The sequence below is a fragment of the Chlorocebus sabaeus genome, chromosome 1 (genome assembly GCF_047675955.1).
Source record: "Chlorocebus sabaeus isolate Y175 chromosome 1, mChlSab1.0.hap1, whole genome shotgun sequence".
In the NCBI taxonomy this organism is placed as follows: Eukaryota; Metazoa; Chordata; class Mammalia; order Primates; family Cercopithecidae; genus Chlorocebus; species Chlorocebus sabaeus.
Window position 1 is genome coordinate 114,966,822 of NC_132904.1, and position 72,089 is coordinate 115,038,910.

Genomic DNA, 72,089 nt, shown 5'->3' on the forward strand with positions numbered 1-72,089 from the left:
CACTGGTTCTCAAACTTTAGTGTGCATAACATCACCTGAAAATACAAAATTAGCCAGGTGTGGTGGTGCATGCCTGTAATCGCAGCTACTCAGGAGGCTGAGGCAGGAGAATCGCTTGAACCCAGGAGGCGGAGGTTGCAGTGAGCCGAGATTGCACCATTGCACTCCAGCCTGGGTGACAGAGTGACTCCATCTAAAAAAATTAATTAATTAATTAAAAAATAAAATAAAATTTACCTTCACTTATTCCTTCTTCAATACTCTTCCTTTTTTTTTTTTTGAGACTGAGTCTCGCTCTGTCACCCAGGCTGGAGTACAGTGGCACAGTCTTGGCCCACTGCAGACTCTGCCTCCTGGTTTTGAGCGATTCTCCTGCCTCAGCCTCCCGAGTAGCTGGGATTACAGGCGCACACCACCACACCCAGCTAATTTTTGTATTTTTAGTAGAGACGGGGTTTTACCATGTTGCTCAGGCTGGTCTTGAACTTCTGACCTAGTGATCTGCCCACCTCGGCCTCCCAAAGTGCTGGGATTACAAGCGTGAACCAGCACGCCCAGCCCATTTCTTTATGTAGATACAAATTTTTGACCTATATTATTTTCCTTCTCTCTAAAGAACTTTTTAAAACACTTCTTTCAAGGCAGGTCTATTGGCAATAAATTCCCTCAAGTTCTCTTTGTCTGAAAAAGTCTACTTTTGAAGGGTAATTGCACAAGGTACAGAATTCTAGTTTGGTGCTTTTTCTCTCTGAACACATTGAATATTTCACTTAGCGCTCTTCTTCCTTGATTGGTGATATGGTTTGGCTCTGTGTTCCCATCCAAATCTCAACTTGAATTGTAATAATCCCCATGTGTCGGGGTGAGACCAGGTGGAGATAATTGAATCATGGGCTGGTTTCCCTCACGCTGTTCTCGTAATAGTGAGTGAGTTCTCAAGAGGTCTGATAGTTTTATAAGGGGCTTTCCCGTTCACTTGGCACTTATTCTCTCTCCTGCTGCCCTGTGAAGAGGTGTCTTCTGCCATGATTGTAGGTTTCCTAAGGCCTCCCCAGCCATGTGGAACTGTGAGTCAATTAAACCTCTTTTCTTTATAAATTACCCAGTCTCAGGTAATTCTTCAAAGCATCATGAGAACAGACTAATACAATAAATTGGTACTGGGAGTGGGTGCTGCTATAAAGATACCCAAAAATATGGAAGCAACTTTGGAACTGGGTATCAGGCAGAGGTTGGAACGGTTTGCAGGGGTCAGAAGAAGGCAGGAAGATGTGGGAAAGTTTGGAACTTCCTAGAGACTTGTTGAATGGCTTTGACCAAAATGCTAATAGCGATGTGGACAATGAAGTCCAGGCTGAGATGGTCTCAGATGGAGATGAGGAACTTGTTGGGAAGTAGAATAAAGGTGACTCTTATTTTCCTTTAGCAAAGAGACTGATGGCATTCTGTCCCTGCCCTAGACATCTGTGGAACTTTGAACTTGAGAGAGATGATTTAGGGTATCTGGTGGAAGGAATTTCTAAGCAGCAGAGTGTTGAAGAGGTGACATGGGTGCTCTTAAAAGCATTGGGTTAGGCTGGGTGCGGTGAGGATCGAGACCATCCTGGGCAACATGGTGAAACTCCATCTCTACTAAAAATGCAAAAATTAGCTGGGCGTGGTGGTGCACACCTGTAATCCCAGCTACTCGGGAGGCTGAGGCAGGAGAATTGCTTGAACCTGGGAGGCGGAGGTTGCAGTGAGCCCAGGTAGAACCACTGCACTCCAGCCTGCTGACAGAGTGAGACTCCATCTCAAAAAAAAAAAAAAGCATTGAGTTGAGGCGGGTTGCAGTGGCTCATGCCTGTAATCCCAGCACTTTGGGAGGCTGAGGTGGGCAGATCACCTGAGGTCAGGAGTTCTAGACCAGCCTGGCCAACATGGTGAAACCTCATCTCTACTAAAAATACAGAGAAATTAGCTGGGCGTTGTGGTGTGCACCTGTAGTCCCAGCTACTTGGGAGGCTGAGGCAAGAGAACCATTTGAACCTGGGAGGTGGAGGTTGCAGTGGGTTGAGATCTTACCACTGTACTGTGGCCTGAGTGACAGAGCGAGAACCCTGTCTCAAACAAAACAAAACAAAACAAAATACCCATAAAGGCTGGGCAAGGTAGCTCACATCTGTAGTTAGTCCCAGCACTTTAGGAGGCCAAGGCAGGTGGATCACCTACAATCAAGAGTTCGAGACAAGCCTGGCCAACACATAGTGAAACCCCATCTCTACTAAAAAAATATAAAGATTAGCTGGGCATTGTGGTACACGCCTGTAGTCCCGGCTACTTGGGAAGCTGAGGTAGGAGAATCCCTTGAACCCAGGAGGTAGAAGTTGCAGTGAGCCAAGATTGCACCACTGCACTCCAGCCTGGGTGACAGAGAAAGACTCCATCTCTCAAAAAAAAAAAAAAAAAAAAAAAGAATATCCAGTTGTGGGGGGAAGTGGAGAGAAAGACTTCTGCCTTCCACTTCCTGCCAAGATGAAATAACTAATGGAAGACAGCCTGGAGAAGTCATGGCCCAATGAGGATGCTAGGAAGCCAAGGGAAAATCACGAACTGGCTCTCGTGAAACAGTGGCTTGGGTGCACAAGTTAATGCTTTCAGGGAAATCTGCAAGTGGGACACATCCAGCTGCTGTGTTGGGATCACACAGGGTACTGGGGCAGAAGACCTTGAGAGCTTGTCTCTTTATATCTACAGTCTCTGTGAATTCACAGCCAAATGTCTGGCAGTAGGTCTGGCATTGCAAAAAGGGGCAAGAGCTGGACACAAAGCAAGTATGAGGACATGGAGCAGGGAAAAGAGCAAGGAGAAACCAGAACCTTCTGCCACATCTACATCTGTCGCTCATCACCACTAACGATGATGAGCTTCAGATGGTGGTGCCTGCTGCTTCACTTCGTAGGGGAGACAAAATCTTCTTTTTCCTTTACCTGTCTTAGGTTCATTGGCTAGGGCGTAGCAAATTAGACTGACAAAAACAGATTAACAAGAGAAAAACAGTTTGTCAATGCATGCAGCGCACGTCGCAAGGCAGAAAACTCAGTGGTGAACAACCCAAAGGGATGGTTAGAACTTGGACTTGTATCACATCTTAGCAAAGAACAATACTTTTATAGATAAGAGTTAAGACAAAGAAAAAGGGCTTTAGGCTTGAATGGGCAGAAAACTATGGGAAGATAAATGTATGGGGGAAACTAATGGAAGATAAGGATTATTTATACAGGTCCAACTCAACTGACTTTCCCTCTTCATGATTATGAAACTTCCGTGGGCGAGGGAATTTCCCAGAAGTTTCTGCTTTAAGTTGAAGAGGGAAGCTCCAGGGGAAGGCTTTTTTTTTCTTGCCCCTGTTCATTCCCATTTGCCTCCAGCTTAAGATAATCCTTTTTTTTTTCTCTTTTTTTTTTGAGACAGAGTCTTACTCTGTCACCCAGGCTGGAGTGCAGTGGTGCAATCTTGGCTCACTGCAACCTCCACCTTCCAGGTTCAAGCAATTCTCCTGCCTCAGCCTCCCAAATAGCTGGGACTGCAGGTGCACGCCACTACACCTGCCTAATTTTTGTATTTTTAGTAGAGATGGGGTTTTGTCATGTTGGCCAGTCTGGTCTCGAACTCCTGACCTCAAGTGATGCACCCGCCTTGGACTCCCAAAGTGCTGGGATTTCAGGTGTGAGCCACTGTGCCTGGCCGTGGTTAAACTTTGCTAATACATCTTATCTTAGATAGTAGGAGAATTGGAGGGGAGGAAAAGGAAAGAATTGGTTCATATATACTCACAAGATTTATAATAAAATAAGGAAGAAATACTCATAAGTATAATAATCCTCATTTCTGCAAGTGGTCATGTGGCCATAAATGGTATTTATAATTGCCTTCTTCCACCACCCATTCTGCATTTCCTTTGCTTTCTGCAAATATCTTGGCTAGTCCTGATTCCTTGCCTGGTGATAAGATCCGAAACTTCATTCCTGAAGGATCTGTTAGTAGCACAGCCTACCTAGTTGTTGTCATTTTCCATCAACATTTATCACATTTATGGTAGCCCTGAGGGATCTACTGCATTCTAGATATATTCTTCCTTATTTTCTTTCTGTGGTCATGACACAATTTCACCTTCCAAATCAGCATCAATCATCACAACAGTGCTTTGCTTGTTGGTTCATTAGCATCAAAAGCCCAAAATAGGCACATGGCTGTCTCAATTTTCAATGTAATGGAAGCACTGTTGAGTTCCCTGACAAAGGTATTCCTCCTTTAGGAGCTCAGACCTCTGGATCAGCAGAACCCAAAGTTGCCCTATAACTTGATGGGCCAAGCAACATCCAGTTCATGATGGGTAGCTCCAGTTATATGGTAACTTGGTAACTCTCAGTCAAGAGTCCAGGCTCTAATAAGGCCTGATAGCCAACCAGAAGTTGCTTCTCAAAAGGCTGGGTGCAGTGGCCCATGCCTGTAATCCCAGCACTTTGGGAGGCTGAGACGGGAGGATCGCTTGAGCCCAGGAGTTCAAGACCAACCTGAGCAACATAGCAAGCCCCCATCACTGTTAAAGAATAATTATATATTTAAAAGGGGGGAAAAAAAGGAGAATGTTACCTGTAGAAGGTGGCATAGCTTTTCTTTAAATTCCTAAAGGTCTGTGCTACCATGCATCTAAAAAAGCCTTTCAAAGGCTCCATATAAGCATTTCTATCATCCATAGACACTTCGGCCAGACCATAAGACACAAGTGGCAGAGCCCCCTGTGATGCAGCCTGGACCTGTTTCAGAGCCTTCTCTTGTTCTGGGCCACCCTTAAAAATGGCAGCAATTCATATTTCTCAACAGATAGGTTGAAGTACCACAGCCAAATAAAGTACATATTGCCTCCAGAATCCAAAGGGGCCTACTAAGCATTGTGCCTCTTTCTGAGTGGCAGGAGGTGCCAATGCAGCAATTTATCCTTTACCTAGAAAGGAATTATTGCAACATGACCCAGCCCATTGGATCGCCAGAGATTTCACTGAGGAGGCAGGTCCATGATTTTTTGTTGGATTTATTTTCTATCCTCTGGCAGACTTGAGTTTCACTAAAATATCCGGGGTAGATGCTACGTCCTGCTCACCACGTCCATGATATTGTGGATCAGCATGATACCCCATAGAATTTAGAGGTGATGAAGGTCTCTGCACACTATGTAAAGGGATAATAGAGCCCCGACATAGGACAATGAAGTTGTATTGCTGGTCCTGCTAGCTGAAGGACAATGGCTTTTGGCAGTGTTTACTATCAGGTCTGGAAAAAAAAAAAAAGCGTGTTCACTACATCGATAGCTACATACCAGGTGGCAGGGGGTGTTGATTTGCTTCAGTAAAAAGACAAACAAAACACAGTATCTGGGACAGCAGATTGCATTGAAGTCACCACATGATTAAGTTTACAATAATCCACTGTCATTCTCGATGATCCCTTTATCTTCTGAACAAACAAAATATGTGCGTTGAATGGAGCAATAGTAGGAACCACCATCCGGCACTTTCTAAGTCTTTGTTGATGGTACTAAGCGCTTCAGTCTTTTCAGGAACGCAGTATTGTTTTTGGTTTACTATTTTGATAGAGGCAGTTCTGCTGTCTTCCATTTAACCTTTTCTATCATAGTATTCCTTAATTCATGGGTCAGGGAAATAATTGGGGATTCTGTTAGTTGCTGAGGCTGTCAATTCCCACAACGCTGTGTGGACCTGGGTTCAGGGACCCACTAGGCCAACCGTGAGATGGACCCAAGCCAAAACTCCAATGGATCACTTGACCAGCATAGTCTTTACTCTGAGTCGTATTATTTTGGGTCTACAGTAGTCCTCAGACATCTATTTCCTCTTCCCTTGTCACCCTGATAAATAGTCACAAGCCCTTTTGAGAAAGGCTAGAAGGCCGGGCCTGGTGGCTCACGCCTGTAATCCCAGAACTTTGAGAGGCCGAGGAGGGCGAATCACGAGGTCTGGAGTTCGAGACCATCCTGGCCAAAGTGGTGAAACTCCGTCTCTACTGAAAATACAAAAAATGAGCCAGGCGTGGTGGCACACGCCTATGGTCCCAGGTACTTGGGAGGCTGAGGCAGGAGAATCCCTTGAACCCAGGAGGCGGAGATTGCAGTGAGCCCAGATTGCACCATTGCACTCCAGCCTGGCGACAGAGCAAGACTCCATCAAAAAAAAGAAAGGCTAAAAGGGGACCCAGATTCAGATTCCCTTTTATTCAAGGAGCTCTGTGTCAAGGAACTGGCTCAAGCCTTATTGAGGGGAGTTCAACAGACTAGCTCAAGTCAGAATTCTGTTCACCAGATCTAGAGCTTTTCTGTTTATACAAATCAAATAAAACTTTCAAAGGCTGCCATCTATTTCAGTTCTAGGGACACTGGAATCAATTAGCTAACACCAAAAATATCTACAGATAAGGGCCTTTCACCAAAACTTCCAAGGAGGCCTTCTCTTTCTCTTTGATGTTAATTGCATGTTCTTTTTTAAAAAATTTTATTATTTTTTTAAGACAGAGTCTTGCTCTTGTTGCCCAGGCTAGCGTGCAATGGTGTGATTTTGGCTTACTGTAACCTCCATCTCCTCGGTTCAGGCAATTCTCCTGCCTCAGCCTCCAGAGTAGCTGGGATTACAGGCACCCATCACCACACCCAGCTAATTTTTGTCTTTTTAGTAGAGACGGGGGTTTCACCATGTTGGCCAGGTTGCTCTTGAACTCCTGACCTCAGGTGATCCACCCGCCTCAGCCTCCCAAAATGTTGGGATTACAGGTGTGAGCCACCACACCTAGCTGGCATGTCCCTAATTTTTATTTCTCTTATTCTTCTGTATGCACTCGAGGGCCTATTGTTGCTATAATTGTCACAGGTTCCTTTCCTCATGTCTTGCCTTTTTTTTTTTTTTTTTTTGAGATGGAGTCTCGCTCTGTCACCCAGGCTGGAGTGCAGTGGCTAGATCTCAGCTCACTGCAAGCTCCGCCTCCCAGGTTTACGCCATTCTCCTGCCTCAGCCTCCCGAGTAGCTGGGACTACAGGCGCCCGCCACCTTGCCCGGCTAGTTTTTTGTATTTTTTAGTAGAGACGGGGTTTCACCGTGTTAGCCAGGATGGTCTCGATCTCCTGACCTCGTGATCCGCCCGTCTCGGCCTCCCAAAGTGCTGGGATTACAGGCTTGAGCCACCGCGCCTGGCCCATGCCTTGCCCTTTACCTCACTTCATCCCATGGTACTACCAGTAAAAATTTGAATTGTGACACCACGGCATGCCATGGATCACTCACGTCCCACTCCCACTTCCGGCCTCTCCTCCACCACCTCCCTTAAGGTGGTGATTGAGCTCTTCAAGTATGACCAACCCAATCCCAGAATCCAATTTTAAGAGTCTGTTTCCCAGGGCCACTTCTGGTACCAATTACTCTATCAGCCTGGATCCCAAAAAGGAACAGATGGCACACTCGTAATAGCATAATTTAAAGAGGACTTATGTAGCATAACTTAACAAAGGGGGAAACAGTTACCAAAAAATGAGGACAGAGCCACGTAGATTCAGATTCAGTAAGAGACCTCAGGTGGAGGGATAAAGCAGCTAGAAACAATCTTGGAGGGAGGGAATTCGAGGCAGACAAACTCTAACTAGGGAATCAGAGAACCTTACTGTCTTCCCTCTCACTGATTTCCTGGGGGGATCCCTGGTGAGCAAACCCAAAGGGAAGCCAGGGACCAGAGGGAATGTTAGTGCGGTTCATGCAGGCCAATCTGTGGAGAACAGACCTGAAGATGTAGGCACCTGCTACACTCTCTATTCCATAATTAGATTAATGAGATAATGGAAAGGCAACCGGGGATCTAAGAATCAATACTTTCCCACAGAGTCTACAAAGAAGTCTGACCTTAGACCAGACTGTACAGTACTGTTAAGTGATTTTCATATCCGTTCTCTTTGCTCCTCTGATTGAAGACATGTTCTCCCACATTCCTTTATAGACGGGGTAGTGCATTGAAAGAACTGAATATGGAGACAGGTTACCTGATTTTTTTTTTTTTTTTTTTTTTTTTTTTGAGACAGAGTCTCACTCTGCCCAGGCTGGAGTGCAGTGGCACAATCTTGGCTCAATACAATCTCCGCCTCCTGGGTTCAAATGATTCTCCTGCCTCAGCCTCCTGAACAGCTGAAATTACAGGTGCACGCCACCACACCTGGCTAATTTTTTCTTTTTTCTTTTTCTTTCTTTTTTTTTTTTTTTTTTGAGATGGAGTCTCGCTCTGTCACCTAGGCTGGAGTGCACTGGTGTGATCTTGGCTCACTGTAACCTCCGCCTCCTGGGTTCAAGCAATTCTCTGCCTCAGTCTCCCGAGTAGCTGGGATTACAGGTGCCCACCACCATGCCCGGCTTTTTTTTTTTTTTTTTTTTTTGAGACAGTCTTATCCTGTTGCCCAGGCTGGAGTGCAGTGGCGCGATCTCGGCTCACCACAACCTCCGCCTCGTGGGTTCAAGTGATTCTCCTTCCTCAGCCTCCTGAGCAGCTGAGACTACAGGCATGTGCCACCATGCCCGGCTAATTTTCGTATTTTTAGTAGAGATGGGGTTTCACTATGTTGGCCAGGCTCATCTCGAACTCTTGACCTCATGATCTGCCTGCCTTGGCCTTCCAAAGTGCTGGGATTATAGGTGTGAGCCACTGCATCCGGCCAATTTTTGCATTTTTGTAGAGACAGGGTGTCACCATGTTGACCAGGCTGGTCTCAAACCCCTGACCTCAAGTAATATCCTCACCTTGGCCTCCCAAAATGTTGGGATTACAGGTGTGAGCCACTGCGATTGGCCAATGTACTTTTCTAATGTACAATCTATAAATCTTTGAAGTCTCCTTAACGATTTTTTTTTTTTTTTTTGAGAGAGACAGAGAGAGAGGAGACAGAGAGAGACAGAGAGACAGAGAGACACATACAGGGTCTCACTACGTTGCCCAAACTGGATTTGAACTCCAGGGACTCAAGTGATCCCCCAGACTTAACATCCCAAGTAGCTGAGACTACAGGTGTGTGCCACTGGGCCCAGCTTTCTCCTTAACTTCTGAATTTACTTGAACTAAATTCTAATTTCTATTATTCTAAGTTACTACTTTTTCTATATCCTCCACAGCTCACGTAATTGATAAGAAGGTTTTAACAACTGCTCATCAATCTTCTCCATAACAGCATGTTCAGCTTTCTGCCAAACCAAACCAGGTCAGATTCTTCTCCTTCTAGAAATTTTGGTTTCATGTTCTACTTTTAGGTCTATGATCCATTTCTTTTTCTTGATACAGGGTCTTGCTCTGTCACTCAGGCTGGAGTGTAGTGGGGCAATCTTGGCTCACTGCAACCGCCCTCTCCCGGGTTCAAGCGATTCTTGTGCCTCAGCCTCCAAAGTACCTGGGACTACAGGCGCGCACCACCATACCCAGCTAATTTTTATATTTTCAGTAGAGGTGGGGTTTTGCAATGTTCGGCAGGTTGGTCTTGAACTCCTGGCCTCAAGTGATCTGCTCGCCTTGGCTTCCCAAAGTATTGGGATTACAGGCGTGAGCCACCGTGCCTGGCCGTATGATCCATTTTGAGTTAATTTTTATAGAAGGCACAAGGAATGGATGAAAGATTTTTGTTTTTGCAACATATTCAGTATCACTTATTGAAGACTATCTTTTCTTCATTGAATGGCCTTGCACTGTCAAAAATCAATTATATTTGTGTAGGTATATTTTTGGGCTATTCTGTTCGCACATGTCTATCCTTTTGCCAACAATATGTTACTGCATCTATAATTGAGTCCAAACCAGGTAGCGACTCCTCCAATTTCTTCCTATTACAAAATTGTTATGGCATAATTTGCCTTCCCACATAAATTTTACAGGAGAGAAGGTCTCACTATGTTGCCCGGGCTGGCCTGGAACCCCTGGGCTCCAGTGATCCTCCCATCTTATCCTCCTGAGTAGCTGGGACTATAGGCGAACGCCACCACACCCAGCTTTCCACATGTATTTTATAGAAGCAGCTTGTGGGTATTTACAAAAAAGCCTATTGGGATTGACTGGAAATGCATTGACCCTCTAGACCAAACTGGTGAAACTCAGATTTATTCTTCCAGTCCATGAACCATGGCATCTCAATTTACCTAGGTCTGTCAGTTTATTTTGTAGCTTCAGCATATATGTATTGCACATAGTTGTTTGTCCCTTGGTATCCACGGGGGTTCGTTCCAGGATTCCACCCTCCCTTGCAAATACGCAAACCCTCAGATGCTCAAATCCCTAAAGTGATGTAGTGTTTGCATATAATCTCTGGACATCATCTTGTATACGTTGTCATCTCGATTACTCGTTATCTAGTAGAGTAAGTGCTATGTAGATAGTTGTTACACTGTAGTTTAGGGAACAAGAAAAATCTGTACATACCCAGTACAGACCTAACCATTGTAAGCCTAACACTTTTGGTCTGCAGTTGACTGAATGCGCAGATGTGAAAACCCAGATACAGGGGACTGACTATTTTCTCAGTTATACCTAAGCATTTCTTTGGGTAGAGAGGTAGTGAGTGGTGTGTGCAGCTTCAAGTGTCTGCTTTTCCCAACTTAGATCTTCTATTTCATCAGTGGTTTGTAGTTCCCAGCGTAAGAATTCCGTTCATACTTAGATGTAGTATTGGGGTATGTTCAGTTTTACATCTGAGAACAATTGTAGGAGGTGATAATTACTGATATATTTGGACATATTAAGGACCACATCTCCCCTCTTCCCAACTGATTATCTTGCTTCTCCATTTAGGCTGTGAAATCTGACAGCATGGTGGAACAGTATCTAAAACAGACAAAGGGGCTCTGAATTAACCTGGGCTTCACAGCAATGATGTGTTGAGAAATGTCTGACTGCTTCACAGTATGAATTACGTCAGCAAAATGCTCAGATTCCTATGCGCACAGCTGCTACTAAGGACATACCATACACACATTTGGAGTTCCAGTGGGTTTTTATTGAGATAAATTAACAAAAACCAAGATTTTACCATATTTTCTGAACCTTATAAACTCAGCAGACTCTGGTCCATATATGTGTACATACAACATAACACATCCCAACAAAAACAGAGCCCCACTGGAACATCTGCCAATTAAGAGAAAGCCAATTTTCCCTTCCCCCGATGTTTCAGAAATTTTGAGTTCCCACTGTTCACTTCTCAGTGGAACTGGTCCCTTGTGGCTAGGGACATTGGAATTCTCTACCATTTTTACTGAACAAAAAATAATTTTTTTCCTTTGTTTCAAAAAAGGGAACAGTGACTTTGTTTTCTCCAGGCACCCCTTTCCCCACAACCAATGGTTAAAACACAGCAGCCTGTATCTTAATAACCCAGCCCTACCCCCTCCCTTGCCCAGCATTGTCTACTGGAGAATTTAAATACACTTCTGTTGGAATCTGTCAGCTGTGGAGGGGCAGAGTCCAGGTGCCAGGCTAGCTCCCTCTGACCTCATGAACTGTGACAACCTTTGGACACTTAACTCTTTACTCCAAAGATGAGTTTTTAGATCAGAAAGGAGAGTAGATTTTCTTTGGGAGTTTTAAAAAACTATCTTTAGAGATATAATGTACAACTACAATCTCACAGAAGTCCACTCAAGTTCACCAAAAAGCTGACTTACTTCAGCTCTCATGAAGCCAATAATTTTGATAAAGGTATTTGGCAAGAAAATGATTCCACAATAACAAATTTAAAGATACCAAGAACGTTGAAAAAATAGCAAATTAAAATAACATGGCTTAATTCCCAAGAACTTATTTCATTTTTTGTTACTCATCTAGAAGGTCAGGAGTGTGGCTAAAGGCAGTTTCTGATGAGGTTATGAGCTTCCAAAGTGTTTCTAAATCCTTAGTGCAGACACCCTCCCTTTTGGGGCAAAGTACCCTCCCTCCCACCCCATTAAAAAAAAATTAAAAAATTAAAAAATTAAACGTCATCAGAATGAGATGTTTTGATTCCAACAATTTACACTCAAGGCTTTGTGCTGAGTTGTCGTTTGAACCAAGCATGATGGTATCAAGCACAAAGCACGTGGCAAAGGAAAGATGCTCCCATCTCATTCTGAAAACAAATACTGATAACCAAGCCCACCCTCCAACCCTTTGGGGCCAACCCATTTTATGCTGCTGGGACCAACTTGAAACAATTTAGAGGTATATTTAGGTTTCCCTCTCCCCTACTTCTGTGAAAGATCATTTTTACAATAAATGTATTCCATTCCTATGGGAAAGGCAAAACACTATTTATCCCCATCAAGAATATATGGGGAAAGAAAAAACATAGGCCTAGAGGTGGCAAGGTGTGTAACAGTCCATAGCCCATTACACAACTATACAACCAAAGACTAAACCATGAGTTGGATGTAGTTTTAACATTAAAAATAGGGGGTAGTTCTCATCCAAATGAGCCCCTGGAAAATATTGTTACTTTAAAAAAAATACATATCCAATATTGGAAAGAATGTGAAAACAACTTCCAACAGTAACAATGCTCCTTATTATGAGGGCCCAAAAAAGAAAACAAACAAAAATAATAAAATAAAAAAAAAAAGACCAGGCTTTGACCTAGTCCTTAGAGCATCTTTCCATTGAACAATTCCTATTCAAGAGTCAAGCACCAAAACTGGACAGCTGCCTCTACAAGACCTTGTCCAGTAGTGGTGTCCCAGATAGTTTAAGTGCCACTCCTCATTAGAGGCTATACTTCAGTAATACTTTCAATTTTAAGTCTGTGCTTTAAGAGGGACCCACAGGCATGTGGCACCAGGCAGTCTCAAGGTGGCAAAGGAGACTGCACTTTTTGTTTAGTCACCCACATGTTCTCTAGCGAGATACAGAATTGCATTTATACTCTTTTTCTACTATATGAATGATCCCTCTTATCTCGCAAGAGGTGGGGGAGAAAGAGAGCTGCATCGGTACAAGGGCAAAATTTTTTTGGTCAAAAGTTGACACCTTTTAAATTCCCTCTCCCACCCCTCCCTGGAAAAAAAGTTACTTCCTTAATTAGGTTTTCTATTTAGTAACCAACATTAACTGGACAGAACATATGAGGCTTGGGTTCCAAATAGATGAGCTTGCTCTTTTTTGGGTTTGTACCGTGCAGCTCTTGCTACAGTTGTTAAGGAGTTAGGGCTGTGTCCCATCAGGAGGCATCTGTAGGATTTTGATCTCCAAGGAATTGTGGGTGAGTCACAAATCGTTTGCTCACAAGTAGGCAGAGTCAAAAAAGCAACTTCAAGTAGTTGATTTCTTTGTCCAAAAGAGTTAAAACATTAAAGTATATGCAGGACTTATTTTGTAATATTTTAGGGTTTTGAAAAACAATAAAATATGGAAATCAACTTTTTTAAATTTTGTTTTTCCCCCCTTTCCCGATGCCTCCTGATTGACCTAGTACACTGGGTTAAAAGGGAATTAAAAACATTAAAAAAAAAAAAAAAAAAAAAAAAAAAAAAAAAAACTTCACTGGTTTTGATTCATCTCACTCCTTTTGCCTGGAGATCAGGCCAAACATCAAGCATGTTGGGAGGGGCACAATTTAAAGCAACACTATTGACTGTAAAGCATTTGCCGGCAATTTACAGTGCAAAATGACAGATAACAATTCTTGTCACAACGCAAGAGAATGGCAAGCAGCTTTCTGTAGCATGAAAGTTAACAGCTCTCAGGTTGCCCATTCCTGCAAAAGTTTATGTATTGAAGTGGGCAGAGGGCAACACATTTACACACTACAGGAAATGATCCACAGAAAATTAAGCTCCAGAACTGCTAACGTTACCAAAGCTGGTACTGGCTAATATTCTGAAATGCAAATCTGTGCTTTATATATATACTGCTCAATGACACTGCCACTCAATAGAATTCCCACACTGCAAGGTAGACCAATCTATCTTTGCCCCCTGTTGCAGAGCTTGAAATATTCCTCAAACTTTTAGAGGGGGAAGAAGCAAAATCAGAGCTTCTCAAAATATATCTTGAATTATCAATGTTTTGAAGCTTCCTTGCTCTCTGGGAAACCTACTCCAAAGGTACTAGATGAGACAGTGTGGCAGCAAACAGTACATCCCAGATTTCTGGGCCCCTTTACCAACACAGGGTACCACAGAAATCTGCTCTCTACAGCAAGAGGCCAAAGTACTTTCTAGAGTTTAGTGTTGCGTAAAACTGAGCCCCTCTCATCTTTAGCTGCTCCCATAATCACTCTAATCCCCTTAATCCCAGCAACCTTCATCCAAAAAAAAATATATATATATGTATATATATATATATATATATGAACCCAGAAAAAAAACTTATTTACAAAGTTTATACAAGTATACACACCCAATTTTCTATGGGACACGCTTTGCCACAGAGGAAAGAGGGTCAAGGCTCTGACATGTCTACACATCAAGTGCCATACTGCTACTGGAGGCGTATGTAAACCAGTCTTTAGTGTCTGCTATAGAGCACAAAGGCTTGTCATATGGCTCCTGCAATGATAGACTGCTCTTTCCTTTGGGAGCGATGATGTTTTATCTACTCAGCCCAGAAGAAACTTTTACTTGGGATTTTTTTTTTAAATACATGTATTTACAGTGCGGATGAACTGCAGTTGCATATCAACTCCTCCACAAAAAAAAAATAATAAAAAATAAAAATAAAAAAAATGGTGTTTAACATTACTAGTAAGTTTCAACTTCTAGCCCTGGGCTTGAGTATTGGGTAGAAAGGGAAGAGACTTCAACTTGAAACCAAATGAAAAGACAACATTTTTTAAAAGAAAAAGAAAGAAAAAAGGAAAGAAAGAGTTACTATTGTTGATTCCTCGGGCTGTGTCTAAAAGATGATATTCTGAATGGTCTCATAGCATAAGGCACTTCGCACAAATAAGTAATAAGCTCTTCAGGCTTAAAAAACGGATGAGTAATCAGGGAGAAGTTGAAATGCACTCGAGAGTCAGCTGTTGGAGAATTTTGAAATCATAGACAAGCTTGTGTGTTCATTAAGATTCTTCTCTTTTTAGGGTTTCTCCCCTTCTCTTCTTTCTTTTCCTTCCTTGTCCCCTTTCCCCAGAAAACATTTTTTAAAAACCAGCAGTTAGTGCAACTAATGTTCAGTCAGCACACAGTGCAAACAAGTGGAACAAAAAAGGTATAGTCCTTCTTTTCAGCCTTTTTCTCTTCACCAGTTAAAAAAAGAAAAAATGTCTGAGCTCTTTTAAGTCTTCGTAGTTCCAAAATAAAAGATGAAAAACCCACAAAGAGAAGAGCATTCCCCCCAAAACGATGTGTCACAGATCCAAACGAGCCTTTTGTAGTTTGTCAAAGCCTACAGAAAAAGGGAATATGAAATTAACATTCTGAAAGCAACACAAACAAGGATACATAGGTTTTCACAATCCTCATCCCAAATGCTCTTTTCTAGTAGCTTCTACTGACCCTGTGCCTACTACAGAATCTACCGGTTATAGGATTAAATAATATCTGGTAGGCAACTCTGAGACAGATTGGGGGCCTGAATGAATGTGAATGTTCTGACAGCAGGCAACCCTCACTCATAACAATTAAATAATGGGAAAAAAATTACACCTTAAACAAACTGAATACTCTGCCAAAGTACTAGCAAACATTGGCTAGTTTTATGCTTGTCCAGGGGTTTGTGTTTGATGTTTAATTTAAGGAAAAAAGAGTAAAGAGTAATTCAAAAATTATTTAAGTAACAATTGATTGGGTGAGGTGGCTCCCGCCTGTAATCTCAGCACTCTGGGGAGGCTGAGGTGGGCAGATCACCTGAGGTCAGGAGTTTGAGAGCAGCCTGGTCGACATGGTGAAACCCTGTCTCTTATTTAAAAAACAAAGAGACAAAAGTTTTAAGTAACATTAGGTTACTTAAATAGGTAAGATGTTCACCTATAATTTGGAAACTATTCTTTGTCAAATCAGATTTTCTTTAGGAAATACTGTAACAACCTACCTTGCTTAAAGCTGAGCCTTATTTCGTGCATTTCTAACTAGAGCCCAATAGTCATCAAAAGATGACAGAGGCCGGGTGTGGTGGCTCACACCTATAATCCCAGCACTTTGGGAGGCCAAGGTGGGAAGATGACTTGAACCTAGGAGTTTGAGACCAGCCGGGGCAACACGGTGAGACCCCATCTTAATAAAAATAAGAAAAGATGGAGAATAGGTTGTCCAGGAAATCAAGGGTGGGTATTTTTTAAATTTATGTATTTGACAGTGTTTCACCCTTATTGCCTAGGAAATCAGAGTGGGTTATTTATTTACTTATGAGGCAGAGTTTCGCTCTTACTGCCCAGGCTGGAGCGCAATGGCCTGACCTCGGCTCACTGCAACCTCTGCCTCCCAAGTTCAAGAGATTCTCCTCCCTCAGCCTCCTGAGTAGTTCAGATTACAGGTGCCCACCACCATGCCTGGCTAATTTTCTGTATCTTTAGTGGACACAGGGTTTCACCAGGTTGGCCAGGCTGGTCTTGAAGTCCTGACCTCAGGTAACCCACCCACCTCGGCCTCCCAAAGTGCTGGGATTACAGGCGTGAGCCACTGAGCCCAGACTGAGTGGCTTTTTTTTTTGAGATGGAGTCTAGCTCTGTCACCTAGACTGGAGTTCAGTGGCGCGATCTTGACTCACTGTAACTTCCACCTCCTGGGTTCAAGTGATTCTCTTGCCTCAGCCTCCTGAGTAGCTGGGACTACAGGTGTGTGCCATCACGCCCGGCTAATTTTTGTATTTTTAGTAGAGACAGGGTTTCACCATGTTGGCTAGGATGGTCTTGATCTCTTGACCTCGTGAACCACCCACCTCGACCTCCCAAAGTACTGGGATTACAGGTGTGAGCCACCGCACCTGGCCCAGAGTGGGTATTTTAAAAAGATGGCCATCCTCATAATCTGATTAAACATTTGGTAATAAGGTATTATGGATAGTTTTACCAGAGTTACTAATGTACTTCCTAGAAATTAAGAATAAATGCTAAAAACATTTTACATTTTCAGAAATGTAAATACTTTCATATTCAAAACTGCTGGCAGAGCGCGGGGACTCATGCCTGTAATCCCAGCACTTAGGAGGCTGAGGCGGGTAGATCACTTGAGGTCAGGAGTTCGAGACCAGTCTGGCCAACATGGTGAAACTCCATCTCTATTAAAACACACAAAAATTAGCTGGGCATTGTGGAGCATGCCTGTAATTCCAGCTACTTGGGAAGCTGAGGCACACCAGAATCGCTTGAACCCAGGAGGCAGAGGTTGTAGTGAGCCATGATTGTGCCACTGTACCCCAGCCTGGGCAATAGAGCCATGATTGTGCCACTGTACCCCAGCCTGGGCAACAGAAAACTGTTTTTTGAACAGTTTTCAAAAAACACCAACAACAAACTGCCCCCCGCCATTGCCAAAAAAGGCCAGGCACAGTGGTTTGAGCCTGTAATTCCCACACTTTGGGAGGCCAACGCAGGAGGATTGCTGGAGTTCAGTTCTAGACCAGCCTGGGCAACAAAGCAAGACCTTATCTCTACCAAAAATTCAAAATACTAGCCAGGTGTGGTGGCATATGCCTACAGTTCCAGCTACTCAGGAGCCCAGCAGAACTAGGCTGCAGTGAGCTATGACTGCACCACTGCACTCCAGCCTGGATGACAGCAAGACCCTGTCTCAAAAAGAAAAACAAACTGCTGAAAAAGATTCTTTTTTGCTTTCATTATTTTAGGTCTCTGAATTTAAGTACTGCTAACCTACCACATTACTCAGGAAGCTGCATCCAAGAACAACATTTACAGATTCTCTAACAAGACTACAACCTCCCACAAGACATATTATTTACTGTCATTCATGCTAGTTGGTATTTTTACCCTTTATTGCTATTATATACGGTGTGACATCAAATTTCCCCCAGGGAAGATTTTTATTTCCCGCATTTAAAGGTTCCTCTTAGCTATTCTGTCAGGGACGTACATGCTTGTTAAGGTTTCTCATCTTCTACAGGCTCGCTGTGGTATTCTGCCACATACAGGCTCTTATCAATGTTGCTTGGAATAGGTTTAATTTCTGTTCCCAGCTGCTCCTCAATACTTTTCAGGTTGAAGCGATCATCATATGTGATCAAGTTGATGGCTAAGCCAAGATGACCAAAGCGACCTAAAAAAAAGTTGTTTAAAAATTTTAATGAATAAAATATGAAAATCAATGCAAATTGTGCAAGTCAAGCAGTGGCAAAACCACACAGGATTGATAATTCTGTTCAGTGCCACTCTTAGCATGCAAAACAACTTCTTAATGGTCTTCAAACACAGGTTTCCCTACAACTTCAGGTTTTGCAGCCCAAAGTAGTACTTTATTTTACCTTTCTCAAATGACAAAACGGCTACTCATCTGTGTCAAAAACTGTCATAAAATATACACTAAATAGTCACAGACCATACCACCTAATGAGTGAAGTTCTCATTTGTTAATTTCATCTCAAATTAAGCAAAGTTATTTTAACTTTTCTTAATAAATGTTACAGAAGAATTAGAAATTAGTCTTAAATACCGAACAACTGAATTAGTGAGAACAACTGTTCTCATAGCTACTGTACTCTATTTCACAAAGGAACAAAATTTAGTCATTATGCATCTCAAAAAAGAACTTCTATCAAGAATATCACGTCTTTTTTCCTCACCTGATCTTCCAATACGATGGAGATAGGTCTCGGCCAGCTTTGGGAAATCAAAGTTTATTACCACATTCACAGCTTGTATATCAATACCTCGGGTAAACAGATCTTAAAAAAAAAAAAAAAGATAATTTTCATTCTATCTTTCAATTTAGAAATGTCTCTCAGTATAATACTCTCTAATACACACAGCATAACCTAAGTTTATTAATTTAATTCAGTTATTCAAATGTATTTGCATATTACTGGCATTACCTTTCTTTTTTTTTTTTTTTTGAGGCGGAGTCTTGCTCTGTCGCCCAGGCTGGAGTGCAGTGGCACTATCTCGGCTCACTGCAAGCTCCGCCTCCTGGGTTCACACCATTCTCCTGCCTCAGCCTCCCGAGTAGCTGGGACTACAGGCGCCTGCCACCACGCCCGGCTAATTTTTTTGTATTTTTAGTAGAGATGGGGTTTCACCGTGTTAACCAGGATGGTCTCGATCTCCTGACCTCGTGATCCACCCATCTCGGCCTCCCAAAGTGCTGGGATTACAGGCTTGAGCCACCGCGCCCGGCCGGCATTACCTTTCATAATCACATTATCATGAACAACTTTCTGCTCACAAGTTACTTTTTTCCAGTAATTGTAAGCAAGTTTTAAAAAATGTGTCTAAAAGAGGCTGGGTGCACTCAAGCCTGTAATCCCAGCACTTTGGGAGGCCAAGCTCAGTGGATCACCTGAGGTCAGGAATTTGAGACCAGCCTGACCAAAATGAAGAAACCCGTCTCTACTAAAAAAAAAAAAAAAGGCCGGGCGCGGTGGCTCAAGCCTGTAATCCCAGCACTTTGGGAGGCCGAGACGGGCGGATCACGAGGTCAGGAGATCGAGACCATCCTGGCTAACACGGTGAAACTCCGTCTCAACTAAAAATACAAAAAACTAGCCGGGCGAGGTGGCGGGCGCCTGTAGTCCCAGCTACTCCGGAGGCTGAGGCAGGAGAATGGCGTAAACCCGGGAGGCGGAGCTTGCAGTGAGCTGAGATCCGGCCACTGCACTCCAGCCCGGGCTACAGAGCAAGACTCCGTCTCAAAAAAAAAAAAAAAGTTAGCTGGGCGTGGTGGTGGGTGCCTGTAATCCCAGTGGCTCAGGCAGGAGAATCGCTTGAACCTGGGAGGCAGAGGTTGTGGCGAGCCGAGATCGCACCATTGCACTCCAGTCTGGGCAACAAGAGTAAAACTCCGTCTCAAAAAAAAAAAAAAAAAAAAAAAAAAGACTGATATTCAAAGTCCTCCAGGCAGGGCTTGGTGGCTCACACCTGTAATCCCAGCACTTTGGGGAGGCAGAGGTGGGTGGATCACTTGAGGTTAGGAGTTGGAGATTAGCCTGGCCAACATGGTGAAACACTCCCTCTACTAAAAATACAAAATATAGCTGGGCATGGTAGTGCGCACCTGTAGCCTCAGCTCCTCAGGAGGCTGAGGCGCGAGAATCACTTGAACCTGGGAGGCGGAAGCTGCAGTGAGCCGAGATCGTGCCACTGCACTCCAGTTTGGGCAACAAGAGCAAAACTCCGTCTCAACAACAAGAATAACAACAACAACAAAGTCCTCCATGCTATGCTTTGTCCTAATTTACTTCCCTAACACATCTCAGTTTTTCTTCTCTATCAAACTTATCTTCTTAGCCATCTGACCATCAGTCCCCTAAAACTTAATTCATGTGTTTGAAACTTACCTAGCCTAGAAAGCCAATTAAAATCTCATCTCTTCTCAAACCACCTCAGCCAATTATATTACTCTGCTACGAACACTTGGGATTACTTACATACTTCCCATTTGCAGTCACCTTTACTGCCTTGTGGATCTAGTCCAGTGAATGATTTTGCAAACAGTTTTACTACAATATAGCCATGCTCATTTGTTTATGTATTGTCTAGGCTACTTCTGAGCTACAATAGCAAAACTCAGTATCTGTAATAAAGACCAACTAATGTGCAAACTCTAAAAAATTTACTATCTGGCACTTCATAGGAAAAGTATATGGGCGTTTCCTTAGACTCCTAATGTTTACCTTTTTATCTCTCCAATTAAACCACACTCCCCCGAAGGGGTGGTATTTTATATATGCCCTTCAGTATTGGTCCTTCAAAAACTTATCTGAAGAAACCTTACAAGCAAGTAATGATTTTTAAAAGCCCAACTGTCGGACACGGTGGCTCACACCTGTAATCCCAGCACTTTGGGTGGCCGAGGCAGGCGGATCACCTGAGGTCAGGAGTTCAAGACCAGCCTGGCCAACATGGTGAAACCCCCGTCTCTACCAAAAATTAGCTGGGTGTGGCAGCGGGCGCCCACAATCCCAGCTACTTGGGAGGCTGAGGCAGGAGAATCACTTGAACCCAGGTGGTGGAAGTTTCAGTGAGCTGAGATTATGCCACTGCACTCCAGTCTGGGTGACACAAACTCCACCTCAAAAAACAAAACAAAACAAAACAAAAAAACCCAAAAAAAACAAAAAAAAGAAATCCTAGAAGTATTGGTAGGGTGTGCTGGACTATGTCACAGTATGCACCGTGTAGTATGAACAAAGCAAAAAAGAACTTGGGAGAAAAACACGGGGTAAAGGAAATACAAAAATACTTACCAGTGCAAACAAGATTGCGGCATAAGCCATTTCGGAAATCATGAAATACACGATTTCGATGTTCCTAGGAGAAAGCAATTTATTCCATTTGATTAGTACTCATATACAGCCCCAAATTTCCCATGATTATTTCTCCTAGTCGATCGGTTCTACCCAAAATCTGTTTATAAGTGATCCATGACATTAAGCTGCTTTCAAAACCAAATATGAGTTAAGTTACTGATCTCTTCATCTACAGAAACTGTTTACTTATGAAATTTCATAATGTAGTTAACAAAAAGTCATTTTGTTAAGTTTTAAATTTTTTGCTAAATCAAATTCTGAAATTTAGACATTGCATCTTTCTCTAAAGGCAAACAGTAAAGAAAAAAGAAAAATCAGCCAGCTGAGGGGCCATATTTAAAAATCCAGAGCAATGCTGTCCAGTAGAAATTTCTGTAATAAAGGAAATGTTTGTGTCTGTACTTCCACTTCCAATACAGTATCCAGCAGCAACAGGTGCCTAACTGAGCACTTGAAATGTGGCTGTGATTGAGAAACTGACTTTTTATTTTAATTTTAACTGATTTAAACGGCCACATGTGGCTAGTGGTTATTGGATTAAACAGAGAATTAAACATGGGAATGAAAGGAAGAATACAGTTTTACATTTGTATTATGCCTGACAGCTTACAAAGTACTCATTTAAACATTTATCTTAATTTTCCTAACTACCTTGTAAGTTATGAATATGTACTATTATCTCTATTTTATTGCTAGAAAATGAACCTTAGGGAGGTCAAAATCAAAGGTCCTTTGGCTACTAAGGAACAGTTTATTCTTAAACTCAGGACATTTAAAAGACCATTAAAACAAAATAAAATAAGAGATTTCTTGTTAAATTTGTGCAAGTTCTAGTTTTATACTCACCTGCCTCATTTTAGCATGAATATAGAAGCAAGAATAACCCAGTTGAGAAATCTTCTTGGCTAGTAATTCAACTCGCTGAGAGGAGTTACAGAAAATGATCGACTGGTTTATCTGAAGCTGAGCACAGAAAAAATAAGAAAAATAAAAACCTTCATTTGGCTTGCCAAATCTTGAAAACACTAACCAGGAAACAAGAAACATTAACATGGTCTAAAACTTAGAATCTTATGATGTGAAAGAGATGGTAAATTCTAAGTACTTTAATAGATGGAATATAATAATATCTAAGATTTATTGTATTAGAGTGTATTTCTTAAGGGCCACATAACTGTCAACAAGAGTAATACAACTGATTATCCGATTCCAAGTAGTTATGTTTTATGTTTTTCCATTTAAGAATGTCTGTGTCTGTGTGTGTGTGTGTGTGTGTGTGTGTGTGTGTGTGTGTGTGTGTGTGACAGAGAGAGAGAAATGGAGTTTCACTCTTGTTGCCCAGGCTGGAGTGCAATGGTACAATCTTAGCTCACTGCAACCTCCACCTCCTGGGTTCAAGGGATTCTCCAGCCTCAGCCTCCTGAGGAGCTGGGATTACAGGCACCCACCACCACACCTGGCTAATTTTTGTATTTTCAGTAGAGATGGGGTTTCAGCATGTTGGTCAGGCTGGTCTCGAACTCCTGACCTCAGGTGATCTGCCCACCTCGGCTTTCCAAAGTGCTGGGATTACAGGTGTGAGCCACCGTGCCCAGCCAAGAATATCTTCTTTAATATACTCACAACCAATGCCACTAGCACTGGGCAGCACTTCAGCACCACGAGTAGGAGCCAATTAAAACCGTGAAATCAGCAACAAAAACTTGAAAAATATGGCACAGACAGTGAAAAGGATACTTGTTCACAGTATGAGAGCTAAACAAGAAGACAGAGCATTGTCTTCTTCAACCTCAGCTGGGAATGTGCGTGTCAGGTGACTTAAACTCTTTGCCACACTGTACACGTCCACAAATGACTGCTAAACTGCCTTGATTATTAATTCTGGAGTTACAAATAAATTCTAGTGACTAAGCAAATTCACAAATACAGAATATGTGAATAATGAGTATTAACCCTAGTAAAGGTCTAAGTATTTCAGACACTATTCAAAAGTGTATCTGTGACTTGTTAATCATTTAGTATCAACTTTAGGTCAACAACTAAAACTGCCTTTTAGGAAACACTATGAATTTTTTAAAAACCTTTTTTCCTTTCCGAGATGGAGTCTTGCTCTGTCGCCCAGAGCTGGAGTGCAATGGCGTGATCTTGGCTCACTGCAACTTCTGCCTCCTGGGTTCAAGCAATTCTCCTGCCTCAGCCTCCCAAGTAGCTGGGATTATGGGCACGCACCACCACGCCCAGCTAATTTTTTTGTTTTTTGTAGTAGAGACGGGGTTTCTCCATGTTGGCCAGGCTGGTCTCGAACTCTTGACCTCGTGATCCGCCTGCCTCAGCCTCCCAAAATGCTGGGATTACAGGCATGAGCTACCATGCCAAGCCAGAAACACTATGAACTTTTATACAGTGAAGATGGTAGGAAAACTGATGAAATAATCTGTTTTACTGGGACTCGAGAGATGATATTCAACAGCAGAAGCCTACTTCTTACCCTGGAGAAAAGTGTGTTGAGGCAGTGTACTTTTTGGCGCTCAGTTACATACGCGTAGTACTGGGTTACTCCCTTCAGAGTTAGTTCCTCCATCAGGTTAATCTCATAGGGTTTCTGCAAATGGGAATTCTGGGCGGGAGAAAAAAAGAGACGGTTCTTCTTCTTAAATGAAAGCAGAGTTCATCTCAAATTCAAAATATACCCATCCTATAGGTTTCTGTCTAATCAACTCTTGCAATAAGGGATGCAACTCTCTTCAAAACAAAATATATGATCTGTCATTACAGAATTTTCCCCCCACTGCCCTGAGACGGAGTCTTGCTATCACCTAGGCTGGAGTGTAGTGGCACCATCTCCACTCACTGCAACCTCCACCTCCTGGGTTCAAGTGATTCTCCTGCCTCAGCCTCACGAGTAGCTGGGATTACAGGCACACGCTGCCACAACAGACTTATTTTTGTATTTTTAGTAGAGACGGGGTTTTCACCATGTTGCCCATGCTGGTCTCGAACTCCTGACCTTGTGATCTGCCCACGTTGGCCCCCCAAAGTGCTGGGATTACAGGCCTGAGTCACCACGCAAGACCCGATAGAAATAAATTAAGATATAAGATCTCAAAAATGCAGCTAAGTTACTACACGTTGAGTATTCCTTATCCGAAATGCTTAGGAACAAAAGCGTTTCAGGTTTTAAATTTTTTCTAATTTTGGAATATGCGCATTACACTTAGTGACTGAGCATCCTTAATTTGAAAATTCAAAATCAAAAGAACATTTCCTTTTAGCATCATGTTTGTGGCTCAAAAGGTTTCAAATTCTGCAGTATTTTGGATTTCAGTTTACGATACTCAAGCTCTATTTTGTATATAGAATAATACTGGAATCAATTCAGCTAGCACCAATGGCTATGTCATCATGACACCAAAAACTAAGTGAGAGATGAGGAATTTAATTAATTACTATTACAACCTTCGTAAAAAGTCAGTTAATTTATGTAAAACAAATCTTTAATTGATCAACTGAAGAAAGAGCCAAAGGCTTGAAATAATTAGTATAAAGTATTTTCACAGATAGGAATATGTAATTACGAATAAAAGCATACTCATAGGTCATAGGATGGCACTGATTCCAAGTACAGATTTATACTCACCATGAACTTCTGTACACTAAGAGGGAAAGTAGCGGAATATAGTAAAATCTGCCTGTTTTTAGGTAGCGTGAGAATAATATCCTCCATTATCTGCACAAAATCCTGTGACAGCAACTTATCTGCCTGCAGTAGAAAGAAAAGACAATTTTAAAAACACTAAAATAATGTCTAAGGTCTTTGGTTAATACATGGTCAAAGAATAAGGCATCATCCAACAAAAGCATCCATGAAATGTTCCTGGTGGAAAACAATAAATTCTCTCCAACACTGCAGAGTCAAATATGCGTAAGGGGGCAGAATCTATGATCCCCATCTTCTAGGGGAAAAAAAAATTCTACACTACACAGATAAACCTCCCCCTTTCTATAACAGAATTTAATTAATTAATTTATTTTTAGAGACAGCATTTCACTCTGTCACCCAGGATGGGATGCAGTGGCATAATCATAGCTTACTGTATGCAGCCTGAACCTCCTGGGCTCAAGTGATCATCTTGCCTCAGCCTACTGACCTACTGAGAAGCTGGGACTACAGGCACATACCACCATGCCCAGCTCAACAGAATTTTATTTTATTTTTTTATTTTTTATTTTTTTATTTTTTTTGAGATGGAGTCTGGCTCTGTCTCCCAGGCTGGAGTGCAGTGGCCGGATCTCAGCTCACTGCAAGCTCCGCTTCCCGGGTTTACGCCATTCTCCTGCCTCAGCCTCCCGAGTAGCTGGAACTACAGGCGCCCGCCACCTCGCCCGGCTAGTTTTTTTTGTATTTTTTAGTAGAGACAGGGTTTCACCGTGTTCGCCAGGATGGTCTCGATCTCCTGACCTCGTGATCCGCCCGTCTCGGCCTCCCAAAGTGCTGGGATTACAGGCTTGAGCCACCGCGCCCGGCCCCTCAACAGAATTTTAATGTGATGATTCTCATTAAAGAGGTAGTATGGTGTACGTGTTTTAAAAGTACAGGTTCTGGCTGTGCACGGTGGCTCACGCCTGTAATCCCAGCACTTTGGGAGGCCAAGGCAGGAGGATCACGAGGTCAAGAGTTCGAGACCAGCCTGACAAACATGGTGAAACCCCATCTCTACTAAATATACAAAAATTAGCAGGGTGTGGTAGATCGCACCTGTAATCCCAGCTACTCGGGAGGCTGGGGCTGAATAATTGCTTGAACCTGGGAAGTGGAGGTTGCAGTGAGCCGAGATCACACCACTGCACTTCAGCCTGGGCAACAAAGCAAGACTCTGTCTCAAAAAAAACTACAGGTTCTGGAGCTAAACTGCCAGGTTGAAATCTTGCCCCCTTCATTTCTTAGCTGTGTGGGAATGTTACAGAATTACTCTGTACTTCAGTTTCCACAACTGTAAAATTGTAAAACTAAAATTTCGATGTTTACATGATGTAGTAACTACTTTACAGGGATTTAGAAAAAACTTGGCTAAGGTTAGGTGTGGTGGCTCACACCTGTAATCCCAGCACACTGGGAGGCTAAGGCGGGCAGAGCATTGAGGTCAGGAGTTCAAGACCAGCCTGACCAACATGGAGAAACCCTGTCTCTACTAAAAATACAAAATTAGCCGGGCATGGTGGCACATGCCTGTAATCCGAGCTACTCGGGAGGCTGAGGCAGGAGAATCGCTTGAACGAGGCTGAGGTTGAGGTTGAGGTTGCGGTGAGCCGAGGTTGTGCCACTGCACTCCAACCTGGGAAAAGAGACTCCGTCTCAAAAAAAACCAAACCAAACCAAACCAAAACAACAAAAAAGAAAAAACTTGGTTTTCAAGTTATCCAGCCACTCCTCTTCTTAAAAATTAAACCTAGGCCGGGCGCGGTGGCTCAAGCCTGTAATCCCAGCACTTTGGGAGGCCGAGACGGGCGGATCACGAGGTCAGGAGATCGAGACCATCCTGGCTAACACGGTGAAACCCCGTCTCTACTAAAAAATACAAAAAAAAAAAAAAAAAAAAAACTAGCCGGGCGAGGTGGTGGGCGCCTGTAGTCCCAGCTACTCCGGAGGCTGAGGCAGGAGAATGGCGTGAACCCAGTAGGCGGAGCTTGCAGTGAGCTGAGATCCGGCCGCTGCACTCCAGCCTGGGCGACAGAGCGAGACTCCGTCTCAAAAAAAAAAAAAAAAAAAAAAAAAAAAAAATTAAACCTAAACTCTGGCACCTGTAAGAAAAAGACAAAAGCTGAATTCCTACGAATGCCTAGCTACTGCATCTGAAGCATAAAACATATTTTATAAGCAAATTAAAATCTGGATGTCTACATACTATAGTAACTACTTGACCGGATACCTACCTTACAGGTTTCTTGTAAAAATTAAATGAGAAAAAAAAAAAAAGTAAAGCACTTAGTGTTGGTACCCAGTGATTAATAAATGTTCTCTCTCATTACTTAAAGATAAAAGCCTGATTTGAATTAAATGTTACCTAAAACACAAACCAGGCTGGGTGTGGTGGCTCACGCCTGCAATCCCAGCACTTTGGGAAGCCGAGGCGGGAGGATCACCTGAGGTCAGGAGTTCAAGACTAGCCTGGCCAACATGGTGAAAACCTGCCTCTACTTAAAATACAAAAATTAGCCAAGTGTGGGTAGTACACATCTGTAATCTCAGCTACTCAGGAGGCTGAGGCATGAGGATCACTTGAAGCCAGGAGACAGAGATTGTAGTGAGCTGAGATCACACCACCGCACTCCAGTCTGGGTAACAGAGTGAGTCTGTCTCAAAAAAATAGTAATAATAATAAAACACAAACCAAATGTGAAAATAACCTCATGTCAAAACATTAACACTGATACACTACAGATCCTCCTTGACTTACAATGGGATTATGTTCTGATAAATTCACCCTAAGTTGAAAATATTACCCAAACCTACTGAACATCATCACTTAGCCTAGCCTCCTTGAAACATGCTCCACTTAGCTTATAGTTGGGCAAAATCACTTGACAACACCGTATACTGTACAGTATCGGCTGTCTGCCCTCAATGATCATGTGGCTGACTGGGAGCTGCAGTTTGCTGCTGATGCCCAGCATCATGGGAATATCATATAGCATATTACTAACCAGGAAAAAAATTAATCTTAAAAATTCAAAGTACGGTTTCTAATGAAAGCTTATCACTTCCATTGAAAAACCATAAAGTGAACCATCGTAAGTCAGGGACCATCTACATATGTACAAAACATGGCTAGATCCCAGGACTACAGATTTTAGTAAGTTTTTAAAAGGCATTTGTAACATGGTGAGATAATACGTCTAACAGAGATTAATAACCAAACAGTACAAAGTAGTATGCACAAAATGAGACAATATATATTATATGCTTTTAAAAATTAATTGCCGAGGCTGGGCGCGGTGGCTCAGGCCTGTAATCCCAGCACTTTGGGAGGCTGAGACGGGTGGATCACGAGGTCAGGAGATCGAGACCATTCTGGCTAACACAGTGAAACCCCGTCTCTACTAAAAAATACAAAAAACTAGCTGGGCGAGGTGGCGGGTGCCTGTAGTCCCAGCTACTCGGGAGGCTGAGGCAGGAGAATGGCGTAAACCCGGGAGGCAGAGCTTGCAGTGAGCTGAGATCCGGCCACTGGACTCCAGCCTGGGCAACAGAGCGAGACTCCGTCTCAAAAAAAAAAAAAAATTAATCGCCGAGTAGAAAGAGATGTAGAATAAATTTGGCTTTGCGGTTATTCACTCCTCTTCTAAAAAATGAAAATAAAACCTAATCTCTGCTATCTCTAAGAAAAAGACAAAAAGGAGAATTCCAATGAATGCCTATAATCTACTCCCTCTGATGGGTAAAACACATTTTATAAGCAAATTAATTTAAACTGATTGCTTATGTGTTTACTAGATCATAAAACCCAAGCAGCTTTTGCTTCATTCACTGGCAGTTATAAGCAAAACACAGAAAAGTACAGAATGGTATAATGCCAAATGAAGAGATATTACCTCATCCAACACTATCATCTGGACATGATCAACCTTTGCTACTCCTTTCTTAATAAGATCCAGGATTCTTCCAGGGGTAGCAATCACCACGTGCACTATGCAAGATTTAGAAAACATATATTCTCATTAATTTTAATTTGGGCAAAAAGGATATTGTAAAGGTTTATCATATTACAGTCCTGAGTTGCTTAATGATAATTCTGAGAAATGCATTGCTATGCGATGGTACAGCCTACTCCACTATATAGCTCCATTATAATCTTATGGGAACACCAACATACATGTGGTCTGTCACTGATCAAAACACTGTTATGCAGCACATGACTATCTTTTATCAGAAACACTAGGCCGGGCACCGCGGCTCATCCATGTAATTCTAGCACTTTGGGAGGCCTAGGTGGGTGGATCACATGAGGTCAGGAGTTCGAGACCAGCCTGGTCAACATGGTGAAACCCTGTCTCTACTAAAAATACAAAAATTAGCTGGGTGTGGTGGTGGGAGCCTGTAATCCCAGCTACTCAGGAGGCTGAGGTAGGAGAATCGCTTGAACCCAGGAGGCAGAGGTTGCAGTGAGCCGAGACCACACCACTGCACTCCAGCCTGGGCAACAGAGTAAGACTGTGCCTCAAATTAAAAAAAAAAAAAGAAAGAAAAGAAATACATTGTGTTATAGAGGTGGGAATAACACAAAAAGGTCCAAAGATGTGTTTTAGGATAAAGTCTTCCATTTCACCGCAGGATACTTAAAAAATACTTTTCACCTCTACACTGGGTGGGGTACATCTTCCCAAATCACCTGCTTCCAACAGGAGGCATACTTTCTTGTCTTAGGGTAATTCCCAATTAATAACAGAAGGCACACCAGACTTCTGACATAAAAGCAATGCCTCTAATCTGGAACAGTGAACCAAGTATTGTTAAAAGAATCAAACAAGATAACAATTTTTAAAAAACCTATGCAATACAAATAATATATCACATAATTATATATAGTATTCTAACTAAAATTTTAGATATAATTTTATGAGTCATCTCATTCTTGCTGTTTTGTTACCTTTTTCCACTCAGCAATGTATCATGAAAGTCTTAATGAAAATGAATACAGATCAACTTCACTCCTTAATGACTATGTAGAATACTATTCAGACTATACTTTAATGTATTTATTTAGCCAATCTCCTTCTAAGTTGGTCCAATTTTTTGGCACGACAAACCACCCCATAGTAAACAACTTTGTACATACAGCCCTGCATTTACCCAACTTTTTTCTTCAGGAAAGGTTCTTAAAAATATAATTTATAATTTTAAAATAAGACTGCCAAATTGCTCATGATAGAGATATAAGTTGACACCCCCACGTTTACAACATAGCCTATTTCTCCACAAACTCACATTAATGTCTACTACTACTTTTAGCTTTACCAATTAAACAGGTAAAATTACTATAAACTTGCTGTTTTAGAATTACTAATAAAGTCAAATACTGCTTTCAATTATGGTCAATCTGTTTTTTTCTCTTGAATGCAATGGTCATTTCCTTTTTTTACTGCAGGATTTCTGTTCCTTAATTCTTAAAAACAATTTTTAATAATTTACTGAAACACTTGAGACTAAAATTACAGAGAGCTACACTACCTTTTAGCAATCATTTCTTACCTGTATCATCAAGCCTCATTATGTCATCTCGTAAATTGGTTCCTCCTGTGGTTGCCATCACTTTGGCCCCTCCCATGTGTTTGCTGACCTGGATGCAAATTTGACTGACCTGTAGAGCAAGTTCTCTAGTGGGAACAATCACCATTGCTGAAACAACATCAAGGAACATATGAGAAAATATGGGGTGAGGTGGGAGAACATACTATACATTATATTTACAAAATTCAAGAAGCTACAGAAATACTGCCCCTTATGATGCAGTGGCTCAAGCCTGTAATCCCAGCACTCTGGGAGGCCAAGGTGGACAGATCATGAGGTCAGGAGTTTGAGAGCAGCCTGACCAACATGGTGAAACGCCATCTCTACTAAAAATACAAAAATTATCCAGGCTTGGTGGCATGCAGCTGTAATACCACCTACTCAGGAGGCTGAAGCAGGAGAATCACTTGAACCCTGGAGGCGGAGATTGCAGTGAGCGAAGATCACGCCACTGCACTCCAGCCTGGGTGACAGAATGAGACTCAGTTTCAAAAAAAAAAGGTGGCCAGACGTGGTGGCTCACACCTATAATGCCAGCACTTTAGGAGTGCTGGGGTCCACCCAAGGTGGGTGGATCACCTGAGGTCTGGAGTTTGAGACCAGCCTGACCCTATCTCCACTAAAACTACAAAATCAGCTAGGCTTGATGGCACATGCCTGTAATCCCAGCTACTAGGGAGGTTGAGGCAGGAGAATCGTGAACCCAGGAGGCAGAGGTTGCAGTGAGCCGAGATCGCACCATTGCACTCCAGTCTGGGCAACAAGAGCAAAACCCTGTCTCAAAAAAAATAAATAAATAAAAATAAAAAAAGAAAAGAAAAGGAAACACTGCCCTTATAATCTAGATACTGAGATGTATTAAAAAATTGGGCTGGGTAGCACAGTGAGTAACTCACACCTGGAATCCCAGCAGTTTTGGAGGCTGAGACGGGAGGATCATTTCAGCTCAGGAGTTTGAGACCAGCCTGGGCAACATAACAAGACCCCATCTCTACTAAAAAAATCAAAAAAACTAAAAGTTGAATCATCACAAGACTCACAGGACATTATGAAAACTCAAATGGACAAATCTCTTTACAAAAAGAGAACTTTTATAGTGTCCCAGATTTAGACTTTCCCTCAGCAATACTATCACATAAATATTACACTTTTCTTTTTTTTTTTTTGAGATGGAGTCTTGTTCTATTGTCCAGGCTGGAGTGCAGTGGCGCCATCTCAGCTCACTGCAACTTCCGCCTCCCAGGTTCAAGTGATTCTCCTGCCTAAGCCTCCTGAGTAACTGGGATTGATTACAGGCGTCTGCCACCACACCCAGCTAATTTTTTGTATTTTTAGTGAAGACAGGGTTTCACCATGTTGGCCCTGCTGGTCTCAAACTCCTGACCTCAAGCAATTCTCCTGCCTCGGCCTCCCAAAGCGCTGGAATTACAGGTGTGAGTCATTGCACCCGGCCTTTTGCTGCTGCTGCTGCTGCTGTTTTTGTTTTGAGACAGAGTCTCGCTCTGTTGCCCAGGCTGGAATGCAGTAGCATGATCTTGGCTCACTGCAACCTCCACCTCCCAGGTTCAAGCAATTCTCCTGCCTCAGCCTCCTGAGTAGCTGGGACTACAGGCACTTGCCACCACACCCAGCTAATTTTTGTGTTTTTAGTAAAGATAGGGTTTCACCACGTTAGCCAGGCTGGTCTTGAACTCCTGACCTCAGGTGACCTGCCCACCTCAGCCTCCAGAAGTGCTGGGATTACAGGCATGAGGCACCACACCCAGCCAATACCCTTTCTTAATTACAAACTTTTAGCATGTTGAGTTGGCAACTATTAGCTCAAAGTTTATTAATATTTCTAAGAGCCCCAACTACATTTGAGTCAGATTCACCAGTGTAAAATACCTAAGTAGGAAACTCCTGCTCTCTAGGTTCTATTTATATCATATGAAAAGTGGGAAGAAAAGGTAATTACAGATTAAGAAAGCTAAAAATGTAAAGTTTCAGAGGTGAAATCTTAATTCCATTAACTTACACTGAATATTAACTATGAAAACTGTTTATTCCCCACTGCCGAGGCTCTTAAAATCTCAGAACCCACAGACTTTAAACAGAAGTTCATGTTTCTACAAGGAATTCTGCTAACACTCATCTGCCACAAGAAATAGTTCCATAGTTTATAAGTAGCAATGTCAACTAATTTAACCTCTCAGGATCTCAGCTGTCTTTTTTTTTTTTTTTTTTTTTTTTTTGAGTTAAGAGCCTCACTCTGTCACCCAGGCTGGAGTACAGTGGCACAATCTTGGCTCACTGCAGCCTCCACCTCCTGGGTTCAAGTGACTCTTGTGACTCAGACTTCTGAGTAGCTGGAATTACAGGTGTATGCCACCACATCCAGCTAATTTTTGTATTTTTAGTAGAGACAAGGTTTCGCAACGTTGGCCAAGCTGGTCTTAAATATCTGGCCTCAGGTGACCCACCCACTTTGACCTCCCAAAGTGCTGGGATTACAGGCTGTGAGGCACCGTGCCCAGCCTCAGCTTTCCTACCTATAGGGCACTAATACTTATTTTTCCTGTCTCACTGGAATGCTGTCAAAACTGTGTATCATATAAAAACACTCTTAAAACTAGAAATCTGTAAAAAGCTGGGAATCATTTTAAAAAGACCATCATCAGGCTAAAAAAAAATCTGAAAAGAAAGAATACAGATTTTAGATAATGTAAATTCTGACTAAAAAAAGGCGTAGTATCTTCTACACATAGCTCCAAGGCTGAAACTCCCATTTTTAGTTTAAAAACAAACTTTTGTTCAACTAACCTTGTATATTGTCCTTCTTCAGGTCTAGCCGTTCAAGTAAGGGAATGAGGTAGGCACCGCTCTTGCCTGTTCCATTTTTTGCTCTAGCTAAGATATCCCTACCAGATAAAGCAATGGGAATGCTCTCCTCCTAAAAGAGATAAGACAATACAAAATTGTGAATTTAGTACACAAGCAAATTCCTCTCTGAAATACACTGAAGGATACCTCTTTTCGGTATTGCTTTAAGTATCCTACATTTGAATTCTACATGAATAGCAGAGATCCAAGTAAATCAGCAGGACCAGTCAACATCAACATCATTATAAACCAGTATTTACTAGAACTGCTCACAGAATTTTAAATTGTAACCCAATGTTATAAAAACTGTGTTATGTGTCTGAAGAAAACAACAAAGAAAGTGGAGGAACTCAGGCTGACCCATAAATAGCACTTGAAAATACAGACAAAACAAAAGCAAAGCCTCCTTCAAACAAAAATTGGAAAAATGGCCAGGCACAGCAGCTCATGCCTGTAATCCCAGCACACTGGGAGGCAGAAGTGGGGGATGGCTTGAGCCCAGGAGTTCAACACCAGCCTGGGCAATTGGGCAACATGAAAAAAACCCCAACTCTACAAAAATTACAGAAATTAGCTGGGTGTGGTGGTAGGTGTCTGTAACCCTTGAGAGGCTGAGCCAGGAGGTCAAGGGTGAAGTGAGCCATGATTGCACCACTGTACTCCAGCACGAAAGAGCTCTTGTCTCCAAAAAAAAAAAAAAAAAAAAAAAAGCTAGACACAGTGGCTCACATCTGTAATCCCACCATTACGGGAGACCAAAGCAAAAGGATCACTTGAGCCCAGGAGTTTGAGACCAGCCTAGGCAAGATGGTGAGACCCCATCTCTACAAAAATTTTTAAAGGAAAAAGCAAAAACAATTCCAAGGTAAGACTATATATATTTTGACTAGCAAACCAATTTGACCAGTGAAAAACTGTAGCTTGGACACCTCATCCCTGCAACAAAACATGAATAGGCTGGGAAAGCTTAATTTCAGGTCCTACTTGTCATTTATTATTATATAGTAAGTAAATCTCCAATGTCTGTCTCACAGCCTACTTCTCTGTTCTGAAATGTTCTATTGAGGGTTCAATTCTATTGCAGTTATCTCAAATACGGTCACATCACTAAAGGTGACCTCTCATTTTAATATTTGGCTTACTTTGTTACATATTTTGCAAATGGTAACAATAGTTCATAATAACTTAAATTTCTCAGACAACAGCAAAGGATTCTCAAAAGTTACTGAAAAATAAATAGACATAAATAAAAAGAGGTCAGGAGTTCAAGAACAGCCTGGGCAACATGGCAAGAATCCCCTCTCTACAAAAACAAAACAACAACAACGAAAAAGCTCAATTAGTTGTTAAAACTGTTAAAAGGAAATGATGTGAATTTTTTTTTTTTTTTTTTGAGATGGAGTCTCGCTCTGTCACCCAGGCTGGAGTGCAGTGGTGCAATCTTGGCTCACTGCAAGCTTGGCCTCCCGGGTTCACGCAATTCTCCTGCCTCAGCCTCCTGAGTAGCTGGGACTACAGGCGCCCGCCACCACACCCAGCTAATTTTTTTTGTATTTTTAGTAGAGACGGGGTTTCACTATGTTAGCCAGGATAGTCTTCTCCTGACCTCGTCATCCGCCCACCTCGGCCTTCCAAAGTGCTGGGATTACAGGCGTGAGCCACTGCGCCTGGCCATGATGTGGAATTTTAAATGTTTTTCTTTATTTTTTGAGACAGGGTTTCATTCTTGTCACTCAGGCTGGAGTACAATGGCGCGATCTTGGCTCACTGTAACCTTCGCCTCCTGGTTCAAGTGACTCTCCTGCCTCAGCCTCCTGAGCAGCTTAGACTAAAAGCATGCACCACCACGCCCAGCTAATTCTTGTATTTTTAGTAGAGACAGGGTATTTCACCATGTTGGTCAGGCTGGTCTTGAACTCCTGACCTCAGATGATCCACCGACCTTGGCCTCCCAAAGTGTTGAGATTACACACATGAGCCACCGTGTCTGGCCTGAATTTTTAATTTCTAAAACTAAGACACTAGGAATCAAATTCACAGTCACTGACATTTCTCCCTTCTATGCCTGGGTTAATGACCAAAAAAAAAACCAAACAAACAAAAAACAGCTTTAGCCCTTTAAAGCCGCTATTGCTAGAAATGACTAAATAATAAGCAGGACGACTTCCAACTCCCACAACACTCTTCTACCTAGAGCTCCAATCACAGGATATAAATGGGTTCTATATGGTCAGAACAACACAGCTGCCAGAACAACTGTGAAAATGTTGTTGGCCGGGCGAGACGGCTCATGCCTGTAATCCCAGCACTTTGGGAGGCTGAGGTAGGTGGATCACCTGAGGAGTTTGAGACCAGCCTGGTCAACATGGTGAAACCTCGTCTCTGCTAAAAATACAAAAATTGTCATGGTGCGCACCTGGAGTCCCAGCTACTTGGGAGCCTGAGGCAGGAGAATCGCTTGAGCCCGGGAGGAGGAGCTTGCAGTGAGCCAAGATCGCGCCACTGCACTCCAGCCTGGGCAATGGAGCAAGACTCCATCTCTCACACACACACACACACACACACACACACACACACACACACACGGAGCAAGACTCCATCACACACATACACACACACACACAGAGAGAGAGAGAGAGAGAGAGAGAGAGAGAGAGAGAGAAAGAGAATATTGTTGTCTTCACAGGATTAGTCTGCCCAAGATCACAAAGCAAGAAATGCTTTAGCCAGTACTTGAATGTAGATCTGCACATAACATGTAGGCAAGAAGGTGGAGAAAATGGAACTCTCATACACTGCTAGTGGGAATGTATAGTCATGCTGGAAACCAGTCTTGCGGTTCCTCAAAAGGTTAAACAGAGTTACCATATGAACTAGCAATTCTAGGTATACAGTGAAGAGAAATAAAAATATCTCCACACAAAAACCTGCACCTGAATTTTCACAGCAGCATTATCCTTAATAGTTCCTTCTATGTATTTAACAACAGTACAAACTTTATTCATAAATAAAACTTCATAAGGTTAAAAGCAGGGGCAGTTGCTATTTTAAGAAGGGAACGGGGAAGGCAGCCTGCTATTTTATTTAAAAATCACAAGTTAGGTTTTTCAAATGGATAGCAGTTGAGATCATTAAATCCCCTTCCTACTTCTCAGATTTTCATAAAATAGCACATTAACTCCTCAGTCCTTGGAAAACCACCCCAAATATCTACCAACTGATGAGTGGATAAATCAGTAGTCAAGCCATACAATATTATTCAGCAAAAAGGAATGGAATATTGATACATGCTACAACACAGATGAACTCCGAAAACATTATGCTAAGTCAAAGAAGCCAGTCACAAAAAAAATCACATACTATAGGATTCCATTTATATCACATGTCTAGACTAGGCAAAGCTAGAATGACAGAAAGTATACTAGGAGTGGGAGAAAATGAGGTGTGACTGCTAAAAGGGTTTCTTTTGTGGGACTGATCAAAATGTTCTAAAATTTATTGTGGTAATGGTTGCACAACTCTAAATGCACTAAAAAGCATTAAATTTTATACTTTTGATGTGTGATTTGTTGTTTATATCTCAATAGAGGTATTACCCCAAAAAAACCAACCCCACAAGCTTAGGGCTGACATCTACCACCTTAGGTCTCCAAGTTCACATTCACTGTACCATTTAGATACCGACTGAAGAGTATTTGTTGTATATTGGTTCTCTAGTATCCCTTTGCTAAGTAATACTCCAATTTCCTTCTAAGGAATTACATACGCCCTGCTCTCTCCCCGTCCCAACAAACTAAGCCTCACCAATTTTCTAAGCCAAGTGGTAGACACATAGCCCACACTAGGCCAGCGGAATGTTGCCTCCTAAGAATCTAAATGTTACAGTGCATCCATTACAGCTTCCTAAGTCCTTCGGAGCTATCTCAGTTCTCAGTCATTTCCAAGTACGTTTCTCTAGCTTTCTCAATCTTGTGAATTCCTGATATTTTTCCAATAAATTTCCTTTTGCTTAAGTTAGATCAAGTTGGTTTCTGATGCCTATAATTAACGGTATACTTTCCAATTTCCTAGTATTGAGAGGCATTTTACAAAAGTGTGGTACCAACAAAAGCTCAACATTGCCCAACTAGCTGCATTTACACTGACTGCTTCCTCTTATTTTCCAAACCTTAATTTCCAAGAGGAAAAAAAACCCTAGGGGTACTGCAGAGGAGGTAGCAGTGATTGTTACAGATGTTCGCTGCTTACCAGGAAAAAAAAGGGGAGATAGTAATTTCTAATAATATCTCTAATTTATGCTGCAGATGGTGGCTCACGCCTGTAATCTCAACACTCTGGAAGGCTGAGGCAGAACTGCTTGAGGTCAGGAGTTCAAGACCAGTCAGTGTGACAAAGAGAGACTCTGTCTCCCCGACCCCACCCAAAAACAAAACAAAACAGAATGCACACACAAAAAGCACCACAAAAAACAAACCAAAAAAACTGAGTTTTTAGGAAATAATTTTTTAATCAAAATAAACACATTGTGAGCAGGAGGAATGACTTATTACAGGATTCAGAATGCTATAATTCCTAACTATAAATAGTAAACTATTAATCCTTATTAGACCTTAGTTGATCTGGCACAAAATTTTGTTGCCAACAGTAAGGAGCTTCCATGTTTCCCTCAATAATGAACTACTCATTTCTTCACCTTCTTAGATTTTCGAAAAAGTGTTCAAGAGGTGTGCCCAGGATTTGGAAGCAACAAGAGAGGCCATCTTTCTCAATCATAATCTCAAAGTTAATATAAACTTTCAAATAATGCTAAACAGACAAATACAGTATATTCTTAGGCCTTCCAAAGAAGTCTATGTTCCTATAAAGCTACACCTTTAGAATGGCAGTTATTCTACTGGCCACAGCATCCATACCTAGAACTGGTCACAGATGGCTCTATCAAAGAAATATGTGTGGGAGCAATCTGTAGTATATCTGGTTCCAGGCTATCAATGTAAAAGCTCTTTTGAGAGCATATAATTTTAAGTGCCTCATTCTCCAACTTTTTTTTTTTTTGTGAGACAAGGTCTTGCTCTGTTGCCCAGGATGGAGTGCAGTGGCACAATCCTGGTTCACCTGCAGCCTCAACCTCCTGAACAGCTAAGGCTACATGTCCACCATGCCCAGCTAATTTCTGTACAGTCAGGGTTTTGCCATGTTACTCAGGCTGGTTTTGAACCCCTGGGCTCAAGCAATCCACCCACTTTGGCTTCCCAAAGTGCTGGGATTACAGGTGTGAGCCACTGCACCCAGTCAATTCTCCAATAATCTCACAGCCAAACTGCAACTGAATTCCATCTCAAACAAATATTCAAATGCAGAAGACTCACCCAACTAATCAAGGCAGCTTTAATATTTAGGGGGAAAAAATGCCTGGATGAAACTGTAAAACCAAGCATGATAGAAGACACGCTTTTAGGCATGGGGGAGGGATGACAAAAAAAAAAAAAAAAGAGAGAAGGTAGATAATGGAAAGAATACTAGAAGACAGCCTGCCATGAGGTTATATTTTACCAGGGGGGTGACGGGTGCACCCAAATCTCAGAAATCGCAACTAAAGAATGTACTTGGTCAGGCGTGGTGGCTCATGCCTGTAATTCCAGTACTTTGGGAGGCCGAGAGTGGATCACCTGAGGTCAGGAGTTCAAGACCAACCTGGACAACATGGTGAAACCCCGTCTCCACTAGAAATACAAAAATTAGCCTGATATGCTGGTGCGCACCTGTAATCCCAGTAACTTGGGAGGCTGAGGCATGAGAATCGCTTGAACCTGGGAGGCAGAGATTGCAGTGAGCCAAAAGCACACCATTGCACTCCAGCCTGGGCGACAGAGCGAAACTCTATCTCAAAAACAAAAACAAAAGAAGAATTTACTCATGTAACCAAACACCACCTGTTCCCCAAAAACCTACGAAAATAAAAATAAAAAAATTTTTTTTACTAGGGGATCTGTAGATTTTGTTTTGGTTCTAAAATCCTAATATTTGTGACTTGTTACTCCAAATGACTCTAAGGAACAGATAATCTTGTGCTTTCCACGGATCCCCAGGACAAAACAATAGGAAAGAAAAAGGCAATACAATTGGTGGCCTTGAGTATCTAAAACAATATACTCATAACAATACCTTGCTATTTCAAAATACTTTGGTTATACCCTACATTTGATCTTCACAATAAAAATCCCGTGCGAGAGTACTTATTTCTACTTTACAGAAAAAGCTAGATGTCAGACTGGTTAAGTGGCTGAAGAGTTAATTGCCTATATGCTATGCCAACACTGAGAATACTAGTAACAAAGTTAATTTTAAATTTTAATACAAGGTAAGAAATAGGAGTTAACAAATACCCATTAAGAATGAGGACTGGGCTAAGTGCAGTGGCTCACACCTATAATTCTAGCATGTTGGGAAGCCAAGGCAGGAGGACTGCTTGAGTCCAGGAGGTCAAGACCAGCCTGGTCAACATGGCAAAACCTTGACTTTACCAAAAAAAAAAAAAAGAAAAAAGAAAGAAAAAGAAGAAAAGAAAGGAAGCTAGGTGTGGTGGTACTCCACTATCATCCTTACTCAGGAGGCTGGAGCAGGAGTATCATGCGAGCCCAGGAGTTTGAGGCTGCAGTGAGCTAGGATTGTGACACTGCACTCCAGCCCAGGCAACTCAGTAAGACTCCGTCTCTTTAACATAAATTTAAAACAATTACGTCTCCTAAATTAACTAATTTCCTTTTTTGAAACTATTATATAAAATAACCCATAACATTTTTTGGGCATTTATCATGTACTAGGCATTATACTAAGCACATGAACTATCTCATTTAATCTTTACTACAACCCTATGATATTATACTATCACCTCAATTATATAGGTCAGGAGTCCAAGACTTACAGCTCCCAAATAACCAATTTATGAAGGAGCAGAGCTGGGATTCAACCTGGGCAGTTCCCTACACCATGTTCACCTGCAGACATGAGTTACCTAAGTTTCATCAAAGCATGCTAAATAAGCACAGGCACTATGCTAAGTACTAGAAATAAAAGCTGAATGATGCAGTTCCTACTGTAGCAGAACTCTCCTAAGACTTCAGTGGGCCAGGCGCGGTGGCTCACACCTGTAATCCCAACACTTTGGGAGGCTGAGGCAGGCGGATCACAAGGTCAGGAGATGGAGACCATCCTGGCCAACATGGTGAAACCCCGTCTCTACTAAACTACCAAAAAAAAAAAAAAAAACTAGCTGGGCGCGGAGTCAGGCGCCTGTAGTCCCAGCTACACGGGACGCTAATGGTGTGAACCTGGGGGGTGGAGCTTGCAGTGAGCCGAGATCACACCACTGCACTCCAGCCTGGGCAACAGACTGAGACTCTGTCTCAAAAAAAAAAAAAAAGAATCAAGGATCCTTGGATGTCAATGCTGGGCCAAGGTAGATATAAGATATGCCTGCCATCATGTTATGTCAAAAAACAAGAAAGGGGCTGGGTGCAGTGGCTCACATCTATAATCCCAGCACTTTAGGAAGCCAAGGTTGGCGATCACTTGAGATCAGGAGTTCGAGACCAGCCTGGCCTACATGGTGAAACCCTGTCTCTACTAAAAATACAAAAATTAGCTAGGTGTGGTAGCACACATCTGTAATTTCAGCTACTGGGGAAGCTGAGACACAACTGCTTGAACCCAGGATGGGGAGGCTGTAGTGAGCCGAGATCATGCCACTGCACTCTAGCCTCTGTGACAGAGCTAGACTCCGTCTCAAAAAAAATAAATAAAAGCAAGAAAGTACTCAAGAAAAATGAAGGGGACACATCATAAAAACATAGGAATCAACCTGAAAGAGCTTACACTGGCCAGATCTAGGATATTTTTAGGGGGGGGAAAAAAACAAAAAGGGTGAGTATAAGTCCATACTGATAACAGATAAATATGGATGAGGAGAAGGGAAGTTTCTTCTTTATAGGGGCAAATACAGAGGGAGTGCTAGAATTGGAAAGTCATCATAACCCATGAGAGCAGAGATGAGCTCAAGCAAGAATCACCAATAGGTGCTAAAACTAGAGGGGAAATTTTGTGATTTTTTTAAACAAGTATCATGCCATGAATTGAAGATACAAAGTCAAATCCCACCTCTACCACTCATGAGTTACAAGTATCTTTGGCTAAGTTAAGTTTCTCAAGCTCGGCACAACTGACATTTTGGGCCACAAAATTCTTTGTTGTAAGGGGCTGTCCTTTAGCATCCCCCCATTAATGATAATCAAAAATGTTTCTACAAATTGCTAAATGTCCCCTGGGAGACAAAAATTCTCCCTGGTTGAAAACAATACGCTAAGAGAACTAACTGCTCTGAACTTTTGTTTTCTCATCCACAAAATGGGGATAATACCTAGCCTGAATATCTATCTTACTGGGTTGAGGGAGGAGGGTGGCCATAGTATTACTGTATTTGCATGGTCTCAAAACACACCCCAGACTGCTTATTCATCTCAACGGAGAGGAGAAAGAGCAGTAATTATAGAATGGAAAAATCACACAACACCTTGACAGGATAATCAAAATTAACATCACCAAAGAGGAATAAATGGACACTATGTACACCTTCAAACATGATACCCTGAGAAGGCCATAATGTGATTTCTGCATTATTCAGGCTGAGAAAGCCTAACTTGAATCTAATTACTTTGGAATATCAGAAAATCCCAAAATGGGAAATGTTCCATTAATAAAAAAAGGAGGCCAGGCATGGTGGCTAATGTCTGTAATCCTAGCACTATGGCGAACCCAGCCTGGATAACACGGCAAAACCCCATCCCTACAAAAAAGTACAAAAATTAGCTGGGTGTTGTGGCACATGCCTGTAGTCCCAGCTACTCAGGCGGCTGAATGCAGGAGGATCACTTGAGCCCAGGAGGTCAAGGCTGCAGTAAGCCGAGATTAGGCCACTGAACTCCAGCCTGGGTAACAGGGCAAGACCCTGTCTCAAAAAAAAAAAAAAAAAAAAAAAAAAAAAAAGAGGGGTGGGGGAAAGGGGTTGTAGGCTGTATTTTTAATATGTCGATGTCATAAAAAGAAGAAAAAACACTAGGGAAACGCTAATGACTAAAAAAGACATAACTACAAGTAATACCTGACCCTAGACTGGATCCTGTATAGAAGAAAAAGACAGCTATAAAGGACATGTTTGGGTCCATTAATAATTAGAATGACAGATGAGACAAAAGTATTTTGTCAATGTTAATTGAAGGTAACTGTATTGTGGTTACATAAGAGAATATCCTACTCTTAAGAAATATACACTGAAATATTTAGAGTTGTAAAGACCATGATTTTCTACTTTACCCTTAAATATTTCAGAAAAACTGTGTACACGAGAGAAAAATGTTAGTTCACTATACCACTTCCGCAGAGCAAAAAGAAAACTGTTTAATGGCTGACACATAACCTTATATATGTTATAAAAACGGTTAACCTACCTGAATAGGAGATGGCTTTTCCCAGCCCATTTCAAAAATTCCCATCAGTAACTCCCGTTTCAAACAGTAATCTTCAAACTCATTTCCTTTTGTGGAGGTCACATCCTAGTCAAACAAACAAAAGGAACAATAAAAGAATAAATAACACTGTTCGGTAAATTTGGTGTCCTTTGGAAAATTTATCTGGGTCGGACGTGGTGGCTCATGCCTATAATCCCAGCACTTTGGGAGGCCAAGGCGGGCAGATCACCTGAGGTCAGAAGTTCAAGACCAGCCTGGCCAACATGGTGAAACTCCATCTCTATGAAAAATACAAAAAATTAGCCAGGGTGGTGGCGCACGCCTGTAGTCCCAGCTACTCGGGAGGCTGAGGCAGGAGAATCGCTTGAACCCAGGAGACAGGTTGCATTGAGCCCCGATCGCACCCACTGCAGAGCCTGGGGGGACAAAGCCAGACTCCATCTCAATTAAAAAAAAACAAAAAAAAACAAGGAAAGAAAACTTATCTGACTTCAGTACTTTACCTGCCCAATCTTAAATATAAATACATGCAGATTACTTGTTTTAATCTGTATTTCAACTTTTCCTGAAGAAAAACCACTTGTACTGCTTTGACACACAAGCTATTTAAAAAACTATGTTTTGGGGAAAGGGCACTTGGTCATAGCCTTTTTTTTTTTTTTGAGAGATGGAGTCTCGCTCTGTCACTCAGGATGGAGTGCAGTGACGCGATCTTGGCTCACTGCAACCTCCGCCTCCCAGTTTCAAGTGATTCTCCTGTCTCAGCCTCCTGAGTAGCCGGACTACAGGCGCCCGCCACCACACTCGACTAATTTTTGTATTTTTAGTAGCGACAGGGTTTCAACATGTTGACCAGGCTAGTCTCGAACTCCTGAAATCAGGTGATCCGCCTGCCTCGCCCTCCCAAAGTGCTGGGAATACAGGCAAGAGCCACTGCGCCGGGTCCCTCGTCAGTCTTCTAAGGACTGGTGGAATAGTGTTATTTTTTTACACAAATATCATGCCATGAATTGCAAATCACAAGATATGAAGTCAAATCCCACCTCTACCACTCATGAGCTACAGATTACAGATATCTTTGGCTAAGTCAAATTTCTCAAGCTCAGCACTACTGACATTTTGGGCCACAAAATTCTTTGTTTTAAAGGGCTGTCCTTTAGCATCCCCCCATTGATAAGCAAAAATGTTTCTACAAATTGCTAAATGCCCCCTGGGGGACAAAAATTCTCCCTGGTTGAAAACAATACACTAAGGTAACTAACTACTCCGAACTTTTGTTTTCTCATCCATAAAATGGGAATACACAGCCTGAATATCTATCTTACTGGGTTGGAGGAGGAGGGTGGCAGCGGTGTTATGGTCCTGAAACCAATTCCCTCCAGATACCGAGGGACAGCTGTACTTCACTTCTAGTTCCCCACCATTATTCTACTTGCATTTTACAACCAACTTACCGAAGTTTTGATTCTAAGATCCTTTGGAGGGAGTTTTAAAGTCTTTTTCCAGTCATCACCAGGTCTAGAGAGAATACAGTAAATTTGAAGTATCAAAATTTATAGCATCCAAGATGATTCATCTCAATTATAATTGTCTTTAAAAGCATGGTAAGTTTAATATGTTCCATTTAATATATCTAACAAGATAATTAAACAACTTTAGAAAAAGTGTTCTTACACAGAAACAATCTCAGGAGGATAAAAAAAATCAAGAACAGAAGGGATTAAGGCATCCATCGTCTTAAGCAATATTGTATACCGTGTAACTGTTGTCAAAAGGTGTTTTGTTTGACCTACACAGCGTGTGTTTGAATTTAAATTGGTTTACATTAGTTTTCAACATTTAAAAGTTGTAAGATTTTATATATCTTATAGAACTCCTGGGTTCAAGCAATCCGCCTGCTTCGGTCTCCTAAAGTGCTACGATTACAGGTGTGAACCACCATGGCCGGTTATTCTCATTTTTAAAACAGGTTAACAGGCCAGGCATGGTGGCTCATACCGGTAATCCCAGCACTTGGGAAGCCGAGGCAGGCAGATCACTTGAGGTCAGGAGTTCGAGACTAGCCTGGCCAATATGGTGAAACCCCATCTACACTAAAAATACAAAAATTAGCCAGGCATGGTGGGCACATCTGTAGCCCCAGCTACTCGGGAGGCTGAGGCAGGGGAATCACTTGAACCTGGGAGGCAGACACTGCAGCGAGCCAAGCTCACGACACTGCACTCTAGCCTGAGTGACAGAAGGAGACTGTCTCAAAAATAAGTAAGCCGGGTGCCGTGGCTCACGCCTGTAATCCTAACACTTTGGGAGGCCGAGGCAAGTGGATCACCTGAAGTCAGGAGTTCAAGAGTAGCCTGGCCAATATGGTGAAACCCCGTTTCTACTAAAAATACAAAAATTAGCTAGGCATGGTGGCATGCGCCTGTAATCCCAGCTACTCAGGAGGCTGAGGCAGGAGAATCGCTTGAACCGGGAAGCCAATATCACGCCACTGCACCCCGCGACACAGCAAGACTCCGTACCAATAAACAAAACAAAACAGGTTAACAGTTACATCAAATAATTGATGTAATGCACTCAGCACAGTGCCTGGCAAAATAATAGCACAATATTAGCCAATGAGCATCTCTTAAACTTTTTTTTTTATTGGAAATGCCAGAAACCATGAAAAAGAATAAAAACAAGGAGAATATAAATAAACTTTCTTTTGGGCCAAGTAAAAACCTCAAGCAATAAATACTCAAAGCATCTAATAATTAAAAAGATCAGGGAACATCTGCAGACAAAGCATTTAACTGTGACATCTTTGAAAAAGTTTTCACTGTAGCTGTTCTTACATAACCAGAGTCCCCAAAACATTTCAAATGCTCAACTGACAGAAAAAAAGACCACTTACTTTACTTAAAACTAGGTCTTACATAATGCAAATACTCTAACACTGGTACCTTTTGCTACCAATTCCAAGACTACTATACTAAAGCCTTTTTTTTTTTTTTTCCTGAGATGGAGTCTTGCTCTGTCACCCAGGCTAGAGTGCAGTGGCATGATCTCAACTCACTGCAACCTCCACCTCCTGGGGTTTAAGCAATTTTCCAGCCTCAGCCTCCAGAGTAGGTGGGATTACAGGAGCCTGCCACCACACCCTGCTAGTTTTTGTATTTTTAGTAGAGACAGGGTTTCACCACGTTGGTCAGGCTGGTCTCGAACTCCTGACCTTGTGATCCGCCTGCCTCGGCCTCCCGAAGTGCTGGGATTAGAGGCGTGAGCCACCGCGCCCAGCCTACTAAAGCCTTTCATCTAAGTCTGTATCATCAAAGTTTCTGATTAAAAAATGTCAGTATGACATACTGTTGAATTCAACAAAATAGTGAATAATAATGCATAAGATACAATCCAAAGCTTGAACACAAGAAATTTATAATCTTTTTTTGTTTTGTTTTGTTTTTTGAGACGGAGTCTCGCTCTGTCGCCCAGGCTGGAGTGCAGTGGCCCAATCTCAGTTCACTGCAAGCTCCGCCTCCCGGGTTTACGCCATTCTCCTGCTTCTGCCTCCTGAGTAGCTGGGACTACAGGCGCCCGCCACCTCACCCAGCTAGTTTTTTGTATTTTTTAGTAGAGACGGGGTTTCACTGCGTTAGCCAGGATGGTCTTGATCTCCTGACCACCCGTCTCGGCCTCCCAAAGTGCTGGGATTACAGGCTTGAGCCACTGCGCCCGACCAGAAATTTATAATCTTATGAGATGAAAAAACTATTTAAAGTGACAAAGTAAGTGACAGAGGTAAGTATTAGAAGCGTTCTGAGACACTTGACGGGATCTAGAGGACTTCATGGAAGAGATAGCACAGAAAATGAGATCTGAAGAACTTACAGAATTGAAAAGAAACCATTAATCGTAGGAAAACCAGAAAAGAAAACCCACTGTTGTCCCAAAATCAGAATTTACTATTTTTTTGAGATGGGGTCTTGCCCTGTCACCCAGGCTTCAGTGCAGTGGTGCCATCATAGCTCACCACAGCCTTTATTATTTGTAGAGACAGGGTCTTGCTATGCTGCCCAGGTTAGTCTCAACGTCCTGGCCTCAAGTGATCTTCCCACCTCAGCCTCCCAAAGTGCTGGGATGAACAGCATGAGCCATCATACCCAGCCCCAGAATTTTTAAAATAGAAAATATTCTCATAGGCCAGGTGCGGTGGCTCATGCCTGTAATCCCAGCACTCTGGGAGGCTGAGGTGGGCAGATCACCTGAGGTCAGCAATTCAAGGGTAGCCTGGCCAACATGGTGAAATCTCATCTCTACTAAAAATACAAATATTAGCCAGGTGTGATGGTGGACACCTGTAATCCCAGCTACTTGGGAGGCTGAGGCAGGAGAATGGCTGGAACCCAGAAGGTGGAGGTTGCAGTGAGTCGAGATCACACCACTGCATTCCAGCCTGGGCAAGATAGTGAGAGTCCATCTCAAAAAAAAAAAAAATTAAAAATAGGCTGGGCGCAGTGGCTCACATCTGTAATCCCAGTACTGTGAGAGGTCAAGGTGGGCAGATCACTTGAGCTCAGGGTTCCAGACCAGCCTGGGCAATACAACAAAACCCTGTTGCTGCTGGCACAAGCCAGTAGTCCCCACTATTTGTAGGGCTGAGGCAGAAGGGTCACTTGAGCCTGGGAAGCTGAGGCTGCAGTGAGCCGTGATCATGCCACCATACTCCAGCCTGGGCAACAAAGTGAGACCCTGTCTCAAAAAAATAAAAAAAAAAGTTATTAAAAAACAATTAAAATTAGTCTAAATTTTGCTAACCTACTTACATTCTGTCAAGACAAACTACAACCAAAGTAGTATTCATTTCTATACCAATTAAAGCATTCACCTTAAAAATAATGGAATATACACTAATACCAATTCTACCAGTGACCTAACCAATTCTGTTGAAAATTAGTTATTAGAGGTCCTAGTGAAACACATACAGTAACTATACAACAGTGTGGTAGCTTGTATAAGCTATTCTTCTGTAGGAAGTGAAAAGATTTAGGTTGTAATAAAACACATACCTCAGTTCAGTAACCCAGTGTCAACATCTTATAAAGATTCCCAGGGTTAAATTATTTCACATGGCAAGTTTTGTTTTTTTGGAGACGGAGTCTGTCACCCAGGCTGGAGTGCAGTGGCACAATCTTGGCTCTCTGCAACCTCCACCTCCTGGGTTCAACTGATTCTCCTGCCTCAGCCTCCTGAGTAGCTGGGATTACAGGTGCATGCCACTACACCCAGCTAATTTTTGTATTTTTAGTAAAGACAGGGTTTCACCATGTTGGTCAGGCTGGCCTCGAACTCTTGACCTCAAGATCTGCCCGCCTCAGCCTCCCGAAGTGCTGGGATTACAGGCGTGAGCTACTGCACTTGGCCTTTTTTTTTTCTTTTTTCTTTTTTGTGAGATAGAGTTTCACTCTTGTTGCCCAGGCTGGAGTGCAACAGTGCAATCTCAGCTCAATGCAACCTCCGCCTCCCAGGTTCAAGTGATTCTCCTGCCTCAGTCTCCCGAGTAGCGTTATAGGCATGCGCCACCACGCCCAGCTAATTTTGTATTTTTAGTAGAAACACGGTTTCTCCATGTTTGTCAGGCTGATCTTGAACTCCCAACCTCAGGTGATCTGCCTGCCTCGGCCTCCCAATGTGCTGGGATTACAGGCACTTGCCACCGTGCCCGGCCCTGTATGGCAAGTTCTTAACAAAAGCCAAACATCAATTGGAGCCAAGAATCTTGAATGTTAATTTCCTATAGCTGAATCTTTTACAGTGATGGTTACCATTCAAATACTCTAATTAAAACATACACTTAAAAGTAACAAGTAGCCTACATACTTTCAGCTTTAAAAGAAAAAAATACCCTCTAGTAAGAGGAGGCTCTTCAATTTTAAGGTTAACAAAAGGTTTCTGAGACTGTTCAGAACTTTGTTCTGTGAGTCCAAAATTCTTAGTTCCCGTTTTATATGTAAAAGGAAAAACAAAAAAAATATTTTTTTTCTGGTAGAGACAGAGTCTCGTTATGTTGCCTAGGTTGGTCTCAAAATCCTGGACTCAAGTGATCCTCCCACATTGGCCTCCCCAAAGTACAGGGATTACAGCCCTGAATCACCTCAATAGCCAACTTTTATTTTTTTTAAAAGTAAAACAGCTAAGTTCCATAAGCTAAAAAAAGTTATGAGGAAATTTTCTGAGTGAACAATGCTTGGAGTTCAGAAGGCTGGGCAAGTCTTTAAATACTCTAAAGACTCAGACTGAGTCTTTAAATTTAATACTTCAAGTTGGCTTTATGTGCTGTTTAGGGTAAGGTGCAGTCATAACAACACTAAATAAACTATACTGACAAAAACAAGATGACTAATAATTTTATTCATTTATAACAAACTAAGCTAATAACTTTTACACTAATTATGAAAGCCAAAAATGTTTCCAAAAACCATTTATACAAAATTTGTGTATATCATCTGTCCTTAGGATCACTACATGCTGAATAAATTATGGCAGAAATAATGTCACTCTATTGCAAATACCTACTGGCCATAAAACAAAGTCATCTGTTCTCTATTTGGAATCAAAATGGTTAAATTATGGCATAAGTATTAATAGTCAACACCAAAGTAACAAAAATCTTGGTTCCCCAAAAGTGTTTATTATTTACTCTAACACTTACTTAATAGTGGTGGTCATACTCTGTGCTTGCTGCTGAGTGCCATTATTGATTGTGTTGGTGTTTTTCAGCTGGTTCATCTGTTGCTGTGTTTGTGTGCCCCCTCCTCCAGGGCCACCAGTGGGTTTCACAGGGCCTCTCAGCTGACCATTTTGACTGGACAGACCCATTATAACAGGGTTCTCTGTTCTGGCCGTGCTCATGCTGTTTTAGTTGCAAAGGTGTCTTTCAAACTTCAAAACTTTTGAAAGTCAGTAGAGAAACTGTAATAACAGTTTATTAGGCTCTCCAAAATGAAGAGATAAATAAGTCTTGCTCAATAAATGAGTCCTTTATTGCAATGCAGGCAAGCACCTGTAAGTCTCTGAACGGTAAGCAGCAGTAACTTGCTCCCTTGCACGGAATCAACTTTTTATTTTTAAAAAGCCCTCTGACAAGCTTGAGTTATGTCTGAATTCACTCACGTCAATCTGAAACAAACAAACAAAATTAAATTAGCAAACACAACAGAAAAACTTTGTTTCCTTTTTAAAAGAACTCCTTTGAAAGAACTCTCCTCTTTTATATTTAAGAATTAATAATACAGCTACACTTAGACCAAATCACTAGCCAAGCTAGGAAAGACACAACTTTGAACTATCTCAAAAACACAATGAGGCCAATCTCAAACATTTAAAATTGTTAATTCAAAGCAATCCAGAGAAGATTATGTAGAAAGAGACTAGTAAATTACCACTACTTGTCAAATTATAATCTGTTCAGTTTCCTCCCCATGAATTCTCTAAAAGTCTCTGACATCTCTAAAAGTCAGTGATTCATTGCATTACAACTCACTGAAGTATCACACGACTTAAGACAATTCATTAATTTTCTTCTACTTCTGATAGCAATCGAGAGTCTTTATAGACTTAAGTGAGCTTTTGACTTGAACTTCACACTTCCAGGAAAAAAAAAAACACTTTTGTGCCCTTATGAATTTCAACTATTAAACTTCATGGGCTGGGTGTTCGTGGCTCACATCTGTAATCCCAGCACTTTGGGAGGCCAATGCAGGTGAACACTTGAAGTCAGGAGTTAGAGACCAGCATGGACAACATAGTCAAACCTCATCTCTACTAAAAATACAAAATTTAGGCCAGGAGCGGTGGCTCACGCCTGTAATCCCAGCGCTTTGGGAGGCCGAGGTGGGTGGATTACGAGGTCAGGAGTTCAGGATCAGCCTGGCCAAGATGGTGAAACCCAGTCTCTATCAAAAATACGAAAATTAGCCAGGCGTGGAGGCAGGCGCCTGTAATTCCAGCTACAAAGAACTGCTTGAACCCAAGAGGCGGAGGTTGTAGTGAGCCAAGATTGCACCACTGCACTCCAGCCTGGGCAATAGAGCCAGATTCCGTCTCAAAAACAACAACAAAAAAAACCACACAAAATTTAGCCAGGCGTGGTGGCGCACACCTGTAATGGAGTCTCAGCTACTCGGGAGGCTAAGGCCCGAGAATCACTGGAACCTAGGAGACGGAGGCTGCAGTGAGCCGGGCAACAGAGTGAGACTTTGTCTCAAAAAACAACAAAAAAACTTTATGAAGAAAAATGTATTTTCTTTTTTCCTTTTTGTCCTTTAAAACAATAACACGAAGCAATCAAGAGAATAGTGTATTTCTGCCATAATATATTCAGCAAGTAATGATCCTAAGGACAGATGATACACAAATTTTGTATAAATGATTCTTTATTTTGAAACTGACAAAACAAGATAACTCTAATAATTTTATTCATTTATAACAAACTCTGCTAATAACTATTCTAATTTTAAATAGAATTTTTAAAAAAAACAGGAAAATTCCTGTTTTTAAAAAAAAAAAACTGTGGAAGACTAAACACACTAGTAATTTTAAGAAAACTTTCCAAGAAACCCAGAGTAGTAAATCTAATTAATATTTTAAAAAAGCCCAAAAAACAAAAAAACAAAATACTGGCAGGACGGGCACGGTAGCTCATACTTGTAATCCGAACACTTTGGGAGGCCGACGCTGGTGGATTACCTGAGGTCAGGAGTTCAAGACCAGCCTGATCAATATGGTGAAACTCCATTTCCACTAAAATACAAAAATTATCTGGGCGTGGTGGTGGTCCTCTGAAATTACAGGCATGGTAGCGCATGCCTGTAATCCCCAGCTCCTCAGGAGGCTGAGGCAGAAGAATCACCTGAACCCAGGAGGCGGAGGCAACAATGTGCCGAGATCACACCACTGTACTCCAGCCTAGGTAACAAGAGCAAAACTCCGCTTAAAAAAAAAAAGACACAAAACTAGTCAACCTCATTTTAAAATTATCCGTAAATGGAAATTCTTACTTTTATTTTTCATTTTATTTTTTGAGACAAAGAGTCTTGCACTGTCGCCCGGGCTGGAGTGCAATGGCACGCTCTCAGCGCACTGCGACCTCCACCTCCCGGGTTCAAGTGATTCTCCTGCCTCAGCCTCCTGAGTAGCTGGGGATTACAGGCATGCGCTACCATGCCCAGCTAATTTTTGTATTTTTAGTAAAGACGTGGTTTGGACATGTTAGCCAGGCTGGTCTTGAACAATTGACCTCAGGTGATCCGCCCACCTCGGTCTCCCAAAGTGCTGGGATTACACGCGTGAGCCATCCCGCCCAGCCACTTTTATTTATTATTACTACTTTTGAGACATGTTGCCCAGGGTGGAGTGCAGTGGCCTGATCTCAGCTGACTGCAATCTCCACCTCGTGGGTTCAAGCGATCCTCATGCCTTAGCCTCCCGAGTAGCTGGGTGGGATTAGCTGGGTGGGATTACAGTCCGGCTAATTTTTGTATTTTTCAGTAGAGACGGGGTGTTATCAAGTTGGCCAGGCTGGTCTCAAGACTCCTGACCTCAAATATCTGCCCGCTTTAGCCTTCCAAAGTGCTAGGATTACAGGCGAGAGCCACCGTGCCCGGCTGAAATCTTAATTGTAGTTAATAAAAACATACAAAGACCCGAAAACAAAGCCCTACTCTGTTGGCTTTTGATTTAACCCCGTTACATTGCTTTTTTTTGTTTGTTTTTGAGGCGGAGTCTCGCTCTGTCACGCAGGTTGGAGTGCAGTGGCACTATCTCGGCTCCCCGCAACCGCCGCCTACTGCGTTCTCCTGTCTCAGCTTCCAGAGTAGCTGGGATTACAGGCGCCCGCCACCACGCGCAGCTAAATTTTTTGTATATTTAGGAGAGACGGGGTTTTGCCATGTTGGCCAGGCTAGTATCGAACTCCTGACCTCAGCTGATCCGCCTGCCTTGGCCTCCCAAGGTGCTGGGATTACATGCATGAGCCACCGCGCCCAGCAACACCGTCACATTTCTTACATAAAATACACAGCTTACGAGTACTGATTATTTCTGCCATACACCAAGGCATGTGAAACTCAAAATTTTAAAGTCAACAGATCTCAAAATTTATGAGAAAATGCTCCTTGATTATGCCTTCCTTAAAAAAAAAAAAAAAAAAAAAGAACAAGTTGCTCACAAGCAAATCCTGATTATCACATACACAAAGTTGTTTACTTTAAAGTCCTTCTAACATCTTAAGCAGATATGGTTAACAGCTACTTTCCTGTATTGACGGGTTTATATTATGATCAGCGACATCACGCAGTTCACACAGAGACTTAGCTGTTTGCAGAGCACTAAGAGGATGAAAAGGGCAACCTCTAAAGACCGAACGATATCATCATTACTGTCCATCATGCACAGTAAGACCTCCTATATCCTTAAATCCAAAATGAGACTATGTGATAACTGCTCCCTTCTTAAACTGAAACCTGCACTGCAGCTTTGTCTCAGAGAAGGAAATATTCCTCCTATCCCTTCCCAATTTAGATTTGCAAGTTATCTTTCTACATTTTCAAAACAAAACAAAACAAAAAAAACGAGAAACAGACTAGAAACGTAGACTAGTTGGGAGGAGCCCCTAGCGGAGTTAATTACAGCACTTCTCAGATCGTAGTTAGCAATTGACAGTTTCACACCCAAAACAGTATCGTCATCGCCAACAAGAGCTTTTGTTTGCAAATGCAGCGCAGTTTTTCTAAGCTTTGCCTGCAAGTTGGAGTGACTGGGTTTTATTCTGAAGGGAAAGGGGGGCTGTGGAAGAGAAAAGAAAGAGATAAGGGAAAGAGACAAGTCAATGACTGGAGCCCCACAATTGTAGGGAAATTTCTTGCCCTCCCCGCTGCCGCCCCTCGCCCCAAACACACACACGTCAAGTCAGCTCCCTCTGACCATAAACACAAAAGGTTGGGGCTCTGCAATCCTATCTGCGCAATACGAGCCGGCAACCAGCTCCATCAGTAGCAAACAATAGGAACTCCCCCAAGGAGGCCCCAAAGGGACCCCCCAACCCAGAAATCCCCCTCTTTTCCTCCAAGAGTCTGGGGCTCCATATACACCCTCTTGTTATTGACCTGCAAGGCCTACCGCAATCCAGCAGCGGTCAGTTCGCTTCTAAACCGAGCCTTCCAATACAGCATGTCCCTGCCGCCCCCTATAGGGCCGCCTCGTACCCTATAACCTCCACCATCATCCCCCTAAGTCCTTGCCGCCCCCTTCGGCCTCATATTCCCTCATCTTCGATAAAGCTCCTCCGAGTACTTAGCCTGCTCCTCCTGCCGACCCTGCCGCGCACCACATTCCCATATTCGCCTTCTCTCAGGCGCCCCCACTCCACACAGCTGCCGCCCGCTTTCCTCCCCAGGCCCGGCCAGGCCTTAGGCCTCCGCCCAAGAGAGTCCCCCAGAGCCGGCCCGGGAGACTCCCCGCAGCCCCCACAGCGCCGCTGACCTCGACCCCACCGCCTCACCCCAGGCCTCGCGGCTCGGGCCCGTGTCCTACCAAGGAGGCCACTCCCGCTCGGCACCCTCGGTCCTTTATTGTTGACTCGAAGCTCCCAAAATGGCGGCCGCTCCTTCCTCCTCGGAAACCTCCGCCCGCCCCCACTCGGCCCCCTCGCTACGGCCTCCTCCCGCCCCCGCCCCCACCCGGCTCCGAGGGGCGCGCAGCCCGGCCGCCCGCGCCGCCGGCTCCCCCGGCCGTCCAGCCCTACCTCCTCCGCTGCCCGCTCTCGTGGCGCCGCCGAAGTCGCCGCCGGGCTGAGCTAACTCGGCCCCTCTGTCCCCTCCCTCGCTCGCCCGTTCGCCTGCCCGCCGCCTCCTCCCTCTTTCCCTGCCTCTCCGCATGGCGGCGACCGCGGCTCCTCCTCCACTCAAGATGGCGAAACCTCGGCCGCCGCGGCTACATCCGCCGCGGCGTCACTGCCTTCCCGGCCTGGTGGTGAGAGGAAGCCGGGCCGCGAAAGCCTCCTGAGGAGAAAATGGAAGGCCCTTCTCTCACACCGACGAGAAAAGTTCGAGGGGGAAATATGAGTTCCTTTCTGAAGGGACAGGACGGCTGCTTTTCCACAGCTGCGAAGTGATTGGGGAATGGTGGCTGGCAAGGGTAGCCCTGCCTTCGCCCCTCCAAAGTAAAAATAGGGAGTTGAGACCAGAGGAGCATCTCTTTATTACATGTCTAAGGCTATGTTTTGAAAACTGGCCCCCGGGCAGCTGCTCGGGGACAGGAAGCTGACCTGACTTCTCGTGCTAGCCGGGGAGACTGAGGCCGGACATAAGGGGCCGCGTCCATCCAGGAAGGCGCGGGACTAGCGGCCCGGAGGCGCGAGGCGCGGGGCGCGCGTCTGAGTGTGGGGGCCGGAAGGGGGGCCGACCGGGCCTGGAGGCCGCGCCAGGCAGGAGGGAGGACTCCAGGGAGCGCGCGGGGGGCGCTTCGCGGAGGGGCAGGGCGGGCCAGTAGGGCGCGCCTGGCTAGGCGAAGGCTCCGGGCTTGAAAGTGCGCCTGGGGGGCTGGTTGGGGGTGGGGGCAGGCACCGGGCTTGAGGGTGCGCCTGGACAGGGGAAGGTTCCAGGCATGACGGCGCGCCTGCGGGTTGTATAGGGGGGTACACCGAGCTTGAGGGTGCGCCCGAGGGGCTCTCATGTGAAGTGTACTAGGCTTGAGGGCGCCCCTGTGGGGCTGGGGGGGGCAAAGGCACCGAGCTTGAGGGAGCGCCTCGGGGGGCTGCGGGGGGAAGGCACCGGCCTTGAGCGTGCGCCGGGAGAGGACGGCGGGGGACCGGACTGTGAGGGCGTATCTTGGGGGACCTGTTGGGGAGGAACCGGGAAGTGAAGGCACAACTGGGGATGAGGCGGGGGCAGGGGCCGGGCTGTGAGAGTGCGACTGAGGGGGATTGCTCCGGAACGCATGGAGCAGGGGGAGTGGGGAGGCCTGGTGGAGGGGGAGCTCACCGGAGTGGTGGGGGGAGAAACTGGACTGTAAGGTGAGGAGTTGGTAGGGCGCAACCCTCTTCTCCAGCCGTCGAAGGGCAAGACTGAAGAAAGTGGGAGCGGAGGAGGCCGGGCCCTCCCCCAAAGGGAGGGAAGCTACTGAATCGTCCGTTATAATGGAAATAGGAATTCATTAAGGAAATGGAGAACCTGAAGGCAGAGGGTGATTCTCCTGGCTGACCCTCACTATAAAGATATTTATGTATCTTTCCATAATTACTTTTCAGATCCCAATGTCTCTGTTTATCCTTGACAGAAATAATAGAACTGCTGTCTTCTTCCAAGTTAAACAAAACTTTGGAGTTAAAAGCTAACTAGGTCAAGAGAAACAATATCTGGGTCTCGCCCAAATTGAGAGACTTGAGTATACAAAGAATGGCCAAACCTATCCATGATCTCCTACCCATGACCTCTGCAGTAATCTGCCCAGAACGGTCAGGACTTATCTTTAGCTGGCCGCTTCCCTATTTCTTGCCCCTGCTTCCAGCCCTGGGCCAATCAGAGAAAGCCAAATGTGCTCCTCACACCAATCACATAAGAAGCCCTGCTTCTAGTTAGCCCTCCTCCAACTTCCCAGTGTTGGGAGTCTCCAATCAGAGCCAGCCTGAAGTTCCTCACTTTTTTCACTGTATGTAAAGCTTTTCCACTCCCCTGCCTGCCTATGAGTCTACCAAACCAAGTGATGGGTCTCGGCTGACTCCCTTGCCAGCTCTGAGTAAATAGCTTGTTCTCATCTGGTGGTCGTTATTTCTACACAGCCAGTGGGAAGGTGGTGGAGAATAGTGAAGACTATTCTTAAGATTAAAAAGAAGGTTCGCTTTAAATTTTTTTTAAATTTTAAATTTACAGTATGGCGTCTCCTGCCCAGCTTTTAAAATACCTGCTCATGTAAGGAAATAGCCTTGCACCTTGTGCCCATCCTGGAGAGAAAATGGTTTCTTAATAAAATAATAATGTATGAGGCCTTTTTTTCCCCCACTATCTTCCTAAGCAGAGGAATGTGAAGGGGGGTTGGGCCAAGAAGTGAGTGGTAGGAAGAGAGGCCTACAGATTTAAAACAGGCCACTGCTCGGAAGGGTCTCTTTCCTAGACCGCTGAAGAAATTGAACCAGGCAAAGGAAGGGGGTTCACACCCACAAATAAACTATAACCTACAAAAGGAGCCCGGGTTCACATCCACAAATAAATTGTAACTTACACAAAGAGTCTGGTTGAGGTCACAAAACAAAAGCAAGGAGGCAACCAAAAGTAGAATATGAAATAGGTACCCCTATCTCACCTAGGAATCCTTCCAGGGCTAAAACCTGCAAAGATTCTGCTTTTAGGGTAGTCGGATACCCTCACAACTCATTTACATCAGCCCTTCTCTGTTTTCAAGTAAGAAGCATAGATGGTTTAGAATTAAGCTATGAACTCTTGGATCTTTTCTTCCAAGTTTAGTGTTAGTGGTTGATAGGTCTAGTCCAACTATCTCAATACACTGTTTTCTCCCTAGTTAAAACAGATGTGCAAGAATCATTTGTATGACACTTTAGGAATACAGATAAATTGTTTGCTAGTGCAAATAATATCCTTATATTTATAAAATATATGTATACTTTTTTAAATGTTATATGAATCCAATCCTCTGGCCTTTTAGTTAGTATTGAGTGTAATAGTTGTGAGTGATCTGTAGTAAATATGGTTTCTGGAGGGTGTGGCGTCATCCCTAATGAACTCACCTGTTAATTGTGGTAAAGAGTTTCCCACGTGGGCTAGGCACGGTGGTTCACGCCTGTAATTCCAGCACTTTGGGAGGCCAAGGCGGGTGGATCGCCTGAAGTCAGGAGTTCAAGAACAGCCTAGCCAACATGGTGAAACTCGTCTCTACTAAAAAAGAAAAGAAAAGAAAAGAAAAAAGCTGGGCGTGGTCGCAGGTGCCTGTAATCCCAGCTACTTGGGAGGCTGAGGCAGGAGAATCGCTTGAACCCAGGGAAGTGGAGGTTGCAGTGAGCCGAGATCATGCCATTGCACACCAGCCTGGGCAACAAGAGCAAAACTCCGTCTCAAAAAAAAAAAAAAAAAGTTTTCCAACATGTATTAGCCGTTTTCATGTTGTTCGTAATCACCTTTGCGTCATCACCCCTCTTCAATTTCCTCCTGGAATTTCAATCACAGTAATGGGTTATCTCAGCAAATATTCGCCAGTCTGACATCCTGACCTCATTTATTTACCTAAAAATAACCAGAACCAAAAAATAAATCACAGGTTAATTTACACTTGATTTCACTTTAACTTCAATTTAAAATACTTAGAATCCAGAATTCCAAGTAAGTTGAACCTGGAATACGCAGACCTGTGATAATATCTTAAAACACCCAAACGTCAACTTGCTGAAATGGATTTCACACTTTTAACATTCTGGGCTTATTTTTTTTAAAAGGAACTATAATACTTTAACTCAAATTACAATCAAATGTGTTCATGATCTGGAAGAAAAAAGTTTTACCTATCTCATATCTTCAGTGAAATGATTATATCACATCTGGCTAAGCTTTACGGTTTGGTTTTTGCCCTCTTTCAAGTGATTTGCAGTATAATACTTTGGTTTTCCAAAATTTCAACATACAAAGTTATTTTCCAAATATGCTCAAGCAACATCTGATAGTCACTAACAAGACTAAAGGCTAATATGCCCAAGGAGCCAAGTCCTGTTTTCTTGGGACTTCATAGCAGGTAAAAATTGCCTTTTCAATTTATACACCTGAAGAAAGTGAAGCAGCATCAGTCACCGAGGGCTTAGTAGAGATGTCCTCAGAGAGGTGCACATACTGCACTGAAGTTAATGCATACTAAGCAGGTGTCTTTAATCACTAAGAGATCACATCAGACACATTTTATTGGAATAAATGTTCCAACTCCTGAGTAAACTCAAGTTGAAAAGTAGGAAGGTTGGCCAGCGCAGTGGCTCACACCTGTAATCCCAGCTACTTGGGAGGCTGAGGCAGAAGAATTGCTTGAACCCAGGAGGCAAAGGTTGCAGTGAGCTGAGATTGCACCACTGCACTCCAACCTGGGTGACAGAGTAAGACTGTCTCAAAAAAAAAAAAAAGTGTAAGAAAGCAGTAGTACAAACGAGGAGGGAAGTGGGTGAGTTAAACACATTTTCCCCAAACTGCCAGGTTTAGTTTGCAGAATTTATATTCCCTTTGACAGATAACATAACCCCCATTCCCAGCGCACCACAACCAAGCTAGCTAGCTGGCTCAGCTCACGGTGTCTTTCAGCCACATCAGGACTCAGCATAGTATATGTTCTGGTCATCACCCAGAGAATTCTAGCTATTCGTTTTGACTCTTCAGTTTCCCTAAGATGACTGCACACCAGCAATTTTAACTTATTTATTAATTTGAAAATAATGTGTGGCTGGGCCAGGCACAGTGGCTCACGCCTGTAATCCCAACATTATGGGAGGCCGAGGCGGGCGGATCACAAGGTCAGGAGATCAAGACCAGCCTGGCTAACACGGTGAAACCCTGTCCCTACTAAAAATACAAAAAAGTAGCCGGGTATGGTGGCACATGCCTGTAGTCCCAGCTACTCTGGAGGCTTAGGCAGGAGAATGGCTTGAACTCAGGAGGCGGAGGTTGCAGTGAGCCGAGATCACGCCACTGCATTTCAGCCTGGGCAACAGAACAAGACTCCATCTCAAAAAAAAAAAAAAAAGATAAAAGAAAAAGAAAAGAAAATATGTGTGGCTGGAAGACACTGAAATCTGGAAAATAGCTATTTAGGTATAAATTTACTTTGACTTACTGAGATCAAGAAAGAACTGACATCATCTTCATCTAAGATACCTTGTTCTCCTTGGGTATTTTCCAAGTTAGTTCAGGGGCAGTTGCCGAGGAATAACACTGATGGGGATTCACACTCTGGCGATCTTGTTGAACTGCCTGATGTTGGTTTGTTTAATCTGCCCCCTTTGTACCCAAGAATCTGTGACAAGATTCTACTTCTGATAATCCGTGCAGGGGTAGCGACAGGAGTCTGAATAATAGTAAGTGTCCAGCCCTGGTTTCCTGCCACTAGTCAATCTGCAGAGACTTTTATTGATTCTTGAAAATACAACTGCGATTGTAGGTTTGGGCCCTGGGAATGTAATTTATAGCTAAAGAATGGGCAATCTCTTCTGTCCTGAGTGCCATGGTTGGATTGTGTAACATCTGTGGCTACCAGGACAAGGAAGGAACAAAGAGAAAAGTATTTCAGTGCAGAGATCTTCTCAGTGGCCCTCCTTGCTCTTCATCTGCCTGATGAATTTTAAAGACTACTTTTTTGTCGTATCTTCACACCCTAAACTACCCCCTCAGTGGCTCCCAGTTTCCTTTTACTATATCAAGTCTACACTCCATAGACTGACTGAGACTGCCAATATGCCTATCCACTCTGATATCCTACTCTTCCTCCCCCCATACATTTGCTGCTCTGGTCTCCTGAAAGGTTACATTCCATCACCTCTGATTGTTTCCCTTAGAAACCCTCTCACATCCTTTCCTCTGGGTCTATCAAAATCTCATTCAGAACCCTAGCTATATTATCACAAGCCCCCATCCTTCCATCTTCCCATTCCTTTGCTCCTGTGCAACCAGGGCTCAGGCTCTGGAGTCAGACAGATTTGGGTTCAAAATCCCATAATCCCAGTTCTGCCACTTATTAACTGTTAACTCCATAAACATGGAAGCATTTCTCAACCTTTTTTTTTTCTTTTTTTGAGACAGAGTCTCACTCTGTTGCCTGAGCTGGAGTGCAGTGGTGTGATCTCGGCTCACTGCAACTTCTGCCTCCCGGGTTCTAGTGATTCTCCTGCCTCAGCCTCCCGAGTAGCTGGGACTACGGGTGTGTGCCACCACACCCAGCTAATTTTTGTATTTTTAGTAGAGATGGTGTTTCACCATTTTGACCAAGCTGGTCTCAAACTCCTGACCTCAAATGATCTGCCCTCCTCGGCTTCCCAAAGTGCTAGGATTACAGGCGTGAGCTGCTGCACCTGGCCATTTCTTAGCTTCTGAGCCTCAATTTTCCCATTTATAAAATGGGTAAAAAGCGGCCAGCACGTGGGTCAGGCCTGTAATCTCAGCACTTTGGAGGCCCAGGCAGGAGAATCTCTTGAGGCCAGGAGTTCAAGGTCAGCCTGGGCAACATATTGACATCACGCCTCTACAAAAAATAAGCTGGGCAGGGTGGCGTGCACCTATTGTCCTAGCTATTTGGGAGGCTGGGGTAGGAGAACTGCTTGAGCCCAGGAGTTCAAGGCTACAGCGAGTTATTGATTGTACTGCTGCACTCCAGCCTGGGCGACAGAGCGAGACTCTGTCTCTACAAAAAATAAAACAATAAAGTGGGTAAGATGGAGATAATAGGACCTAGAGTGTCATGAGGGTAAGTGAATAAAATAAATCACTTATTTTAGTAGTTGGCAAATGGCACTCAAAAAAATTAGTTGGTGTTGCTATTGTTATTTTATTGATGTTTGTCTGAAACTCTTCTTATTCTATCAGATTACAGCCTGTGGTGGCCAATTCAATTCTATTTCCCTAGCCTCTGTTGTCACTCAGCTCTTCAGCTTTGTGCCCTACCAACCTTAATAAACAAGTGCCACACTCTAATTTCACAGCCTCTGCTCCAGGAATGTTGATGCTGGAGAGAGCCTTGTAACCAGGCTGATTGGTTCAACAATAAATTCTTGCTTCTGAACCTCAGCTGAGCCCTTTCTGCTGCTCCACAAACCCTTTGCTGCTGGTTCTCAATTGTGGATTCTCATTAGAGTCAACAGAGGCACTTATGAAACCGCTAGTGCCTGGGCCCCATCCCAGGAGAATTAAATCAGAATCCTTGGGGCTGGGGTCCAGCATCCTTTTTGTGTGTGTTAAGGCTTCCTGGATGATCCTAATTTCCAGCCAGGAATAAGAACCACTTAATTGTTCTTAAAGGACAATTATTTTCTACTACAGCATTCCAGATATTTTCTTCAATCCATAAGCTTACCTTCAAATCAAATAGAAGCTTCATAAATTTTCCACCTTCATAAATCCACAGAAGCTTCATAAACTTTCCACCTCGCCGGGGGCGGTGGCTCAAGCCTGTAATCCCAGCACTTTGGGAGGCCGAGACGGGCGGATCACGAGGTCAGGAGATCAAGACCATCCTGGCGAACACGGTGAAACCCCGTCTCTACTAAAAAATACAAAAAACTAGCCGGGCGAGGTGGCGGGCGCCTGTAGTCCCAGCTACTCGGGAGCTGAGGCAGGAGAATGGCGTAAACCCGGGAGGCGGAGCTTGCAGTGAGCTGAGATCCGGCCACTGCACTCCAGCCTGGGCGACAGAGCGAGACTCCGCCTCAAAAAAAAAAAAACAAAACAAAAAAAACAAAAAAACTTTCCACCTCAATCCCTGACAGACTTCATTTTGTTCCTTTCTTGGTAGATAGAGCATCACACCTCCTATGTAAGGCTAATCTATCCTTTCTTAAAATAAAATATTCCATTGGTTACCTCCTTTCCTTTGTATTTTTAATATTATTAAATGTTTCTCTCTCTGTTGCTTCTTCCTCTCAACCTGGATTTGTTCCCAAGTTTTTCTCCATTCTAAACAACAAACAAAAACAATCTTCCCTCACTCTGGTTCCAGGTCGAATGAGGAGGAGGGAAGAACTAGTATTCACTGAAGGGCTCCCAGGGACATGTGCTATGTTAGGTGACATCCTTTGCAAAATCTTGGCCATTCTTGCTCTGGGATGTCACTTTCATCTCTGCTTCTCCATGATTACTGCCACTGCCTCAACCCAGGGTCTTTTATTTTTCTTTTGCTTAGACTATTTCCTGGACTTCCTGCTTCAACCTCTTTTCCTCTCTAACCCATCCTGTACGGTAATGCCAGAGTAGTTTTCCCAGTCAGATCCTATTCTGTTGAAGAGTCTTTCATAATTCTCCATTAACTACTGGATAACATTTTGATTATCTGTCTTCTGAATAAGTAGGAGGCCCTTGGAACCTCCTTGCCCCAAACCCCATGAGTGATCTGACCTTCTGATCATTGCTGGGATAAGACAGCTCTTGTGATATTTTTGTCTTTGAATTTCTTGATTCTTCTTATTATTTGTTTTGGCTTAAATGTTACCTCCTCCTAGTTGCCTTCCCTGATGATACTAAAGCAGTGCTCCTCTCCCTCACTCTGTACACCATTAAATGATCTGAAAGTATTTTGTTTTCATGTTGATTGCCTCTTCCCTCCCTAACAGCAAGCCCAACTCAAATCCACTTCTACCATTGAGCTTTGCTGATTCATCCCAGTGCTCCCATCACTTTGAGCTTATTTGTTGCTAAGGTGATACAATCAGATTTCTTCAGAACACACTGGGATTTTCTAGGGTAATTATTATTAGTGCCCTGTTTATCCTCCAAACTATCCCAATTGGGACAATAAATTATGTAACAACTGGATTTATAGTCTTGTATCGTATCCATTTGTAAAGATGTGTTATTTCTAAGCTCACTGAGGACAGGAACAAAGTCATGTTCATCTTTCTTTCTTTCTTTCTTTCTTTTTTTGAGATAAGGTCTTGCTCTGTTGCCCAGGCTGGAATGCAGTGGCACAATCACTGCTCAGTACAGCCTCCATCTCTGGGGCTTAAGTCATCCTCTCACCCCAACCTGCCAAGTAGCTGGAACCACAGGCAGGCACCACCATGCCTGGCTAATTTTTAAATTTTATTTTATTTTAATTAATTATTATTATTTTTTGAGACAGAGTCTCACTCTGTTGCCCAGGCTGGAGTGCAGTGACGTGATCTCAGCTCACCGCAACCTCTACCTCCTGAGTTCAAGTGATTCTTCTGCCTTAGCCTCCCGGATAGCTAGGACTACAGGCGCGTGCCACCATGCCCAGCTAATTTTTGCATTTTTATTTTATTTATTTATTTATTTTTTGAGACAGAGTCTGACTTCTTCACCCAGGCTGGAGTGCAATGGTGTGATCTTGGCTCACTGCAACCTCCGCCTCCTGGGTTCAAGCAATTCTCCTGCCTCAGCCTCCCCAGTACCTGGGATTACAGGCATGTGCCACCATGTCCGGCTAATTTTTGTTGGTATTTTTAGTAGAGATGGGGTTTCACTGTGTTGGCCAGGCTGGTCTGGAACTCCTGACCTCACATGATCCGCCCGCCTCAGGCTTGGCCTCCCAAAGTGCTGGGATTATAGGTGTGAGCCACCACGCCAGGCTATTTTACTTTTTTGAGACAGAGTTTCACTCTTGTTGCCCAGACTGGAGTGCAATGGCTCGATCTCAGCTCACTGCAACCTCCACCTCCCGGTTTCAAGCGATTCTCCTCCCTCAGCCTCCCAAGGAGCTGGGATTATAGGCGTTCACCACCATACCTGGCAAATTTTTGTATTTTTAGTAGAGACAGGGTTTCACCATGTTGACCAGGCTGGTCTTGAACTCCTGACCTCAAGTGGTACACCCTCCTCAGCCTCCCAGAGTGCTGGCATTACAGGCATGAGTCGCTATGCCTGGCCAGAAAGAGCTTTTGAATCAACTACTTCCCTTTAGTCTCCTCTTGAAAAATAAACTTTCCAAAAGACCTACACATTACCTCAATCTCTACTTCCTTATTCTAGATCTCTGTGCATCTATTCTGTCACCAAGCCCTATGAATTCAACCTCTAAAATATTTTCTGAATCTGTCCACTCCCTGTTGCCCCATTGCCTCCACCTTCATCCAGACAGATATCTTTCATTGGCATGTTTACTGCTGTAGTCTCCTAACTTGGGCTCCCTATTTATTCTCTTGCCTTAGCCCCCATCTATTCTGTGCACAGCCTTAGTGATTATTTTAATGTAAATGAAAGTATCACTACTCTGCATTTTCAATTGCTTCCCAATGAGCTGAGGATACACTCCACATTCCCTGCTCTGGTCTACAAGGACCTACACAATCTGAATTCCACCATTCCCTCCCACTTCAACTCATGCCACACCCTAGTTGCTCATTCGGCTCCAGTCATGCTGGCCCTTAGAGATTCTGATCAGCTCAACTCTTTCCCACTTCACAGCCTTTGAATTTACTGTTTCCTCTGTTTGGAGCACTCCTCCCCTAACTCCTCACACAGCTGCCACTTCTCTCTCTTTTTTTTTTTTTTTTTTTTTTGAGATGGAGTTTCACTCACCCAGGCTGGAGTGCAGTGGTGCGATCTCGGCTCATTACAACCTCCACCTCCTGGGTTCAAAAAATTCTCCAGCCTCAGCCTCCGAGTAGCTGGGATTACAGGCATCTGCCATCATGCCCGACTAATTTTTGTATTTTTAGTAGAGACAGGGTTTCACCGTGTTGGCCAGGCTGGTCTCGAACTCCTGACTTCAGGTGATCCACCTGCCTCAGCTTCCCAAAGTGCTGGGATTACAGACATGAGCCACTGTGCCTGGCCAGAACTGGCTTCTTAAAACAAATTTATCAGGCCAGGCGTGGTGGCTCATGTCTGTAATCCCAGCACTTTGGGAGGCTGAGGCAGGTGGATCACCTGAAGTCAGGAGTTCGAGACCAGCCTGGCCAACACGGTGAAACCCCGTCTCTACTAAAAATACAAAAATTAGTCGGGTGTGGCAGCGCTTGCCTGTAATCCCAGCTACTCAAGAACCTGAGGAAGGAGAATTACTTGAACCCAGGAGGCAGAGGCTGCAGTGAGCTGAGATTGCGCCACTGCATTCTAGCCTGGGAGACAAAGCGAGACTCTGTCTTAAAAAACAAACAAAAAGCAAAACAAAACAAACAAATTTATCCATATCATTTCTCAGCTTGAAGATCCTGTTGGTTCCAGTTTTCCATAGGGTGAAATCCAAACTTCATGGATTGGCATACAAGATGTCTTCTCCCAATCCTAGTTCCTGCCTCCCTATCTCTGTCTCGGCACCCTCTTTTCCCTCCCTCCTTCATGCCTCACCTTTACAGAAATCCAGTTCAGTTTACTAACTATTAACTGGACACCCACTGTGTGCCAGACACTATGCTTGACTATGGGGGAGAAAATATGAATGAAAACAGATAGCTGACTTCAAGGAATTTATATTCTATTAGTAGCAAAGGTAGATAGACATATGAACAAATATAACACAGTGATCCATTCCATAATGAAGATATATACTAAGGCTAGAAGGGGTACTGAGGAAAAAGTAATTCTGCAAGGGGACAAGGGCATGATGCTTCAGAGAAGGTTTCAAGATGAAATTCTGAGCAGGATTTTGAAAGTTGAGTAGGAAATGGTCAGGTGGATTAAGGATGGAAAAACATTACTGGCTGAGTCAACAACAGGTTGACTAAGATCAGGAGTGGAGTCCTGCAAGTAGCTTCAGTGTGTACCTGTGTGTTGGGGAGAGAAGTGGCGATACCTGAGGCTGGAGAGGCATCAGGAGTCACTCTATCAGCAGCCTCTGTGTTGGGCTATGAAGTTTGGACATTATCTTATAGGTGAGGGGAACCATTAAAGATTTCAAAGATGAGGATGACTTAATGGGACTTTAAGGACTATTACTCTGACAACCAAATAGAGATAGATTAAGAAGGGCCAAGCAGATCAATGAGGAGGTCCCTCGTCATCTCTCAGACTATGGAAAATGGCTCCTAACTGATCCCCTTGGCCATCTAATCCATCCTCTACTCAGCAAGAGGAGAAAGAAGGAGGGAGAGCAGAATTCACTGACAATAAGTGAAACGACAGAACCTGCGAATAGGTTGGATTCAGGGAGGAAGAAGATGGAAAGAATGATGTCTAGGTTACTAGGTCTGTGTACTTGATGAGGTTGGAGGCAATAGCAACTGTCAGAATCTAAGAGAAAGAGCAGGTTTCATGGTGGGCATGGTAAATAATGCTTTCAGAGATGCATAAGTTGAATACTGAGTCTGGGGTGCCTCTAGAGAACCTACCTGGCAATATGGGTCTGGGGTTAGGAGAGAGGTCAGAGGTGGAGATAGGGAAGGTATCTTCTGCATAGAGATGGCAGTTAGAACCACAGGAGTGGACATGATCTCCCAGGGAAAGGTGTGTACAGCTGGGAAGGGGGAGAAAGGATGAACTCACAAAAGAGCAGCACCAGGTGGAGTCAGACAGTGGAACAGGATTTGACAAGGTGGCTGCGAAGGGAGAGACAGGCAGAGGACAGGGAAAGAGTGGTGTTCCAGCAGCCAGAAGGAGAGGGGACTTCAGGAAGAAGGAGTGGTTGGGATTGTCAAGGAAGTAAGATAAGGGCCAAAAACTACCGTTGATTTTGGCAACTGGAAAGTCATTGCCAACCTTGGCAAGAGCATTTCCAGTATAGCACTGGGGCAGAAGACAGATTTTAGTAGGATAATTGATACTGATAATAATACCTAATGTTGATTGACTGCTGTCAATAAACAGGCGTGCGCTGTTTTATATGAATGATCTTATTTAATCCTCACAACAACCCTCCAAAGTGAGGCAGGCACATTTATTGCTCTCTTCAGAGGTAGGGAAACAGGCTTAATTTTAAGAATCAGTTGGGATATAAACCCAGGTCTGTCTGACAAGAAACTCCATACTCCACTTGATCTTAGCCAAACAGCCGAGAAGCAATACAAACTCCATACTCTTCATGACTCTTCTTTATCCTTCCTTTCAAGTGAATGGAAGGTGAAGAAGTGGAGACACAGTCTTTTAAGAATCTTGGCTGAGGTGGGGAGCAGTGGCTCACACCTGTAATCCTAGCATTTTGGGAGACCAAGGCTGGTGGATCACCTGAGGTCATGAGTTCAAGACCAGCCTGGCCAATGTGGTGAAGCCCCGTCTCTATTAAAAATATGAAAATTTGGCCGGGAGTGGTGGCTCAGGCCTGTAATTCCAGCACTTTGGGAAGCCAAGGTGGGCAGATCACGAGGTCAGGAGTTCAGGACTAGCCTGGCCAACATAGTGAAACCCCGTCTCTACTAAAAATAGAAAAACTAGCCAGGTATTGTGTCACGCACCTATAGTCCCAGCTACTTGGGAGGCTGAGACAGGAGAATTGCTCGAACCCGGGAGGCGGAGATTGCAGTGAGCTGAGACCAAGCCATTGTACTCCAGCCTCGGTGACAGAGTGAGACTCTGTCTCAGAAAAAAAAAAAAAAAATAGCCGAGTGTGGTGGCAGGTGCCTATAATCTCAGCTACTCAGGAGGCTGAGGCAGGAGAATCACTTGAACCCAGGAGGCGGAGTTTGCAGTGAGCCAAGATCTCTCCACTTCACTCCAGCCTGAGCGAAGGTGCGAAACTCCGTCTCAAAAAAAAAAGGAATCTTGACTGAGTAGAGGAGAAAAATAAGGTGATCTTGAGAAGCGAGGATAGGGTTGACAATTATTTTTATTTACTTATTTTTTTGAGACAGAGTCTTGCTCTTGTTGCCCAGGCTGGAGTGCAGTGGTACAATCTCAGCTCACTGCAACCTCCGCCTCCTGGGTTCAAGTGATTCTCCTGCCTCAGCCTCCTGAGTAGCTGGGATTACAGGCACCCACCACCATGCCTCGCTAATTTTTGTACTTTTTGTAGAGATGGGGTTTCGCCACGCTGGCCAGGCTCGAACTCCTGACCTCAGGTGATCCGCCCGTCTCGGCCTCCCAAAGTGCTAAAATTACAGATGTGAGCCACCACACCCGGCCAACAATTATTTTAAGGTGTGAAAGGTTAGAGTATGTTTATGTGCTCAAAATAGTATTATTTAAAAAAAAAAATAGTAAAAGGACTAAATACTTACAAGGAAGTGATTTTTCTGTATTTCTGTAGAGCATGCGCTGTTGCATCTCAGCGCCTCACTTAGTGCCTGGCTTTTCAGTAAAAGTGTGTGTTGAATGAATTATCAATGGATTACACTGAGCAGGATGGTGTGAAAGTGGAGAGGCTTGCAGGGAAGGTGGACGGGCAGGGGTGCAGGCTTGCCAGATAAAACACAGGACTCCTGGCCAGGCATGGTGTTTCACGCCTGTAATCCCAGCACTTTGGGAGGCTGAGGCGGGTGGATCACCTGAGGTCAGGAGTTTGAGACCAGCCTGGCCAACATGGTGAAACCCAGTCTCTACTAAATATAAAACATTAGCCAGGCATGGTGGTGCATGCCTGTAATCCCAGCTACTTGGGAGGCTGAGGCAGAAGAATTGCTCGAACCCAGGAGGCAGAGGTTGCAGTGAGCCAAGATTGCACCATTGCACTCCAGCTTGCACAACAGGAGCGAAACTCCGTCTCAAAAAAAAAAAAAAAAAAAGAAGCCAAGCACAGTGTAATCCCGGCACTTTTGGAGGCCGAGGCGGGCAGATCACCTGAGGTCAGGAGTTTGGGACTAGCCTGGCCAACATGGTGAAACCCCATCTCTACTAAAAATACAAAAATTAGCCAGGCATGGTGGCAGGCACCTGTAATCCCAGCTACTTGGGAGGCTGAGTTAGGAGAATCGCTTGAACCCAGGAGGCAGAGGTTGCAGTGAGCCGAGATGAAATCATTCTGCTATAAAGACACATGCACATGAATGTTCATTGCAGCACTATTCACAATAGCAAAGACATGCAATCAAACTAAATGCCCATTAATGATGGATTGGATATAGAAAATATGGTACATATGTACCATGGAATATTATGCAGTCATAAAAAATAATAAGATAATGTCTTTTGTGGGAACATGACTGAAGCTGGAGGCTATCATCGTTGGCAAACTAAGATAGGAACAGAGCCCCAAATACCACATGCTATCACTTTTAAGTGGGAGCTAAATGATAAGAACTTATGAACACAAAGAAGGAAACAACAGACACTGGGGCCTACTTGAGGGTGGAGGGTGGGAGGACGGAGAGGAGCGGAAAAGATAACTATTGGGTACTGGGCTTAATACCTGGGTGATGAAATAATATGTACAATAAACCCTCATGACACACGTTTGCCTATGTAACAAACCTTCACATATATCCCCAAACCAAAAATAAACGTTCAAAAAAAAAATTGTAGACATATATGCGTATTCCTTAGCTCTATGCACCAAGACAGTTTGGAAACAGTCATACTCCAATGGCAGTTAACACCCCTAGTCCCAAATCTTGGTCTCTAAATACCATTCTCCACTAAAAGAAACCAGGGATCCTTGGAGAAATGATTGATTTCAGGGCTGTAAGGAAGGTACAAGATGAACACAGACCACAGACCATCTTGCTGTGGCAGAAAGTAAAGAAGTGCTTAAAGAATGACAGAGACATGTCAACAGATGTCAAAGGGGCTTGAAGGGGGCTCCCCTAACCAACTCTGAGCATCAAAATAAATAATGACAGTAAAAGGTCACAATCTATCAAATGAGGTGGGAATCCATATGTTCAAACTGATATAAATAAAATAATAAACAAATGAGAAGAGAACATTTTTCTTTACAGCAGAATAACAACTAATAAATTTAGGAGGAACAATGAAATAAAAAAAAGTCACTTTTAGGCAACCTTCATAGTAATAGTTCATTCAGCCAAAAAACTTAAAAATAGTGAGTAAAACTATGATAAGGAACAGGATACGTACCGCAAAGAAGTACCTTTCCACAAAACGCTTACTAATTACAAAGGACAAAAGAGTAACTTTACAGTGGAAAGACCTAGCAGACACCACCTTAATCAGGGTCAAAATTAACATTCTGGTGAGGTTTGGATTAAAAACAAATCAAATGTGCAAACAAAATAAATGATTGTATCAAATTGTTTTTAAAAAGACAAACAAATTGTTTTAAAAAGAATATTAACTTTTTTTTTTTTTTTTTTTTTTTTGAGACGGAGTCTTGCTCTGTCGCCCAGGCTGCAGTGCAGTGGCCGGATCTCAGCTCACTGCAAGCTCCGGCTCCCGGGTTCACACCATTCTCCTGCCTCAGCCTCCCGAGTAGCTGGGAGTACAGGCGCCCGCCACCTCGCCCGGCTAATATTTTTTGTATTTTAGTAGAGACGGGGTTTCACCGTGTTAGCCAGGATGGTCTCGATCTTCTGACCGTGTGATCCGCCCGTCTCGGCCTCCCAAAGTGCTGGGATTACAGGCTTGAGCCACCGTGCCCGGCCAAGAATATTAACTTTTTAACAAAGTTAATATTCTCAATAATGGTACAAATTGAAATGAGGTACCACCAGATGGGAGGCAATAACACAGTATCACTTCTGTCCTATTCCTGCCAAAAAAAGAAACACTGAAAAATTGTTCCAGACTGAAAGAAACATGAACCAGGTGTGCAGTGGCTCATGCCTGTAATCCCAGCACTTTGGGAGGCCCAGGCGGGTAGATCACCTAAATTCAGGAGTTTTGAGACTAGCCTGGCCAACATGGCAAAACCCTGTCTCTACTAAAAATAAAAAAATTAGCCGGGTGCGGTGGTGGGCGCCTGTAATCCCAACTATTTGGAAGGCTGAGGCAGGAGAATCGCTTGAACCCAGGCAGCAGAGGTTGCAGCGAGCTGAGATCGTGCCACTGCAACTCCAGCCTGGGCGACAGAGCAAGACTCCATCTCAGTTAATTTAAAAAAAAAAAAAAAAAGAGGATAGAAAAGAAAGAAAGAAACATGAAAACAAATGCAATGCATGGTCCTGGAATAGACCCTTTTATTATAAAGGACAGTATTAGGGCCAGGCATGGCAGCTCACACCTGTAACTTAGCACTTTAGGAGGCTGAGGCAGGAGGATTGCTTGAGCCCAAGGGTTCAAGACCAGCCTGGGAAATATAGGGACCTATCTCTATGAAAAACTTTTTTAAAAATTTGCCAGGCATGGCTGTGCACATCTGTAGTCCTAGCTACTCAGGAGGCTGAGGCAGGAGGATCCCTTGGGAAGAACAGTTCCAGATTATGCTATGATGGCACCACTGCACTCCAGTCTGGGCAACAG

General features: G+C 43.3%; 1 protein-coding gene across 3 annotated transcripts; it reads right to left on the minus strand.

The window, feature by feature from the left end:
* Window positions 1-11,037: 11,037 nt before the first annotated feature.
* DDX6 (DEAD-box helicase 6) lies at window positions 11,038-55,004 on the minus strand. 3 transcript variants are annotated; one of them, XM_008021118.3, is made up of 14 exons: window positions 54,902-55,004; window positions 49,811-50,277; window positions 44,574-44,637; window positions 43,099-43,203; window positions 33,536-33,665; window positions 30,695-30,841; window positions 29,038-29,132; window positions 25,085-25,207; window positions 23,936-24,064; window positions 22,294-22,410; window positions 21,385-21,448; window positions 18,766-18,867; window positions 18,060-18,242; window positions 11,038-15,417 (listed from the first exon to the last, which is right to left on the minus strand). In XM_008021118.3, exons 2-13 carry the CDS (start codon window positions 50,008-50,010, stop codon window positions 18,067-18,069), a joined length of 1,452 nt encoding a protein of 483 aa, XP_008019309.1. In that variant the 5' UTR covers window positions 50,011-50,277; window positions 54,902-55,004; the 3' UTR covers window positions 11,038-15,417; window positions 18,060-18,066. The 3 variants fall into 3 exon arrangements, with proteins under 3 accessions (XP_008019309.1, XP_037861034.1, XP_008019310.1); XM_038005106.2 differs by lacking the exon at window positions 54,902-55,004 and adding an exon at window positions 54,691-54,784; XM_008021119.3 differs by lacking the exon at window positions 54,902-55,004 and adding an exon at window positions 54,659-54,747.
* Between the last annotated feature and the right edge of the window lie 17,085 nt (window positions 55,005-72,089).

Coding starts and splice junctions, on each gene's coding strand:
- DDX6 (XM_008021118.3), bottom strand. CDS start 50,010: ATGAGCACGGCCAGAACAGAGAACCCTGTTATAATGGGTCTGTCCAGT. Junction 33,666..43,098: donor AAAAGCCATCTCCTATTCAG/GTAGGTTAACCG, acceptor TATCTCTTTTAG/GAGGAGAGCATTCCCATTGC. Junction 29,133..30,694: donor AATGAGGCTTGATGATACAG/GTAAGAAATGAT, acceptor AATCTTGCATAG/TGCACGTGGTGATTGCTACC.